Source organism: Culex pipiens, chromosome 2, assembly GCF_016801865.2.
Source record: "Culex pipiens pallens isolate TS chromosome 2, TS_CPP_V2, whole genome shotgun sequence".
NCBI lineage: Eukaryota > Metazoa > Arthropoda > Insecta > Diptera > Culicidae > Culex > Culex pipiens.
In genome coordinates, this window is record NC_068938.1 from 84574922 (window position 1) to 84647010 (window position 72089).

The window sequence follows — 72089 nt, forward strand, 5'->3', positions numbered from 1 at the left end:
TACACTCCTCTTCAAATATCCAAAATCATCTTTTATTTATTCCAACAGATGTGTTCGTCACGTTTCTTCCAGTGCTACTGAGGAGGAGCAGAACTCCCATCTCTACCTTAGTTCATCTGTAGATTTTGCACGCTCCTGTTTTATAGCGCTGTGTGAGAAAAGACTGTATCCCATACCCCTTTATGTGCTTTTATAAATTTAATACACTCTCCCCCCCCACCCCCTTCCTCACCCACCGATTCCAGTTGATCTCTGTAGTATTTAGAGTGGTTTGGTTTTTTTGGCTGGCGCGTGGGTAGGGGGTGAGAGTGTTGGGACAAGTTTATTTGGTACTACTGTAGGATTCTCGGAGTAACAGATATTAAGGATAGAGGTACAGATAGTTGATTTGATATGGATCGGGCAATCAATTTTGCTAGATCAAAACAGTTAGGATATAAGATTTGTATTTCAGCCAGCTAATCTTTTCTGTTTTGACAAACTCTTAACTGGTTGACAGCATCTATATTTTTCAAATGAGTCAGAAAGAGTTTTAAAGTCAGTAAAGATGTCCCAACCATTTGTTTTCATCAAGATTTTTTTGTCACAGAGGTTATCTTTGCTATAATTATTTTAATAAATAAAAATAATGTTGAGGCATTTTCAAATAGTTTTGTTTATACAAAATAGCACAAAAAAAACTAAACAATTTCTCCACATTTAGTGCGGCAAATTATCCACAATCCACAACTTACCACGTTTCTAATCACCCCCAAAAATTAGATCGAACATCAACTCTCATCCACACTTCTGCATAATTTATTTATTCGATTGTGTTTAGCCACACACAAATCCACCAACTCTAGTGCTCAGTGCTTCTGAGTGTGTTTAGCTGTGCGGGACATCCGCTAATATTATTCACACTGCTTGGCTTTCCGCAAAAGTGCTGCCACCACCAAATCGATCGCCCGCTAGTATTAGCTACTAGCAACTCTTCTGGAAACTAGTCCGACTCGGTTCTGCCACCACCGCCTCACCCTTCCTGCAAACTGAAGATCACAGACAAATAGAGGTGTTTTTTTATTTTTGTTTTGTTTGGTGATTTCATAAATATATCTTTTAATTGTTGTTTAATTTCATAAACCTATGTCTTTTAATTTTTGTCAATGAGATTGCTACTAAAATCCTAAGAAACGAAGCCTGAATAAACTAGTTTAAATAATTTTGCAACTCATCAAAAAATGTGTTTTCAAACTTTTGAAAAACATTTTGTCATGAGTGTTTCTTAGGGTGGTCCAAATCCGGACTTTTTTGGGGCTACCCCCTGAAATCAAAGATTGACCCATCACTAGGCTAATTCCAAAATTTGAGCTCATTCTGACCACGGGAACTCCTCCCTCCAATCGCTTAAAGTTTGTATGGGAAAAATCGTCAAAATGTATCATCAGATTCCTACCATTTCTCAAATGTAGAACCTTCATTAAATTTAGAACAACTTTCCCGAAGACACCATATTTTTAGGATTTTTTCCCGCGAAGTTATTAGCGCCCAAAGCTGACCATTTTTGCGCGGCCAGCTGTAAGGGGCTACCTAACAACGATGTTTATTTCCAATTCGTACAAGCACGTGCTCTCTCTCAGGTTCAAATTCTCTCACGAGCTTGCTCGCCTGCCTGTCTGCCTGTTTGCCTACAAGCGCGCGCGCTGTTTCTCTGCTTGGACTATTGTCGTCGTCGTCGTTTTCGTTTGCCGTCCGCTGCGCTGCGAGTGAGAAATGATTTTCTGATCGATTTGGTGTCTTCGGTAAAGTTGTAGGTTATGACTTTTCGGGAAAAGTAGGAACACGGAAAAAATTAATTTGAAATTACTTTTCATTTTTTACATTTTAAAGATAAGTACACATGAAAAAAAAAAAATGAAAAGCAGAGAAAAATTCCCAAGTAACATTTTAGGCTTTACCAAAGCTGTCACAATCGCTATAAAACCTATCAGTCAAAAACAACATTAAAATCCCTTAGTCGTAACAAACTCCCTTGATAAACCCCACTCAAAACCCAAAAGGAACTCCGCAAAAGGTTGTTACGGGCTATTTATTAAACCTACATAGGAGTTCAAGGCTTTACAACTGAACCCTTACAACATCCTCAAAGCCTTGATAAAACCTTTGTTAAAACCTAGTCAGGAGTTATGGAAAAATGACATTTCATACGTCTTCAAACGTCTTATGCCGAAAAGGTTTAATTTTTGCAAAAATAAGTCTTCGTCTTGCCAAATGAAATTATGGAGTTGACAAATGGCGATGATAAATAATAGATATTAGAGGTAATCCAAATAATTTGAAAGCTTATTTCACGCAATTGATGGCTCAAATTCAGCTGCGGTTGAAATTTTATTGATACATGTAGGGGAGATAGAGCCTAAAAGTTCAACTCGCTTCAACAAAAATCAATATTTTGTAATCATAGTGTTTAATGTTAAAAACGTTGCTTAATCCACCTTTAGGTGGGTGGTGCCTTCCTTACTTTCATAAAGTTACACAACAGAGCCTCAAAAAAGAGTATAACTAAGACTTATTTTTATCAAAATATCTGAGATCCGGCCTAAAAAAGTGTATAAATAACACTTAAGTGGTAATAACTTTTGATAGGGTTGTCAGATCTTGAACGTATTAGGCTAATTGGAAAGGTCTTTTGATTACCTATACAAAGACAGGTCGCATGGTGGATCCGGACAACGTTTTCATCAAATTATTTGAGATCCGGCCTCCAAAAAGTGCAAAAATAACACTTAAGTGCTCATAACTTTTGATAGGATTGTCAGATCTTCTACGTTTTGGGCTCGTTGGAAAGGTCTTTTGAATACCTTTTAAAAAACGTATAGCATGACGGGTTTTCTTACAAAAACCACCCTTTTTACAATCTTCCGGACTTTATTCGAAATCGTTTTTTTAGCATAACTTTTGAAGTACTTTACTAAACTTCATAATATTAACTAGGGTCTTGTGGGACCCCAAGACGGATCGAATGAGACCAAAACGGTCGAAATCGGTTCAGCCAATCCGGAGATAATCGAGTGCACATTTTTCGGTGCACGGACTCACATCCAGACACACGCACAGACATTTGTACAGAATTTGATTCTGAGTCGATAGGTATACGTGAAGGTGGGTCTACGAGGTCTAATAAAGAAGTTCATTTTTCGAGTGATTTTATAGCCTTTCCTCATTGAGGTGAGGAAGGCAAAAATATTTTATTGCAATTCTTTGAAAAAAATGTTCAAAATATTTATTAATCATACCAAAAATTCAGTATTAATGTGTGTTTTCATCAAATTTAAATCAAATTTTCAGTTTTCTTTTTTTTTCAATCAAGATGGCGGTCAATCATATTCTATCAGAGCACGCGTTTAGCGCCATATTATGCACTGCTATTTGGCTGCGATAAATGCTCTTTTTGGAGCTTATGGTTTTAAGTGAGCTTTTTACATGCCTAATGGCACTTGACAGCTACAACACCCTAGGTTTTAACAAAGCATGCGATAAAACCGTTTGGCATGGCATTGCCATCTGGTTTTCAAGCCTCTATTAAAACTTTCAGAAAACCTTATTGAAAGCCAGTCGGCTTTTATTTCCACCCGGTTTTATGTCCGAGGCATAAAACCCTATTGGAACCTATTAATTAGCTCTTGCTTGTTGGTTGCGGTGAATGCCCAAATAAAACTATTAAGCAATCAAGATGCTACAATAAAACCTCAATGAAACTCGGTGGTGGCTAGTTGGTTTAAAAATGTTACTTGGGTTTTTCTCTATAGGACTAAAATCAACTTGTTTTTGAGATATGGACTGACAAAGAATCCGTAAAAATGAAAATGATTTGTTTTTGAAGTGACACATAACTAGGTAGTTTGTAATTTTCAACTGACCATATCTTGGAAACTATTGGTCCAATTTTCAAAGCTGAAAATATATTTTTTGCAATTCCGTCGTGAAACTACTTACTTTTCCTGTCATTCTTGAACGACGAAATAGCCTACTTTTCTGTACCAAAAATAACAGAATCGAATAGCAACACTTTTCAAAATAAATGCTGAAAAGTTCTACTTTTCAGCACTCAAATGGGTGCTGAAAAGTTGAACTTTTCAGCACTTGTTTCGAAAAGTAACACTTTTCAACATTTTTTTGATTTAAACGATTTATTGACATAATGCATGATAATTTGACATAAAATTTCACTCAGTGTGTGTTTTTTGGAATTGCAAAAAATGTTGTATGGAACTTGTTGCAAAACTAGATTTTTTCAGCACTCTTCGTATTTATCCAACTCGGTGAACCTCGTTGGATAAATGTACGACTCGTTCTGAAAAAATCCTCTTTTTGCAACTTGTTGCATAAACTACTATTTTGAGAAATTTTCTGATTTTTGCAATAACAATGATTTCAAAATGTATTTTGACAGGTTGCTCAATTCTGAAGGCATACTCTGATTCAGTTGGTAAAACTACATAGAAAAACATATAATTGGACAATTTTCGAATTTTGATGTCTTTTGAGAATTTGGCATTTTTAACTGAAGATATGTCAAGCTTAAAGAAAAATACCCCTACGATTTTTCAGAGTTTTTTAAGTTGAATGCAACCTAGCGCATACAATTTGGTTTGCACTTTTTCGTGGTAATTGAGTTATGAAATTGCATTTTTTTTTAACTTAAAATGCCTGTAACTTTTGAGCATTATGTCCAAATTCATTTTTTTTGTAAACAAAAATACTTGGAAGTTCTCAGAACACTTTTCAACTTTGCTCGAAAACATAAATGCTGAATTATTTTTTTTTTAATGTGGATTTGCTGTGATGCTATTAACAAAATAATTCATAGATGGCGTAGATTGCTTGATAACATTTTGGTGTAATTGCTTGGATTGGTATTCTCAAAAAATTTCTAGAACAATAAAAATCACAAAATTTATCCTAAGGTGAAATTTTAAAAAAAAAAAACCTCACTAATTTTCAAACAAGCACAAGTTGCCTTTTTATAATTTGATACAACTCATCTTAAAACATGAAAACTCGAAAAATGCACATTTTTCGGAAAATCAATTTTATTAATGTTTTTTTGACTTGACTTCAAATGAAATTTCCGTACTCCTTATCAAGAAAAATATTTTCTCAATCATTTGATAAAAAAGCCAACTCAAATTGCATAAAATTTTGAACGAAAGAAAGGGAAAACAAATGTGAGGTTGGTGAGATTGGGTCAAAGTATTTTTTACGGAAAAGGGACACCTTAAGATGACTTTGCTGAAAAAAGCTCGTTCTTAGAACAAATCCTGTCATTTTAGCAGCTGTTTAAAGTTGAGGTACGTTTTTGGCCAAAAATTTCCTCTCGAAAAATCAAGTTTTTGAAATTTTTGTTGGAACTGATCAAAAAGTACCCAAATGTTCGAATATCTCTACTTCAAACATTTAAGCATGTCAATACGATTCCCTTGAACAAGAAACACTGTTGGATGACTTGTTTTTAGAATATCTTTGTATTTGAGCATCATTTTAGTTTCATTTAACCCAATGTCACCCCCTCTAAGGAGTACACGTGATTTTAAAATGAAATTTTTTGAAAAATAAGAATTCTCAAAAAAATTGGACATAGGAGAATTAACAAAGTATTCTCATGATTTTTTGTAAAGTATTTATCACAATTTCAAAAGCTGACGAATAATATGAAACTCAGAATTGTCCAAAACAAACGTCTGTTTTTCTCAACCCCCCTGTTAGCAGAGTGAATGGCAAGTGTGTCACCCCGTTCGTTCGTTGTTCGTCACATATCTTTCGCCCCTCACCTCCATCTAAAACGCGACTGGTGGCGCGGTCCACTGGCAGCTAAACAGCTGAGCCGCGAGAGAGGTGACAGGTGAGGAGACAGGTGCTCGATTCCACACTAACTCTCTCGCTTCCTTCCTCGCTCTCCTACCCACCAAAACTCCAGGAAAATGTTTTGCAATTTTCCGCGAAAATATTTTGCTGGGATGGAAACCGATAAGTTTTATTTATGTGCGCGTTTATATGTGACAATGACAGTTAATTATTATTAAAGCGACATCTATACGGACATGACACACAATCAGCGAAATAATATTAGAGAGAGAGAGCGAGGAGGTGGAGAGAGAGTCAAGTTGGCGCTCGAAATATCCGTTGCACTTTGCTTTTCGCGCGCGCGACACTTTTCCGATGGATGCAACCTGGGGCTTGGGTGGAGAAATATAGGTTTGAAGGGGGATGGATGCTTTTCCAACAACTCGGGTTTTGCGGTGTGCACGTGGCGGGAATAGGGTGGCAGTTTGTTTTTGAGGTAAGTGTTCAATTGGTGGGTAACCTAACATTTTTTTTATTTGTTTTTGCTCTGCAAAACATAAACCTGTAAACTTTAAAGTTTAATAAAAGTTTTATATTTTAGAAAATTTCTAAAATATAAATAATAGTTAAGAAATTATTTGCATCAAATTTTGAATTAAATCTTATAACAATAGCACAACTACCTTTATTTAAATCTCTAATTTGTTTCAACCGCTATTTGCTAATAGAGCAATTCTTTGCGAAATCGGCTGATTTCGACCATTTTTATTATTTGGGTAATTCTCCACCAACTCAAACGAAATCGGAAAAAGTTGCCCCGACCCCTCTTCGATTTGCGTGAAACTTTGCTCTAAGGGGTTATTTTGGTTCCTGATTACGAATCCGAGGTCCATTTTCCGATATTTCGTGACGGTGGGGTGGAACGACCCCTTTCATTTTTCTGGTTTTTTACTAAGACACGTTTTTCAATGATTTGTAGCTCGCAACCGTGAATAGATAGAAATTTGATGTCAAAGTTTTGTGTAAAATTAGACGCCCGATTTGATGGCGTATTCAAAATTTCGAAAAAAACGTATTTTTCATCAAAAACAGTTAAAAAAAATAATTTTAAAATCGCTGCCATTTCCCGTTTCTCAACTGTCAAAAATCGTGAGACATGTTATTTTTTGGGAAATTTAATGTACTTTTCGAATCTGAAATAACCCAGAAGGGTATTTTTTCATTTAGAACAGGAGTGCTCAAAGTTTTTGGAGGCCGGGCCAAATTTGATGCTCAAATGAGCATGCGGGCCAAATTTGCAAAATAGGAAATTTATAAAAAATGAAATTATGATATTTTATTTTAAAGACTTGAAAACACCACAAAATAAAAGTATTTTTTTCAATTTCCGTTTTTTTTAATTTTACGGTATTAAAAAAAAATTAAAAAATAGTAGAAAAGAACTGAATGTACTTGAGTTTTCAATAACATTGTTGAATTTTGTTTTTATTTTTCAAAAATGGTGACAGATTCGACAAAAAAAAAAAAACATTTTAGCGAACAAAGATTTATTCATCGAAAATTCACTAAAATTCATATTATTTTTTCATAAACCCGAACATGCTCAAATTATTCTAAACGCATAGAAATGCGATGCGATGAGATTTCAGCTTACTGCACTTAATTTTTTTTATTTTTTTTATTTAATAAAGTTTTTGAAGAAATATTTTTGCCCCTAATATTTCGAGCCATTTTTTTTAATAATGGGTGGAGGGGAGGGTTGATCGACAACAGCTATGTAAAATATCTGCAACAGCCTTATTCCTCCGATTTCAACATTTTGTCTGGCTGGATCAGATGGTAGTCAATCAGATTCGTTATTCAACTGTCGTGAGCTCGAATACCGATAGTAGGTTTCAAGTGCAAAGTAGGTTTGAGGGTCAATTCATAAGAGGGTCATTATGACTTTCAAATTAATATATAAAACTTATATGTTTGCAACTATTGAAGATTGAACTTGTTTTATTTGCTATTCGATTTTATAAATATTTCCTAAAATGTTTGATGAAAGTTTAAACAATATTTACAAGTTCCACTCATTGAAACGTGTGAAATTGTTTGAATTATTATTAATTTTAACGTAATATTTGTGTCCCTAAATGGGGATCAAAATATTGATAAATCAGTAGTTTTAATTAGCAAAAAAAATAAAAAAAAGATAAGCATAAAAAAGTAAAAAAAAAAAACATAAATTTTTAAAAAGTTTAAGAGCACTTTACAAGTGGTCAACGGGCCATTTTACATGATCATTCAAAATGGGTCCGCGGGCCACAAATAATCACCTCGCGGGCCACGTTTGGCCCGCGGGCCATACTTTGGTCACCCCTGATTTAGAACAAACATTTTCATTTTACAATTACGTGTTTTTTCTAACTTTGCAGGGTTACATTTTAGAGTGTAATAATGTTCTACAAAATTGTAAAGCAGACAAAAACAAAAATTTTGATATATAGACATAAGGGGTTTGCATTTATTCTTCACGAGTTATCAGAATTTTACAAAATGTTTTTTGAAAAAGTTATGATTTTGACCATTTTTGACCAGTTTTTCGAATTTTCAACCCCAAAAACTCAATCGTGTGCTTTTGAAAGTATTTTTTTTTCGGAATGTTCAGCTAATTTTGCATAAAAATGACCCCTTGGCTTGTGCACTGCTTGTAAGTGGGTATTTTTCGAAAACAAAAAATAAACAAACCGAATACACTCACTCATTACAAAAAAAGAATAATAATAATCTGATTCTTGCAATGCACAGGTTACAACACTCGCCCAAGGGGTCATTTTTATGAAAAATTAGCTGAACTTTCCGAAAAAAAATTCTTTCGAAAGCACACGATTGAGTTTTAGGGGTTGAAAATTCGAAAAGCTGGTCAAAAATGGCCAAAATCATATTTTTTTCAAAAAACTTTTTTGGAAAATTCTGATAACTCGTGAAGAATACATTCAAACCATTTATGTCTATAAATCATTATTTTTTTGTCTGCTCTACAACTTTGTAGAACATTGTTACACTTTAGAATGTTACCCTGCAAAGTTATAAAAAAACACGTAATTTTAAAATGAAAATTTTTGTTCTGAATGAAAAAATTACCCTTCTGGAGATTAAAAAAGTACATTAAATTTCCCATGAAATTACATGTCTCACGATTTTTGACAGTTGAGTAACGGGAAATGGCAGCGATTTTAAAACTATTTTTTTTAACTTTTTTTGATGAAAAATACGTTTTTTTCGAAATTTTGAATACGCCATAAAATCGGGCGTCTAATTTTAAATTTTACACAAAAATCCCTTTGACATCCACTTTCTATCTCTTCACGGTTGCGAGCTACAAATCACTAAAAAACGTTACGATATATCGGAAAATGGACCTTGGATTCGTGATCAGGAACCAAAATAACCCCTTTGAGCAAAGTTTCACGCAAATCAAAGAGGGGTTTGGGCAAATCTGTAAATTTCAAGTATTTTATTGATTGATTTGGTGTAGGTATTGATGGGGACTATTAAGAAAAAAAAAGAGGTACACGGAAAAATGTTTTTTTGTTAATTATTTTTTTTTTCACTAAATTTAATTTAAATTTTTCAATTCAATTCGGTTTTATTGGTGAATAATCAAGATACAATGAGTTATTTTGAAGTGCATAACAGAGTTTTGGAGTTCCTTATAGCTGTGTGTTGCATCATAATCCATTTAGGAACAATTATTTCTTTAACTAAGGCACTAGCAAGAGTAAGAAAAAACTATAAAAAAAAACTTACAAAAATGACAAAGGAAAGGGGATAGAGGAAGAGAAAGCTTATATGTAGATCACAGGTTATTTATCCTTTGTAGATGTGTTTGATCATCAGTTCCCCAAAGGGCCAGGAATGGTTCCGCCTTGTTACGGCAGCTCCGAAACCGTGTCATCATCTCCCCCGCGAGAGCAAAGAACTCCGGCAGGGTGAAGAGATCTTCCCCGGTGACTTCTTGCTGGGCCGTACTGCCGCTACTGGCAGCGACCACGCTGGCGAACGAACGCCCCGGACCAAGAGGGAACGCTGAGTTTTCCGTTGGAACCGTACGCTGTCCAGCTGCAGGAACGGCTGCGCTCGTACTTCGCTGAGGAGGGTGGGACGCTGCTGCTTTCTTCTTCCTCTTTTCCTGCTCCTCGAGGTAGGCCTTGCGCGCGACTCATCCGCGGTAATTGCCGGTATAGTTGCCGTCACAGTTCGCGCACTTTACGTGCGGCTTGGTTTGTTCTGCGTTTTCCCCCAGGTCCGCCTTTCGTGGCAGTGTGCACGCCTCCGAGAGGTGTGACTCACCGCACTTCACGCAGCGGGGCCGGAGGTTGCAGTTCCTCGAGCCGTGGCCGAATTTCTGGCAACGGTGGCATTGCGCTACGTCCGTCGGGTTCTTGGAGTAAAACCTCCAGTTTATCCAAAAACCGTCCAACGTCTTAGTCCACCGCAGGTCTTGGATCTTGATGGTGCCGCGCTCGAAGTACAACAGGTACAGTGTGTGAGTACCTGTTACAGCTGTCTTGCGCGAAAGCACTTTTATCTCCCGCGGTTTTATTCCGGCGTCCGAAAGGTGCTTCTTCAGGTCGGAGACTGGACGGTCTTGGTAACCCTGCAGGACTACCTTATCAGGGGGCTTCTCGGGGTTGAATGTGTAGAAGTTGAAGTTGCTACGCTTCAATTCTTCAAACACCAGGTCGAAATTCTTTTTGGTCAGTGTGATCACTTGCACTGCCGACTTACCGATTTTCAGACAATATCTGAAGCCTTCCAGCAATTCGTCAACATCGTCCGCCAACGTGTCCAAAACAAAAATTGGTGGTGGTCTTCGTTCCTTCGGAGAATTGTTCTTTTTAGCCGTCGACACTTTCTTCCGTGCACGACCATCGTCGTCGTCGTCGTCGTCGGTAGTGCTGCTACCATCGGTGTTGTTGTTGTTGCTTTCCTCGTCGTCGCTCAGCATCTGGAACTCGTTCCTGATGAGGATGTTGGCGGATGTTGATGTGCCACTGGTCGTGGCACCGGAAGTACCGGAACGGGTTCGCATTGGTGATCTCGGAACATACCCGGGATGTAGTAACTTTTTGTCGATGCCTTCTGCGCTCACGCTCCCCTGCGCGATGGCGGCCGACACGGCGTTGTTTTGTTTACCTTTTTGCACACGGCCGGTAGACGAACTTCGCGGGTTTTTAGAGGCCGCACTCGAACTGCCACGGCCACGGCCGGCCTTTGGCATGCTGCAGGAGCAAACTCGCGGATAATCACGGTAAATTACGGCGAAAAAAAAAACGAAAAAACGATCCGAATTTTATTTTTTTTAATTATTAATCGTTTATTCGTTTATTTGGGTCTCGTGGCGCAGGGGTAGCGGCTTCGGCTGCCGATCCCGATGATGCTATGAGACGCGGGTTCGATTCCCGCCTTATCCACTGAGCTTCTATCGGATGGTGAAGTAAAACGTCGGTCCCGGTTTCTCCTGTCTCGTCAGAGGCGCTGGAGCAGAAATCCCACGTTAGAGGAAGGCCATGCCCCGGGGGGCGTAGTGCCAATAGTTTCGTTTTTTCGTTTATTTGCCAATGAGCCAACGGCTCGTAGTGACTGACTAGTTTGTTTTGTTCTACATTAAATAAGTACAAATAAAAACTAACAATTAACAGAGAGACAAAAAACTATAGAAATTTAAGAGAAGAAACTTTTCACAACAGTCTAAAATTGTTCTTCAAATAGTTTGTTTTTTAGTTCTTTTTTGAATTGAGAAGTTGGAAGTCCTTTGATGTCCTCGGGAAGAGCGTTGTACAGCATTGTTGCCTTGTAGAGTGCTGAGTTCTGCCCAAAAGTCGTTGTGTTGATCCGGCTAGCAGTAAGATTTCCCCTTCCTCTGGTGAAGTGCCCGTGTCTGTCCACACCTCGGCCCAGCACAGTGTTGGTATGGATGCCGCCGTGCAGGACCTTGTGTATGTGGTTACATACGACCGCCGAGTATGTGCTACCGACGGTGAGGAGCTGGTTGCGTGTGTGGATGAATGCAGTAGCTGTACGACGACGGTAGCCAAATAGGTTCTTGATCGCCTTGTTCTGTGTAGTTTGTAGTTGACTGACCGTTGAGCTGCCAACTGCAATCCCGTAGACCATGTGGCTGTGGAACAGTGAGAAGTACAGCATCTTCTTGGTTTGGTCTGGAACCACGGGCGAGATCTTCTTGAAGATCCCGGCAACCTGAGATAACTTGCTGTTCAGCTTCTCGATCTGGTACTCCCATTTCAGGTCACTGTCCAGCCAGACACCCAGGTACTTGAAGTAGTCGACCCGTTCAATGCTTTCATCGCCGTAGCTTAGCGTCCACCGTATCCTACTTGATTCATTGAACAACATGTATTTGGTTTTTTGAATATTTACCGTTAATTTGTGTTCATTCATCCAGCAGTGCAACTGAACTAGGTCCTCATTCATCTTGCCTTGGAGTTCTTCGGTAGTAGTGGCAGCGTACACCAACACAATATCATCGGCGTGCATGAAGAGAGTTCCATTGAGCTGCAGGTCCTTCAAGTTGTTTACGTAGCAGTTGAACAGGGTGGGGCCGATGATGCTTCCTTGAACGACACCGTAATCGACGACTTGTAGCTCGCTGTCAACACCATCATCACTCACGTACTGCTGCCGGCTATCCAGAAAACTGGCGAACCATTTGAGAGATTCCCCAATTACTCCGAGCTCACTAAGACGACGTAGTAAAACCCTCTTGTCGCAGGTGTCGAAGGCTTTGCTCAAGTCCAGAAAAACAGCTGATACCTTCCTTTACGGTCGCAGTGTGTTTGGATTTCCACAACAACATCAAACAAAGCAGTTTGAGTGTTGGATCGTGATCTAAAGCCGTATTGGTGCGGCGACAGCAGTGTGTGTTCTTCTAGATAGTCGATCAGCTGTTTGTTTACTACCTTTTGCAGAACTTTGTCAGTCACACTCGGGATATTGATCGGACGATAGTCGTTGAAGGTTTTAGCAGTGAGTGTCTTGGAGATAGCGACCCCCTTGGAGATTTTCAGAGCGCTTGGGACTGTTTGTCCGCAAAATAAGAGTTTTTTAGGGCAAGAAATCATTTGATCTTATTTGTATGAACTTATCATTACAAAACAACTGAAATCGTGTGTTTTTTAACTCTTTTTGTATTTCACGCTCAAAAAATGCAAATTTCATGGGGCCCTTACTTCCAAAATACAAAAATTCACGGAAATTTCGTAGAAATAAAGCCTGGAGTTTTTTTTAAAAGGTCCAATAAACTACATTTGCAGTTTTTGCTTTATGGGTGTTTTTAAATCCGCCTTGAGTCAGGGATATTAAAAACGCCCAAAAAGTAAAAACTGAAAATTTGGTTTATTGGACCTTTAAAAAAAAAAAAATTGAGATGTGATTTTTTTTCTAAATATCATAGCTTCTTGGAAGCCAATGAAAGGTGATTTGACAGGCTTGAAAAAAGTTTGAAGTTTCAAAAATATTGCCTAAGATTTGAAAAGATCATATCAAAACTAAGAATGCAGTTTCAAAGGTCTCTTGACCAAAGAGCTTATGTTTGAAAATATTGCTGTCGGATTCCTCGGAAAATTTGTCAGTAGACCCCTTTGAAGCTTCAATAATTTCTAGAATCCCACTTATCCTAATAATTAATCCATACTGGCTTACCAGACTCGGTTTGATTCAACGCACTTTCGAAGAGAGCTATCTGTTTATGCTGATTTGGCAAAGCCAAGGACATCAAGAATGATAAAGTGTGGCGTGTTTGTGTGTGTGTGTGTGTGTGCTTTCTCTAGTATCCCAAGCGGAAGGGGGATGCGGTAATGATGGGGGTGTGAAATGTGTTTTGAATGCCACCAAAAGTGACCTCTTTGGAATTGGGATTTCTGGTGACTGGAAAGGAGGGGTGGCAGATCACCAAAATTTTGGGGCTTTGGTCAAAATATAAGTGTAAGGGAATGTTGGAATTGTTGGTAAAAGAATTTTGAGTTACTTTTTCTCTGCGAACAACTTTATTTATCTTATTGTTGATTTTGACACTCAATTGTATAAAATTAGTTGATTGGAAGTTTCAAACTACTTTTGGATGGTTCTACTAGAAATGTCCCCTGGAACTCCACGCTCCCGTCAAGCTCGCGCTTTTCCGAGCGCATTTTCACATTATAATGTTTTTCGGGTGCGTTATTTTATAATGAATGAACGAATGAATGTACGAATGGGCAGGAGGTATTAGCATCTCGCACAATAACATTATAAACGACGCGGTCATATATTATATCAAAATGTGAATAGTGTGATTGTGATTGGGACATCACATGCATTTAGGAGTCAAATGTTTTCGCGGGGGTAGTGGCGGGAAAAACCCCCTCTTGAAAATGTTCAGCGGACACGTGTGGCGCGAAATTCACTCACCAGAGGGACACTTTGGGAATGCCATTAGAGTGGCCTCGGCTGGTGGTGGCCGGACAACTGGCGGTGACGCAATTTCGGAGCTTTCAGTCAGAATCAGAGGCATTTGTGAGTGCATGTAAATAAATGAATGTTGGAATTAGTGACATATCTGAATTTGGCAGGACCTCCACGTAACTCCCCCCCCCTCGGTTCTGTGTGTGACTCTTGAACTGCCGTCGCTAATATGTCCTCTAAACTATGTGTTTATGGGCCTGGCTAGGAGGAACTCTGGCGCCGCGTTGACTCTAAAATTCATAATGGAAACGTATTAGCATAAAAACGAGTGATATATTTCAGCGTGGACAGGTTTCCGCGATGCGACACTGAACTGTGGGGTACACATTCAAACGCAGCATACACCATATAATTGGGAATAAATCATTTGACAAGTTTGATTCGAGTATCACACAAATCATTTTAGAGATAAATCTAGATTTGAGCTGGTTTCGTTGGGCAGGAATTTTGAATGGGACGTAAAGTGCGGTGAGAAGCCCCGATTAGACGGAAAATTTATTGGTAATTATCGGGTAAGTGTTTGGGACAGCTTGAAACTTTAGTTTTTTTATGGAGCTTTAGTTTATCAATTATTGTTTGGAATTTTGATTATCGATTTTTGTTTGTATTAGGATTAATCTTTGTGGGGGCATTAATCTTACCAAGGAATTTATTTTTTAAATTATTGGTTTGTCTTATAAAGTGTCCATTTAAACTTGACAGTTGACCATACAAAAATCAATAAAAATAATCGTTAAAATATTTATTTGGCCCTAATTTCGGAAATTAAAGGGTCCAATTTTCAATGTTAAAAAATAAAATAATTGTGAAATTTTATGATCTTTTCAAGTTAAAAATATTGAAAAAAATTTTGAATCAGGAATAACATTTCTATAGAAACAAGCATACAATATTACACCCACATAAAATGTTTGTCTTCATTCAAAAATTTTGAAAATAATTTTCTCGAAAAGATCATTAAATTTCACAAATGTTTCATTTTTCAACATTCAACCCTGGTTGTTGAGATATTGGAATTGGAAAAAGTGGGAATGATCGGATGACAATTTTATTATTTTTTTTTTCTTTTATTCACTGTATTCCAGCAACCAGAGGTCCAATCACTCCCATCTTCAATTTTCCTAGTTAATTTTCAGAATTTAAAAAAAAAATACTGTCATGATCATGTTCATGAACACTATTTTAAAATTTCGGAAAACAGGGATTTTTCAGTTAAAATTAAACATCAATTAGCTATATCTTGAAAACGGTGCATTTTATTAAAAATCTAGTAGTCTAGACTAATCATGTACTTTTGGATTGCAAATGTAAATTTCAATATAATTCCTATTATCCACAAATAACTCATTAAAAAAAACATAACTTGGCAGAGAATGTTAAGTCCATACTTTTCTATGGTTCTAAAATTGCGGGTTTTTTTCGTCTCATGTTTACTCTTGCGGATTTTGGAAAATTGTTTTTTTTTTAAATAAACATGTCCCTTATAAAAGGACGAAACGGTTATTTTAAAGATTTTCGAATGTTTAGCCAGAAAGAAGTCAAATATTCAATGCTCTTTGGTTTAGCTATTTTTTTCAATTTTGAAAATGGGTTTATAGAAAAGTTTAGTTTCACAAAAAAAAGTATTTTTCAAGCTTTCGTGTGTTGAAAAATGTCGGCTGATTTTTTAGATTAGCTTATTTTAGCTTCAAGATGATGTATCTCAGCAATCCGACCAACCAAGTAAAAAATATAATAATGTTCGATATCGAAAATATTTTCTCCCTTCATGTAATATTTTTTAACTTAAAAACCCGAACAATTTTACCTAATAATACTTACAACTAGAAAACGGAACATTTTATCAAATCAATTATAAATTCATTTTTGATTTTCACATCTGATGTCTTTTTGAAAGTTTGTATGTTAACCTATCCGTCATGGGTTTCCTATGCAGAGAGGACCTTTCGAAAATTTAATCTAGATTTAAGATTTTAATTTCTAAAATCACATATTAATTCAAAAACGTATGTCTTTGGTACCATATTTTACCACATTCTAAAATGTAGCAAGAATTTCAGTCGTTTATCAGTCCCTTAAAACATACTTAAAAGTTGAAAAAAATTAAAAATACGTATTTTGGGAATCTATTTTTAGAAATAATGTGTTCTATAATTAAATGGAAGCTTTTTCCTTGTTTTGCTTATTTTTTTCTCTAAACGGTGTTATCCATAACCAACAACACATAACCGTAGCAACCAAGTCGATCAGGAAATTATTTCTCAAGATAAACAATCAACTTTCCATTGTATTTTTTGGTACTCGGATTTATCCGCAAAATAACGAACGAACGAAAAAATAGTAGTTTATGCAACAAATTGCAAAAAGAGGATTTTTTCAGTTTATCCAACGAGGTTCACCGAGTTGGATAAATACGAAGAGTGCTGAAAAAATCAAGTTTTGCAACGAGTTCCATACAATTTTTTTTTTTGCAATTCCAAAAAACACACACTGAGTGAAATTTTATGTCAAATTTTCATGTATTTTGTCAATAAATCGTTTAATTCAAAAAAATGTTCAAAAGTGTTACTTTTCGAAACAAGTGCTTAAAAGTTCAACTTTTCAGCTTCCATTTTTCAGCATTTATTTTGAAAAGTGTTGCAATTCGATTCTGTTATTTTTGGAAAAGTAGGCTATTTCGTCGTTCAAGAATGACAGGAAAAGTAAGTAGTTTTACGACGGAATTGCAAAAAATCTATTTTCATTATCTTTTTATCACAAATACTCGATTTTGACAAAATTAACAACCTTTGGGTTTTTAATTTTTTAAATGGTTTAGGCGAAAAGCGCCAACTTCTGAGTCGAAAATTTCCCCCAAAAAAATGTCAAAATCATTTTGTGATGGATAAATGAATTTGAAATAAAACAATTTTTTTGCGAGACCCTCAATTTTTGAGTTTAAGCCAGTTTTTGATTGAAATTTTTAGAAATTATATTTTTTATTTTTTGAATAATAGTTTGTAGCTTATTGGAAATGCTAAGAAAATTTTCTATAATTTTCATTTGAATCGTTGGAATTGCCTGTCAAAGAACTAAAATTGCGGAAAAAATATTTTTCTGCATGGAGAAAAAAGAGTTCCTAAAATCGTGAACAAGCGTTCTAGAAAATGGGAACCATGAAAAAAGTGTTCAAATGTCATGGTACGTTTTTCGAAATCGTACCATGGGATTTGAGCATTTTGTTCTTGGTTCCCATTTTGATTAACGCTTTTTCACGATTTTAGGAACTACTTTTTCTCCGTGTAATTGCTCACTAATTTGGCCCCCTCAATTTTTAACTGATAATCTTGGAAACCGTTGACCTAACTTTTAATGCAATAAAGTAAACCTTGTGGAAAATTTTCACAGCCCTAAAAAAAATTATTCGAATTAAACCCTTATGAAATTTTCGGGATCAACTCGAATCGTTTTGCACCCTTGGCGAAAAGTTGTCGGGAGTTAAATTTCTTACAAAAATTTCACAGTTGAACAAATTTGGGAGAGACCTATCGGCAAACTCCAGCAGCGATATATTTCTCCAAACATTTTTGCAAATTTACCATACAAACTTCAACGCTGACCCCTGAACCATAACTGATTTGGCTCAAAATTGGCACTAATACTTATTTCTGCCCATGAAACCTAGCCAGGAGATTTTCCTAATTCAATTCTTTTCGTTGTCACCGTAATTAGCAATAAAAAGAAATTTTCCAATCAGTCCTATTTACAGTCATATATATAAAGATCTGACAACACTTTATGAGCACCTTGTGAGCATGAGCATGACCACCTGATGATGGATGGAGTAATGTGTTTGCTATCAATTTAATATAAACAACACAGTAAAAAAATGTGTAAAATTGGATGATGTAATTTTGGAAGGTTACTTCAATTTAGACTGAAAAGTGACACTACAACAGAAAAGTGTTTAAATTACATATTTTCAGAAGTAAAACTACACTTTTTTTCTGTCAAAAAAAAAAAAAAAAAGAGGTACCCCTTCCCAGATGTAATATTAACATGATTTGTTTTTAATGTGAATTGCAGTTGTATTTATACTAAATCAAGTTCAATTTTAAATATTATGTGATCAATAAAAAAATCATTTCATCATTTCAATAAATTAACAACATTTTGAAGCAAAAATGCCGAAATGATCTCCGGTAACGTGGCTCTCCAAAATGCTGTTAAAAAATATTCGCCAGCGTTGAAAAATATCATCATTCGAAGCAGAGATGACGCCAAAGCTACCGCTGCGATCGCCAACTCAATAATCCTTTATCATCCGCGGGGAGTAGAGGCTTCGGGCCAGAAAATGTTCCGACCCAGCGTGAACAAAAAATAATTGGCTTCGACGTTAATCAATCAATAAGCGTTGGCCCTGGGAGGGGTTCATTAGTGGTTTTCGAAGGAATTAGTGCTTTTTTTTCTTTCTTTAATTGGTGATTTTCGGGAGATAGTAAAATATGATAAAAGTCTTTCTTCGTTGATTTTTGAGCGATAAGGATGATATTTATTCAGATTTCGAGATAAAATCATTTAACTCAAGTTAATAAAGTTGTATTATTAGCTTCCTGATTGATTAGCTGGACGATTTTATCTTCAATTTTTAAACATGTTCAACACAATAAACTCTGCCAATATCTCTCTCCCTCGCGCAGAAGCATAATGAATTTAAATCACAGCACCAAATATCCTCCATAAATTATTCAACAGCAGCAGCAGCAGTGGCAAGCAGAAATCGTTTATGCAAGTAGCATTAATTTCATAGAGCTGAAATGAAACAAGTCAAATGAAGAAGAAAAAACACAAAACGAGCTCAAGCGCAATTGCATATGTAAAAACACCGTGATTAAATGCTACAAACAAATTAAATTATACCAATGTTAAATGCTTTATTGTACAACACCGCGATTTATGTATATGGCGTTTACTTTTTCTTCCCTGCTTGTTTCTTTTTTCACCTCCAAAATGGTTTTCCCTAGCCCACCATTAAACACACACCACCAGTTGGAAAAGTGCAGGAATAAAAAGGCTTTCATTTTGCAGTCAAAAGTCGCTGCTTAAGCTGCTTAGTCGAAGCCATTGCCGTTTAAGGGGCAGCAACAGCAAAGGGTTCGCATGTTTTGCTACCTTAAATCTTCAAACGGTTGATTCAAATCGGGACCTAAAGCGTGCCTTTGAGCGTGGGGATATTCGCGGTTTTTGTGGCCAGGTTGGCAAGTCTAATAGGAGCAGTCGCTTTTTTGCCGGTTGTCTTTCTAATCCGATTGAATTTGTTTTAATTTCCAAATGGATTTGTACAAATTGCAAATGGGTGAGTTTGGTGCTCGATGTAAGGTGACGTTTTTTTTGTATAGTGGAAGGGTTGAAGGAATTTATGCTAATGAGTGCGGGTTGTTACTGATTGATCAGTTTTTTCGCTTTGTGTACTTATTTATGTAAATCTTTATTAACGAGTAGTTGATTTTCCAACTATTTTTATGTTTGTCTTATGTTTTTTTTTTATATTTTGTTTCTTGTTTCTTGTTTCTTGTTTCTTGTTTCTTGTTTCTTGTTTCTTGTTTCTTGTTTCTTGTTTCTTGTTTCTTGTTTCTTGTTTCTTGTTTCTTGTTTCTTGTTTCTTGTTTCTTGTTTCTTGTTTCTTGTTTCTTGTTTCTTGTTTCTTGTTTCTTGTTTCTTGTTTCTTGTTTCTTGTTTCTTGTTTCTTGTTTCTTGTTTCTTGTTTCTTGTTTCTTGTTTCTTGTTTCTTGTTTCTTGTTTCTTGTTTCTTGTTTCTTGTTTCTTGTTTCTTGTTTCTTGTTTCTTGTTTCTTGTTTCTTGTTTCTTGTTTCTTGTTTCTTGTTTCTTGTTTCTTGTTTCTTGTTTCTTGTTTCTTGTTTCTTGTTTCTTGTTTCTTGTTTCTTGTTTCTTGTTTCTTGTTTCTTGTTTCTTGTTTCTTGTTTCTTGTTTCTTGTTTCTTGTTTCTTGTTTCTTGTTTCTTGTTTCTTGTTTCTTGTTTCTTGTTTCTTGTTTCTTGTTTCTTGTTTCTTGTTTCTTGTTTCTTGTTTCTTGTTTCTTGTTTCTTGTTTCTTGTTTCTTGTTTCTTGTTTCTTGTTTCTTGTTTCTTGTTTCTTGTTTCTTGTTTCTTGTTTCTTGTTTCTTGTTTCTTGTTTCTTGTTTCTTGTTTCTTGTTTCTTGTTTCTTGTTTCTTGTTTCTTGTTTCTTGTTTCTTGTTTCTTGTTTCTTGTTTCTTGTTTCTTGTTTCTTGTTTCTTGTTTCTTGTTTCTTGTTTCTTGTTTCTTGTTTCTTGTTTCTTGTTTCTTGTTTCTTGTTTCTTGTTTCTTGTTTCTTGTTTCTTGTTTCTTGTTTCTTGTTTCTTGTTTCTTGTTCAATTTCATCACAATTTAGAAGCTTGCCATCCAGCTCTTCTACGTCCAACCTCAAAATGTTTCATTGTTTCGAAGATCGTCATCCTCTTCCAACTCTTTGCAATCTTCCCAGCATCAGCAACCTACAACTCTCGCCAAAGATGACGACGATGCCATCGATGTCTGGAGGCAGAACACCAGGAACGACTCTGCATCGAGTGCAGTATTTTGATGCAATTTATGACCTGTGATGCCCTTCCTGGAGCTGCTTCCTCCTCTTCCTTACCCCTTCAAGGCTGCTGCTGCGAAAAGACATCACTTTTGGGGAAAATGCAGATGAGTGGTGTGTACAAACAAGTGTCGAAGATTGATATAAACAGAAAGTTCCGGCGGTCGGACTCTTCTTGGAACGGTTGGAGCTGAATTTGGGACTCGTATCTTACTGCCGGATTGATACGCTTCTCTGGTGGTGGTGGTGACTCGGGAGATGCAAACATTTTGGGACTGTGACTGAAGTCGAACCTTGGAGAGATCTGGAGAGAGCCCAGAGTTCCCTTTTTGTAGATTCGAGATTGGGCTTCTAATGCGGAATCTATAAATATAAATAATGTTTGACATTTATGGTGTTAGTTTTATAAGTCAGAAAATTTCGCTCTCTTGTTTCACAGTTTGTAACGGGAAAGCGATAAATCTTGGCATTGATGGAGAAGCCGTAGCCGGGAGAGGGTTTCCAGCCATAGCTGAACGAACCGGCAAGTTGGGTGGAAATTATAAAGTAATCAAAATCGTCTGGAAGTGAGCGAGCTGGGATGGGCCTCTGTTGTAGTGGAGGAAAGGTCTTTGTGTAGGCTATAAATTTGAGTGGCAATTGTTTCGAGGTCAGCGTTTGATTAATGAGTTCACGTCCGATTGATTGCTCAATTTGCAGAATTTGCGCTACAAAGTTGACAGTCTTCCTTATTTTTATTTTGATGCAAATACAAATGTTTGGCCATGTGATTTAACAAAAAATCTTTTTTTTAGATTAACACTCAAACGCTCGGGTAGTCATTTGACCCCTATTTTTTTTCTCTTAAAAATCTCTTAACTTTTGGTAGAATTGACCAAACTGGATGCTTCCGGTTGCAAAAGATCCAGATTTGTCTATATTTTGAACTGTCAGGTGGGGAACAAATATGGTCCACTTTTACCGGAGATATTCCGGATTCCGTTGGGGTACCTCGACCCTCCTATTTGGAGTTTTGGTCAATAGAACAAAAACCATTGCACAGAAAAATGCCGGAAATGATGCAAAACTTCAAGTCATCATTCTAATACATCATCCTGCATAGACACATGGCATGGCCAAGACCTTCGGGCACCGAAACAGGTTCCAACCGAAAACGGTTCACTGAGCTGATGTCGATTGGTGCCCAGATGGAACCGGTTCCAGTGCCCCGTATGACTTAACCATGTCAATTATTTTTGCTGGATGATGTATTAGAAGGATGCCTTGAAGTTTTGCATCATTTCCGGCATTTTTCTGTGAAATGGATTTTGTTCTATTGACAAAAACCCCAAATAGGATGGCCGAGGTACCCCAACGGAGTCCGGAATATCTCCGGTAAAAGTGGACCATATTTGTCCCCCATCTGACAGTTCAAAATATAGAGCATCCAATTTGGTCAATTCTACCAAAAGTTATGAGATTTTTAAGAAAAAAAATAGGGGTCAAATGATTACCCGAGCGTTTGAGTGTTAATGGAATAAAGATTTACCTTCAAAATTTCACAAAAAACGAATTAATTCGCTGTCTGATGATATACCAATCGAAAGATCTATCAAGTAGCTTAAAGCAGTCGTGCTACTTTGTCGCTCTTTGACGTTTCAAGATGCTAAACCTTGAAAAAACAAAAACTAGAGCACGCAAAGTAAACAATAACAAACAGGGTGTGTCAAGATACATAGCACGACAAGATAGAAACTTCTTTCACATGAAAAGTGACAACAATGCACGGAGTTTTTTTTTGAGTTTATATGAAATAACCAGAGTTCCCAAATGAACCGGTTAGGCTAGGTTCACCTATAAACTTGGTTCGGCTTAAACCTCCCTTTGTGGTTCAATCCTGGTTCAGTGAACCATAAACCATGGCTTAAGTAACGAAAACCATAGCAATAATGCTACTGTGTATCAAACTGTTATGGTGTACCAATGTTACAATGTACCATTCATTTCACCGTAACATTCGTTACACCGTAACATTCGTTACACCGTAACATTCGTTACACCGTAACATTCATTTCACCGTAGCATTCTTTACACCGTAACATTCGTTACACCGTAACATTCGTTACACCGTAACATTCGTTACACCATAACATTCGTTACACCGTAACATTCGTTACACCGTAACATTCGTTACGTCGTAACATTGTTACACCGTAGTATGGTAACACCACAACATTCGTTACACCGCAACATTCGTTACACCGTAGTATGATTACACTGTAACATTGTTACACCACAACATTCGTTATATCGTTTCATTCGTTACACCGTAGCATTCATTACACCGCAACATTCGTGTCACCGTAACATTCGTTACACAGAGTTTGGTTACACCGTAACATTGTTGCACCGCAACATTCGTTGCTTCGTAGCATTCATTACACCGTGACATTCATTACACCGTAATAATGTTACGGTGTAAGACTGTTACGGTGTAACAATGTTACGGTGTAATGAATGCAACGGAGTAGTAGATTTAAGGTTGAACAGTGTGAGTTGCCGTGAACATTGAAAGAAATTTACAGACTTGAAGCTTTAATTTACAAAAGTTATACTAAAATTTAATTCAATATTATAAAATCCATAAATCAACTTTTTATTTTTGGCTAAATATATTTATATCTTAACAAATCTCAACAATCAGTTTCAATTTACGTTTTGGAAGATTTCCATCGTTTTTGAATAATGAATTGAAGCAAAATTAGAGCGTCTCATTGTTACCCATGGGTTGAAAAGAAGGGGAAACAATGAGACAGCCCAGGGTTCTTGGTATATTGTAATATTTGGTCAGGACTTTGTATCGCTACTCATTCCCTATGAAATGCAGAAAAAAAAAATTAAGAAATGTTTGTTTTGATTTGACCTACGAGTGAATAATTATAAGTCATAATTTACCTTACACCCCAGAATCAAACTTTTATAAAAAAATACTTTGCTAGGGAGCGACCACAACCAAAGCCACTATTATGATAGAAGTGTATTCAGTTGACACACCTTTCCCCCAAATATGAGCTTGATTGGTTGAATCTACGTGCTTCATTGATGACTACTCTAAGTAAAAGTAAATCATTCCCAGTTCCTGAGGGGAACACCCTTGAAGAGTATCGGGGCCGGCATTTACAAAGCGGATTCAGTGGCAGTTTCTTTCTCAACTTAATGTTAACATGGTAAGGTTAATGTTAACATTCCATAGGTCGCCTCCCTAAGGTGTCGTGATAAGATCCAGTTTGTGACGATACACTACCTTCCCTTTACTAAGCAATCGAATCCAGAAGGGAAAAAGATCACCAGTTGTGTTGGTCCGAGCCGGGATTTGATCCCCGGTCTACCGCTTACGAGGCGGAAGCGTTACCACTAGGCTACGTGGCTCGGTCTACTCTACTCTACTACTCTACCATACCTCAAAAGATGTATTTTTTGTCATTCAAACATATCCAAAAACGAAAATTTGTAAATATGGTTATATTGCATAGTTTTATATTTTGTATGAAAAACACTTAATTTTTTATAATTTAAATCGATTTATTTTATATTTCCAGTGAAGAATTTCGAAAACGAAAAATTAGTTTTTCAGTAATTATTTTTGATTTTCATTGACTTATTTTAGACATGATATACAAACCAAGAAAAATAATAAGACTCGATAAAATCATCGTTTTGCAATGATTTTGCAACTTCTGGAATCGCTTCGCTTCGCTAGGAGACGGTGATTTTAGCGGATTGCAGACTGGATTTTGCAACTTCCGGAATCATAAACTTTGTAGGTTGTTCTTACTCGCGTGCAGTCTTATCCCGATTCCGATCGAATCAACAGTTTACTCAACTGTCACTTCTCACACATCTGCCAAGGCTGCTTGCAACATTGTAGCGCGAGTTCAAGAGTCACACTCACGCCACATCACACCAAACACAACCAAACAGTTGCGGGGCCAAATGGGAGAATGAGCGCTCGTCACTCTCTAATGATTGCTAATTATCACCCAATTAAGGCGATAATTTTATGCAGATATCGGATCTAATGTCGAAAAATTATACACTTAATTGCTGCTGCTGCTTCGGTAATGGTAATGGTGACGACGACGACGATGGCGATTGTAGTTGTGTCTGCTGCTATCGGTCGAGTTTTAAGCAAAGAATCTTCGATGCTGTGTGTGTGTGCAGGTGAGACGAGCCACACAACAAAGTATGTTTATGTCGGCACTCCGGGCTCAGCTTCTCTGTGCAATCCAGGCTCTCAGCAGGTGATCCAGGGCGTTCCGATGCGAGGACGACTCCTGCAGCCAATGAGGGGGATCAACATTCCGGAAGGTGTCGTTTATGATGCTAGTGGAGTTGAAGAGCTGTTTTGAATGTTGTGACACATTTAAATTTCAGGGGAAAATATGATATTTTTTCCAAAATATAAATATAAAACTACAAAAAATATTTTCAACTGTGTCAGTTATTCTCCAAAGTAGGTTCGATGCCAATCTAAACAGTTGACGACGACGACGATGATGATGATGATGAGGATGGCGAGACGCGTCGCTTAGCTCAATATGTTTGGGTAGTTGTTTCTATATGTTTATGTGGTTGCAGCAAATATGCATACGCATGATGATGGAGGTGATTCCGGGGGATCGTTTCTGCAGAGTTCTACATTACTGCAAGAGGAATGCGCTCACAAGTGCGAATAAGTACTGCAAGATTGAGGCTTAATAGCGATGGCTGTGATAATTGGACTGGTATTCAATAAAGTTTATTTTTCTTGTCTTGTTTCAGGTATGGAAAGCACATTTATGAATGTAAGTACATAGTGAAAAGAGAGCCAGATTTTGTTGTTTTGAATCGTTTAGTTTAAAAAAAGAAATTACCGTGGAAGTATTACGATTTAAGATTCATTTTTAGTTTATTAAACCGTCAAACCTAAAAATCGATTAAGTTAATTTTCAATTCTCAAAAAAAAAATTCAAAGGCCGGATAACCGAGTCTGAACTGAAACATAAAAAATTGTTTTTTTTTTTCTGATTATTTCTAGTTCATTGGATTACCTTATTGTTATATGATGACATTTTTAATTTTTAAATCTCTGTAAAAAATATCCGTGCATCTTATTTGTTAAGAAAAATATGAAAGATATTTTTGGGAATTTTGGCTTAATTTTCACATTTTTGATCGTCAAAATTAAAATTGCTCATTTTTTCATGGAAAATTTGATGGAATCGGTTCACAGATGACCAGTGAACATAACTTTTATATAACGACCTGCAAAAATATGTTTTCAAACTTTTATCAAGGTTAGGTTCACTGGTCATCTGTGAACCGATTCCATAAAATTTTCCATGAAAAAATGGACAATTGTAATTTTGACGATCAAAATGGTGAAAATTGTACCAAAAAGGTTGGGCAGGCTTAATTTAGAGCGACATCCAAATTTTCTATTTTTAAATGCAATTTTTGTATGGAGCAAATGTAATGAGCATTTGTTAATTTTAAATTTTGTATTTTTTATCTGATTGACACTGTTTGGGTGCCATGCTCAAATATGTCATTCTGATTTGAAAGAAATTAAAAATTGAAAATACGAGTAATTATTCCATCATCTGAATGAAAAAAGAATGAAAAAGGAAAAAAATATTTTCTCAGTGTTGCTCAATTAGTCTTCGTTTTTTGATCACTTTTATCTCGGGATCAAATTGTTGGATTTTGCTGTCAAAACCATCCTAACTTTCAAAAATCGAATTTTCGCCCCGCTTTTGGAAAATCTGTGTATATCTGTGACAAATTTAAAAAGTCTGTGTTTTACTGTGCATCACAAAATGTCTGGACACAACTTCAAAAGTCTGTGAAACACAGACAAATCTGTGTACCTGGCATCCCTGGTTCCCTGCACTTTTCTACATTGTGCAATGGACTAAAATTTCAAACAATTAGGAAAATTTATGATGCTTTAAACCTAACAGAATTTATTCGATTAGAAATTAGAACACTTTTTTCAAATTAAGTTTTTTAAGAAACAAAATTTGCACTGGCCTGAAGTTGCAGTAAAAATATAGAGAAACAGTTATTTACAAGATAACTTTGCTTTTTAAAATATGTGATTCTCATAATTAAATATTGTACTGTACAATACACTTTCTTTAAACAAAAAAAAAAAAAACTCTAAAAATATGCATACACTAGTTTTGTGTATAGTGTGAAAATAGGCACAAACATTTAACCTTTTCAGGCCTGATTTTTTTTGAAAATATTTTTTTAGTTTATGATGAGAAAATGATTCTTATGACCATACAAAAATTATAGGCTATTTTTGGGAATTTAGATTTTTGGGTCATATACACGGAGAAAAAAGATTTCCCAAAATCGTGAACAAGCGTTCATGAAAATGAGAACCTCGAACAAAGTGTTCAAATCCCATGGGACGATTTTGAAAAACGTACCATGAAATTGGAACACTTTGTTCGTGGTTCCCAATTTCATGAACGCTTGTTCACGATTTTGGAAACTCTTTTTTCTCCGTGTATGACCCATCAGGCCTGAAAGGGTTAAACTAGAGGTGGGCAAAATAGCACTTTTTTGGGAGCCGCTCATTTTCGTTCGCTTATTGAAAAGTGTCGCTCTTTTGAACGGCTCTTTCGCTCTTTCGCAAAGTATGGATGAAAAAGATATTTTTTAAGAATGGTGTGATTTCTAAAGCTGTTTCACATCGGAACTTTATAAATTATTTGAAAATATAACTAATCACGAGAATCGGTCTTGGTGGTATCTATATCAACATTTCTACTCTAACGTAAACGTTCGAATGATTGGATGGCAGCAAAACTTAAATCTAGTTTTTTGGTGAAATTGCTATTAATTTTCAAATTTCGTTTATTTCTGCCTAAAATTGAACTATTGCTGATATTTTATTTAGAGAAATATTCTGTTAACTCTTTTCTACACTCTGATTTGATCGAATAATTTTATAAACGCTAAAGTTTATTTGGGCAAGAGGATTTAATATAAATATTTCAAATTGTATTTTAAATTTTCAAAAACTAATTTAACACTACAATTTGTTGGAAATTCAATAAATTATATTTATAACAAGGTTAAAAGTAATTATATTTTGGATCGGTTCTTTCAAAAGACTGGAGTTTAGAAAAGAACCGCGGTTCTTTTTTTGTGAGCCATGGTTCGTTCGCTCTTTTTAATAAATCGGTTTGAGCGGCTCGCTCTTTTTTGCCCACCTCTAATTTAAACCCTTTGTGAATGAAGAATTTAATTCAATATCGTTGTTTTTCACAAACTGAGAAATTATAACAAAACAACAATTTTCAATTTAGAGAATTATCTGGGATTTTTGACATCACGTTGTAAGGAAACGAGATAGTTTGAAGTGATTGGATCATGTGATGGCAACAAATGCATATTTTTGTGATTATGTCAGGAAACTAAAAAAGTATTTTATATTTCCCAAAAATATGATTTTAGCAATTCCGTCATGAAACTACATACTTTTCCTGTCTTTGTCGAACGACGAAACAGCCTACTTTTCTGTACCAACAATAAAAGAATCGAATAGAAACACTTTTCAAAACTAATGCTGGAATGTTCTACTTTTCAGCACTGAAATGAATGATGAAAAGTTGAACTTTTCAGCACTTGTTTAGAAAATTAATACTTTTAAACACTTGACTTACAACTCCATTCTAAAAGGTGTTTTTAGGAATTGCAAAACAGTGTTTATGTAACCCGTTGCATAACTTCATTTTTTCAGCACTCGACGTATTGATTCAACTTGGTGAACCTCGTTGGATAAATGTACGACTCGTGCTGAAAAAATCTTCTTCTTGCAACTTGTTGCATAAACTACTAGAAGACTAGTTTCTCTAGAAGTCAGTAACGGCTAAACCACAATCTTTAGAAAATGCTTAAATTTTGCTTTGAAAAAAGGAATATTTGCTGCATATTTTACGTTATTTTCATTTCAAATCATAAAATTAATGCATACCACCCTGTGCAACGACAATGCCACACCGCGAACGGAAAACCAGTGTTCGACAATTGCTTCTGCCACCTCGTCGTCTCAGTTGTCGGTCGTGCCTTCTAGTCTATAGGCATCCTAGGATACCGACGGTCAACCAGCAGCTCCACACTGATGGCCAGACTGTGCGCGCGAGCGCGTTCTTCAAAGACCGTATCGTTCTAGTATCACTTCTCGTGTTGTCGTACTGAGGCATTATGCGCTAATTTTCAGTGTACATGCAGCAGATAGATCAGTCTATCAATCATTTTAATTGACAATTTTAAAATGGTTCTCCGGAGTGAGCGCCATTGCCGTTGCCGCGACCAAGGGCTCTGATCGTTTTATGCGAACTTTAGTAGCTTCAACGCAAGGGCTCTAGAGCTTCATCTTTGCAGGTTCATGGCCGAGTTTGAGATTCCCCGAGAGAGAGAGCACGCTACCACTTAGGCTGGTGCTAGGATCTTGCCACAGAGATATAAATTAAATTCAATATAAACGTCAAAATCGCAAACTAATTACTGACAGTCGATGATTTATACAGGCATAAATTTGCTGTAATCACACTGTTTGCGGTGAAGTGGGGTCAAGAGGGTGTTTATCTGTTATCTGTTGATACAAAAAAAAATTATGGTGATGTTTTTATCGTAATTTCACTTGTTTTTTACAATCTTACACCCAGAACTGGGCATCGGCATACGGGAGGATAAAGAGCACGATTCGGTAGTAAAATGGTACTGTGTGCGGACTGAGAGTATAAATCCAGAAATTACCGAGAGTACTTTACTCATGGTTCATTTTCCAAAAAAGTTCATCTATCAAAAAAAAAGTACCGGTACCGAGACTCGAACCCAAGACCTCCGCCATATTCAACCGTGCCTTTGCCGTATGGGCCACCATGGTTCGGTGACTAAGTGGCGGTCGTTTGTCCATATAAGCCACTCATAGGATGAACTGTTCCAATGAACGAATGAACACGCGAGAGGACTATACTCTCGCAATATAGCTCTTTCCTCACGTTTCTTTTCGTGAGGACTATCCCCTCGTTCTTTAACTTTGGTTGTAGGTAATTATATAGTTAATACATTAATGCTTCAGTGTAAAAAATATTGAAAAATTTGCAAGGATTTGCAATCAGTAAAAATAATATATAAAAAAACAGTAAAATGATAAATTCATAGTTTAAAAGTTCTAATAAATTTACAAAATAAAGGCACGATATCTAACTCTCATATTAGACTTTAAAGAAGTCTCTCAACTGAATGAATGAAATGCTTTTCATTAAAAAAAAGTTGTTCAATGGTGATTAAACACCGTCTTGCTTCTAATCTCGTCAATTACACGACGAAAACTATGTTTTCCACTTGTAACGCGTCATGCACTATTACAGGGCGCCGTTAGTGACCATTAAACTAACGATGATGAAATTCGTTTAGAATTTGAAATGTTGCTCGTGTGTTCGTCCACAGCTGCCAACATCTCCCCAGGTCGAGCCTCGTCTATTTGCAATTCAACCCACTACCAGCCATCAAAATAGTTGCCACTAACAAGCCCAACTAATTTATTACAACTGCCGTAACGATACCCATCCATCCATCCATCCAACCATTCCCCACCTCATTTCAGGCCGTTTTCATGAATGAGAACTACCCCGGCTGGAACTTCACGGTTCACCTCAACCTCCAACCATGTCATCTTATTCATCATTGGAGCAGGTTCGTCGCGCGCGCTGGCGGTTTGTTGTTGTTTTCTTTACATTTTATATACGTATTTTAACTTTATCTATTTTTGCCTGATGTTTTACAATGTGTCTACAAACACGTTTCGTTGTAACATCATTACCACCGAGCAAAGTGCCACTTACCAGGCGCGCGCGATGAGCAGTTCGAGCGTAACTTTTTAAAGGGTCACATAATCGGTTTGTTATCAAACTTATGGCATTTTCAAACTAAACTGGCATAAAAATACTTCAGAAGATTCGATACTAAAAGATTAAACTGGTTAAGTTATAACATAAAGATAAGACCTTTTAAAATCTTATCCCCAAATACACCGCAAACCTACTCCGCGAGGGGATTCTCACCAGGTTAGCGGATCACTGACCTAGGACAGTGGGTTCCGCTGTAAAGTAGGGTGTTTACTGGGTGCTTCCCTTCCATATCTTGCCGTTTTGCCGTGTGATGGAGCTGGGACGGCAAGAGGGCAAGCGAAAGCTCAAGGTGCGTATCTTTGATTTATTAACGATTTGCGTGTGTTTTTTTCCTGAGAAGTTTAGGAATAAACGGACCATGAGGAATGATGACTAGTCATTTTCATTAAATTCATCAAAGTAATTTCAAGGAATAATATTAAAGCAATTATTTTTAAAATTGAAACTAAATACAAAATGTAACATTAAAATATTAAAATTATGTTACCCGAAGCTCGAAAAATCAGTGGGCAAAAAATATTTTTTCATAAAAAAACTTCAGAATGTTTAAGGGAATAGAAGTTGAACCAACTGAAAACAATTAGTAATGATTTTCCTGCGTTTAAAATCATATTTAGCATGTCTGGAATCAATCATAAATATTTTCAATGTTTGTGGCACCGCAAACAGTTTTTTTTCGGCGAAAAAAAAATCTTTTCACTACACTACTTAAAAAGAAGTTTTAAGTTTAATTTTAATTTATATCAAATTTGCAATTGAAAAGTATTTTATAAGTTATTTGAAGTAATAGTCACTTTTAGGCAAATTCATATTCCTATTTTCAATGTTACAGAAACAACAATATAGTAAAATTGTCTCTTAATTTTGTGTAAAATATTTTATATTTTTTACAATATAGACTCTCAAGACTCTCAGCAACGAAATACTAGATCAAAATTAATAAAAAAAATAAGAATCTCTCATTTACTGAAAAAATAAATTCATAGTCAGCACTTTATCAAAATTCACATGTACTTTTTGATAGCAATTTCAAAACGAAAATCAAAAAAGGCTTTTGAAATTTTTAAAATGGATCTTGGATTTTTTTACCCTCTGCTTCTAAAATTCATAGCGGTGTCTATAACTCTATAAGTTTTTTTCTCCTCCCCCCCCCCCACTTCTTCCAAATTTCCACATATAATCGGGGCGAAAAAAAATGTGAGGTGATTTTTTTTAAAGAAAATCTCATTAGATTTATTGTAAACTATTCAGTATAGATTTTGAAATGCTTTGTCAGGTATTTTCAATATTTTTTTCTTATTGTTTTAGCAAATGTTTAATTTTGGGATTGCAGATCGTTAAACTATGAATAAGTTTTGAAAATAATAAATTTATAAGAATTCATTGATATTTTGCAAATAACTGTAACTGTAATTCCCAAATTTCGAAAATCGGGCTTGAAATCTAGTTTTTGCAATCCCGCTGTGAAACTGTCAACTTTTCCGGTTCTTCTGGAGAAACGTAACAGCATACTTTCAACAACCGTAAAACGGGGTGACTTTGATAGGTTTGAGATTTTTTCCGCAAAATGAAGAGTAAAGAGTTTGAAAAGTTCAATAAGTAAGTTTACCATAATTAAAAAAGTGGAAAAATATCATTATTTAAATCTTCTAAAAGTATCATTTTTTCTCAATGAACATTATTTTGAATCGGAAAACGGAATTTTCGGATTCTTTGGATAATGTTCCTCTAGGAGAAGGTAAAAAAAGATTGTAAATAATAAATATTATGAGTTTTAGAAACATAAATAAAAAAATATAGTTTCATAGGCATTTTCAGCTGAACAAATTTCATATAAAATGTGAAAACTTTTGATTTTTGCATCTCATTCAGTTTCAGTTTAATCGATAATTTTATTAACAAAAATAGTTTTTAATGAATTTAAGTCAAAATTTGGACTTTTCAACAATTTTATTTAAATTTATATGTATTTTGTTAAAAAGCTTATAAACATAGATAACTAAATAAATACATTTTTTTTTTCCTTGAAAACTATATCAGCAACCTTAGAAATGGTACATTCGACGTAAAAATAAAGTTTGAACACCTTAAATCTGATTTTAACAAGAATAACTATGACTATCAAAGTCACCCTGGAATCTTCAAACAAACCTTACAAGTTGAAAAATATTCCAAAAATAAATTGAAATCCTATCAAAGTCACCCCGGTTAACGGTACCAAAAATAACAGATCAATACCTTTTAATACCAGTGCCCAAAAGTCCTAGTTTTCAGCACTGAAATGAGTGCTGAAAAGTTGAACTTTTCAACACTTGTATCGAAAAGTACCATTTTTAAATATTGTTTTGTTTTGAACGGTGAATTCCTTAACACATGAATGTTTGACATAAAATTCCATTCAAAACGTTTCGTCGGAATTGCAAAAGAAAAATGTTTAAGCAACTCGTTCACTCAAAACTACCACACCCGACGACCTACATCGGGATGCCATGGGGTGCAGATTTCCGCCAGGCTCAAGGCTCTAGAATTTCAATTTGCGAACAAACTTCTCGCAGATCTCACCGCGGTGCGCCGGCCGCCGCCACCACCACAAGTTGACTGACTGACTGACAGGTAATGCCGCAGTTTGCGGTGTCATGCTCACTTGGCGTAATTGTTATTTAATGGAAAGTTAAAATCAGAAGGTAAAGCATAAAATGTTAAATTCAGCAAATCTTGAAAAATGTAATTCTGGCAAGAGAGTACGTCGTCGTGGTATGCATCTCTCGCACACCCTCGTCACTCGCGGATGCATTCATTTCACCTGACACACGTCACTCATTCATCTGCGTTGGGCTTCATTGGATGGACGTCCGACGGGCTGGGAGTGAGAAAAAAAGAGATCTGCGTTGTGTTTATGCGCTATCTTAGCGAGCAGCAGCAATCTTTAGGTTTTGCGCATGGGGGTGTGGGCAGGTGTATGTGGTTAAGGATTTCTGTTGGTGGAGGAGGTGAGATGGGATGCAAATCTTTGGCGATGAAGTTTAAATTAACCTTTGTAGGGGCATGTTGGTTTGATAATGAACTTTAATTTTCTTTTAATTAATATGACTATAAAATAAAATAAAAATATTTTAAGTTGGTCGACTTTTTCCAAGAATCAATAAACTAAAAACTATGATAAACTAGTTCACCTTAAAAATAATTCGATGTTTGATAATCACAGCATACCCGGGCACTTGTAGGTCTTCAGAACCCTTTGCACCTAGCACAAAACATCACGCCGGGAAGACGCAATACCTGAGCGGAAACCAGATTTCTTTTTTCCACCTTCATGCACTTCACATCAAAGTCACTCAAACTTGGCTCGGCAGCAGCGCGCGGTGAGCTAAACTTTTTCGGACACTTGAGTGACAGATGCAAAATCTCTAAAATATTTATTACAATAATTTTATTGCAAGAAGCGCCCTACTCCGGCAGGTGAGGTGATGAGGATCTGGGTCAGAGGCTGCGAATTTGCTGGGATGTGGTGCGAAATGCAAAACCGCAGCCCCGACAGACGGCTGGCTTAGAAGGGGTTTCCGGTGTTGTTGGTCACAGACAAGATTTGGACCGAATAATTTTAAAAATCTCAAGTAAACTTTGCCAAAAAAGCAAGTAAAAATATTTGAAAAAGCACTATCGTTAAACAAAACAGATTTTCACTTATAAAAAATACAATGATAAAAAATTCTGTTGAGTGTTATTATTTGAACTTGTTTAATAAGAAATATCCACCCATTTCACATTTCTTGGCCTTAACATTGACGGTAAGCATGAAAGAATTTATGAAGGAAACATAAAACTAGTTTATGGTGTCGGGACTGCGTTAATTTTTAATTTGGTTCAGTGTGTCATCATGTCTCGCTGGGTAGACTCTAGGTTGGTCGTTGAATTGAGATTGAGAGAAATTTTTTTTTTCAAGATCATCTGGAACCTCATATAATTTTCGAAAGTAATGATATAATAATTTACATTTATTCTTCCAACCAAAATTATTTTAAATGTTTTTTGTTCCTTGAATTAGGGTATTGGTCCCTATTTTGGGCCTAGTACCTATTTTGGGTCAACCATACTTAATTCAACGATATTGAGCATTTTACCAAATCTGGCAGAAATCTGACACTTGAGAATTATTTGTGTTGTCATTTTCTTCGTTTTGGTGGGCAAGATTCCTTTTCAATTATAAATAAAACTAAAAATATATAACTCTTCTTTTTTTCTTAGCAAATTGCTAATTGACCATTAGGTCCAAAATTTTCACCACTTTTGCTTACCGCTTTACCGTGACAGTGTATGTGTGCTTTTCACAAGTTACAGTCTTTCTTGCATATTACGGGCTTGTGGTTTGGCTACGCAACAAATGTTTAATTATGTTTATAACTCGTAAATAATGATATAAATCATATCCAAGCTAATTAAGCACGTAATGCAAGTAATAACAGTAATTCTAATGTTGATTTGTGGCTTTAAATATCACAATGATTGAACATGTTTGTCGACCGAATTTGGGCGGCTGTACTGTACGAGCTGGGACTGAACCATACGTCAAAAAAGTGCATCGAGATTTCAACCAATCAGAAGGTAGGCCGATAATATGCACAAAGAAGGTCGTATGCTAGAAGCAATATCCCCAAAATAGGGACAAAAAATGTTTTAGTTTCTCGGGCTTATACAAAAATATATGGTATTTTCGTTAAAAATGTGGTCAAGTAAGAGCGCTAAGAAAAAACTTATTCCTGGAATATAAGCAAGGCTGCCTAGAGTAGCCTTCGAGAAAACATCGAATTAAAAGTGCACGGCTTACTAGGCCCAAAATAGGGACAAATACCCTACGAAAAATCCTTAAACATTCCTTTCTTTGTTGTGGCTTTTTTCCATTAATTCTACCGTGATAAAGACAGCAAGTCCAATCATTCGAAACTACAAGATTATTTAACCGAAGCATTTATGATAATAGCTGATGATTACACTGACCAACAAAACTTCTGCGCAGGTTTTTTCCCCAAAAAATCTCTTTGGATTTTCATTAAAAAAAAAATTAAATATTTTTAACGGGCCCAAACATGGTAAACATTTTTGAAAATGCAGGTAATGAGTTTCAAATTGTTTTCAGTTGATTTGATTTTGATGTTTCCATTAAAATGTTGAATTTAAAACAAAAGTATTGTCATGCCACCTGATTTTTTGGGCCAATTTTTAAGGGGAGCAGCGATGAAAGAATCATCATCAAAAAAAAATCTTTGGACGTTCATCAAGAGAAAAAATCCGAAGGGAACATGGCACTCCTCTCTCGCGCATGAAAGATCGGTAAAAGAAAGCTAAAAAAAAATCATCATCTTGATTATTCGGCGGAACATCTTTTTCACTACTACACTTACAAGTGTAACGTCACACGTCGAAAAATGACCTGTCACTATTTGTAGATGGACAATATGTGTAAACAAAACGAAACAAATAATTTTCTGTGGTGCTGACAAGGAAATTCACAAAAAATCATCAACAGATTGATTTTCTAAACGAAATTCGGGAGCGATTTTCTCTTGCTTAATTTGCCTCCTCTCTTTTTTGTGGGTTTAGAAAGCTCGCAAGCGAAATTGATTTGTTTGTGATTATTCCATCTCTGAAGGGGAGGGAAAAAATATTTAATATTTGCAACGTCCTTATAACCTAAAAAAATATTTTTAATTAGACTTTTGCCACAAAAAAATAAAGATTAATTGGACATTTAATTGATGAGTTGCAGCCTTAAAATGAATACAAAATCATAAAATTGTATTAAAATTAGTGTCATCTAGTCTTATTTTTTTTTTAAAGAAGATAGCTAAGCAACCGTGCATTGGATTTTCATAGTGAAGTAAAAATGAAACATTTGAGATAATTCCCGATCTTTTTTCTATTTTTTTTAATCTGGCCTATTACGAAAAAGTTCAAACAATTTATATTTTGGAACTTTTCAATGTTGAAAAACGAAACATTTCTAAAGTGCTCCTTTCTTTTCGAAGAAAAATGTGTGAAAAGTTAATTTAAATTTAAAAAAAAATCTTTTGGCATGGAAATTTTTACAAATCTTGCCAAATAGTGCAAATGTGAATAGTCATTATTTTAAATTCCAGCAACATTGAAAATTTTCTGAAAATGGATTTTGGACCTTTTCTAGTTAAATATTGTTTTACGAATAAATCGGAACATTTCAGAAATGTTTCATTTTTGCCTTCTTCATCTCAATGAGGAATGGCTATAAAATCACTCGAAGAATGAACTTCTTTATTCGACCTCGTAGACCCACCTCACGTATACCTATCGATTCAGAAACAAATTCTGAACAAATGTCTGTGCGTATGTCTGGATGTGAGTCCGAAAAATATGCACACGATTATCTCCGGACTGGCTTAACCGATTTGGACCGTTTTGGTCTCATTTGATCCGTCTTGGAGTACCACAAGACGCTAGTTAATATTATGTAGTACTTCAAAAGTTATGCAAAAAAAAAATGATTTTAGCTAAACTTCGGAAGATTGTAAAAGGGTGGTTTTTGTAAGAAAACTCGTCATGCTATACATTTTTAGAAAGGTATTTGATAGAACACGTTGAAAAGATTGAAGATCTGACAACCCCATCAAAAGTTATGAGCACTTAAGTGTTATTTATATACTTTTTTGAGGCTGGATCTCAAATATTTTGATGAAAACGTTATCCGAAACTATCATGCGACCCATCGTTGGATAGGTAATCAGACCTTTTCAACGAGCCTAACAGATTGAAGATCTGACAACCTTATTGAAAGTTATACTTAAATGTTAAAAACGATATCCGGATCCATTATCCAACCCATAGTTGGTTGGATAATTCAAAGACCTTTCCAACGAGTCCAAATCACTGAAGATCTGGAAACCCTGTGAAGTGAAGTCGAATCTCACTTAAATGTTGTAAACGATGTCTGGATCCAGCATCCAACCAATCGTTGGTTAAGTAATAGAAAGAACTTTCCAACGAGTCCAAAACATCGAAGAACCGGCAACCCTGTCTTAAGTTATGACCACTTAAGTTCTTTCTTCTTTGGGTAACTCTCCGCCAACTCACACAGCAGTTGCCCCGACCCCTCTTCGATTTGCGTGAAACTTTGTCCTAAGGGGTAACTTTTGTCCCTGATCACGAATCCGAGGTCCGTTTTTTGATATCTCGTGACGGAGGGGCGGTACGACCCCTTCCATTTTTGAACATGCGAAAAAAGAGGTGTTTTTCAATAATTTGCAGCCTGAAACGGTGATGAGATAGAAATTTGGTGTCAAAGGGACTTTTATGTAAAATTAGACGCCCGATTTGATGGCATACTCAGAATTCCGAATAAACGTATTTTTCATCGAAAAAAACACTAAAAAAGTTTTAAAAATTCTCCCATTTTCCGTTACTCGACTGTGAAAAATTTTGGAACATGTCATTTTATGGGAAATTTAATGTACTTTTCGAATCTACATTGTCCCTGAAGGATCATTTTTTCATTTAGAACAAAATGTTTCATTTTAAAATTTCGTTATTTTTCTAACTTTGCAGGGTTATTTTTTAGAGTGTAACAATTTTCTACAAAGTAGAGCAGACAATTACAAAAAAATTGATATATAGACACAAGGGGTTTCCTTGTAAACATCACGAGTTATCGCGACTTTACGAAAAAAAGTTTTGAAAAAGTTGGTCGTCATCGATCATGGCCATTCATGGTCACCCGCGACAGACACGGACGACGAAACAAAGAGAAACGCAAAAAGTAACTTTTTCAAAACTTTTTTTCGTAAAATCGCGATAACTCGTGATGTTTATAAGCAAACCCCTTATGTCTATATATCAACATTTTTGTAATTGTCTGCTCTACAACTTTGTAGAACATTGTTACACTCTAAAAAATAACCCTGCAAAGTTAGAAAAAACACGAAATTTTAAAATGAAAAATTTTGTTCTAAATGAAAAAAATGACCCTTCAGGGACAATGTAGATTCGAAAAGTATATTAAATTTCCCATAAAATGACATGTTCCAAAATTTTTTACAGTCGAGTAACAGAAAATGGGAGAATTTTTAAAACTTTTTTAGTGTTTTTTTCGATGAAAAATACGTTTATTCGGAATTCTGAGTATGCCATCAAATCGGGCGTCTAATTTTACATAAAAGTCCCTTTGACACCAAATTTCTATCTCATCACCGTTTCAGGCTGCAAATTATTGCAATGTGCTTTTAAACTTATTTACTAAATCTAAAAAAAATCGACTTCATCGTTGATGTTGTGCAGCTAACATCATTTAAATTGCTCCACCACACTGCTCGCTCCGGAATTCTTCAATTGCCGTCTCTGGACCAGCGCTCAATTTCCTCCCAGCTTTCCAGGACATTCCATCCCAGGCCATCACTTGCCAATGCCCGGGAAAGCTGTTCCCGGAAAAGAAGTTTGAACGAAAAATTCTTATATACACAATATATTTGGATTTTCTGACATTTACTGCTATCGCGCAGCAACCCGGCTTCCCGCAACCCGTCGACGTCGTCTCGTCGGTTCTGGCTGGCCGGGGCCCGTCTTCCTCCGGAGTCGTCCTCGGCTAGGATTTATTGACACCGCTGAAAGGAATAAAAACCATCTCCGATGGTGGCCTGCATTCTTGCCACTTCCTGTAAGCGAGGGGAGAAGAGAGAGAGAGAGAGTTGAAAGCGCATCCTCCGGCGTCCGGGAACCTGCCGCGCGATGGACTGACACTTGGCCGGGAAAGAGTTTATTTCCTTGGGATGGTCGTCCTGGGGATGGCGAAGAGATGGCGCATCATCAGCATTTTTCGGTTTGCCTCACCAACATAGCAGAGCAGTCCGCGCCGAGATGGATGAGGCTTGATGGTTGGTGAGTGTGGGAAGGTTGTCCTTCTCCTGGCTTTCCCGCGTCGTTGGGGGTGGTGTTGCAGTTGTCCAGGGTTGTCGTTTCTTAGGTTGGGTGAGGCACGGAGGGAAGATATATTTATGCATTCACGACACTCCCACCTCGGAGCCGTATCTTAATAGTTAAGGGGATGGATCTGCGTACAGGAGAAGTATTTTTTTTATTATTTTTTTGTTTATTTTTCAGATTTAGTTCAATAGTTAGTGAAAAGTTCGTTCCCTTTTAACCCTTGAGACAAATTATTGAACAATTTTGCATTTTAGCTGTTTAGTGCTTTAATAAATCTACGTAGTCGTGCCTTCTTGTCACACGTCACTTGTTGACATTTCGAGAAAACGCGTTTCAATGTTTGAATAAACAAAAACAAACAATAACAATCACGTTTTGTTTGGCTAACCGTTATGATCATTGATCCTAAGCTGGGTTGAATTTTGTGGCCGGAATCCCAAGTTAAAATTACAAATGTTCATGGTAGTCGAACCGATACGCGTTCTGACTAAATTCCCTTAGGCCTGTTGTCGCACTTGAAGCAATTTTCAGGGTGTGTAAAGATAGCACGATCAGATTTAAACTTTTTTCAACAATGTCAGAGTTTTGAAGGTTTAAAATCCGAAAAAAAACATAAGGACTGTAACTTCAATTCAATAAAATTTTAAAATTTAAAAAAGCACCACCTAAGTTATAAGCATTTAAGGAAAAATGCATTTTATTAAAACACATAAAAACACATAAAAACACATACAAACTAGTTCTATGAACGGCCCTGAAGTCTGTTCATGAAAAACTCAATAAATAAATTGAATGTCAAAATTTTAAAAATAATCTTGTGATAAAATATAAAAAAACGGAATCGACGTAACACCTTATATAATGTGGCCCTCTTAAACCTTGCGGTTTCGTCTACGGATCCACAGGCGTGTATCGTTCTTTTTGCGACAAGACTCCGCCTCCCGGGTCTCCTAAGTGTGAAGGTATGGCACGGGGAGAGGGCGCCGAACACCTAATATTTACACTTAGAATTTTATGCGTCCGCCTCGGGATTCGAACCGGCAACCTCTGGATTGCAAGTCCAGTGCGCGGTCCGATTGATCCACACAGGCAGACTAAAAACAAAAATATTGAGAAATTATAACAAAACATTTATATGTTCTTTATTTTATTTGCTTTTGCCTTAAAATGTTGCTGATTTATAGTTTTGCTTGGATTTTGCCTTTAAACTTTTAAAAATGATAAAATTTATTTTTTTTACATTCTGTATGTATGAATTAAATTCTTATTATTTCTATATTGATATTTTTAGAATCAATTATTAAACTTCTAAAATGTGCAAAAAGATTGCAAAAAGTTACTCAATTTTTTTTTAAGTTTTGGCTGTTTTCACTTCTTATTGAATTGTTTCTTTTTTGAAGATTTTTATTAAAATTGATTTTTCATAAACGAGCAAGCCAAAATATTTTTTTTCAGAAACACTTTTCAATGATAAAGTTTTGCCGGAAATTAAATGAATCAAATTGAAAATAAAGATCGCTGCGAATATTTTTCAAATTAAAAGAGTTAAAAATATATATTTTTCTGCAAAATAAAAATAAATCAAATAATCACATCTATCAAAAATATCTTTGTTTTTATTTAGTTTAGTCTGATTAATTCAATCTGAACAGTCAATTGAATTGAATAAAATCATATTTTATTTTTTAACAAATGGGTAATTCTCCGCCAACTCACACAACAGTTGCCCCGACCCCTCTTCGATTTGCGTGAAACTTTGTCCTAAGGGGTAACTTTTGTCCCTGATCACGAATCCGAGGTCCGTTTTTTGATATCTCGTGACGGAGGGGCGGTACGACCCCTTCCATTTTTGAACATGCGAAAAAAGAGGTGTTTTTCAATAATTTGCAGCCTGAAACGGTGATGAGATAGAAATTTGGTGTCAAAGGGACTTTTGTGTAAAATTTGACGCCCAATTTGATGGCGTACTCAGAATTCCGAAAAAAACATATTTTTCATCGAAAAAAACACTAAAAAAGTTTTAAAAATTCACCCATTTTCCGTTACTCGACTGTAAAATTTTTTGGAACATGTCATTTTATGGGAAATTTAATGTTCTTTTCGAATCTACATTGTCCCAGAAGGGTCATTTTTTTCATTTAGAACAAAATTTTTCATTTTAAAATTTCGTGTTTTTTCTAACTTTGCAGGGTTATTTTTTAGAGTGTAACAATGTTCTACAAAGTTGTAGAGCAGACAGTTACAAAAAAAATGATATATAGACATAAGGGGTTTGCTTATAAACATCACGAGTTATCGCGATTTTACGAAAAAAAGTTTTGAAAAAGTTGGTCGTCATCGATCATGGCCATTCATGGTCACCCGCGACAGACACGGACGATTAAACAAAGAGAAACGCAAAAAGTAACTTTTTCAAAACTTTTTTTCGTAAAATCGCGATAACGCCTTATGTCTATATTAGGGTGTTTCATCCGAACAAAAAAGTTCTCAGAATCAGGCAAACCGAGGTTCCCTTAGTAGAGGATACCCATAGGGACTCTCATGCCAAATACCAACCCATTTGGTTGAGAATTAGCCTGTCCCCAGCGGTTCAAAGTTTACATGGAAATTACTATGGGATTTTTGTGCTTTTTGTTCAATCGTTCCTACAGGTCTGGGAACAACATGGATTCACTCGGAATAAAGACAGGTGTGTAGGGGATGGTCCAAGGAACAAATTCCAGAAGGAATTAGGGTTGTCCATTCTGTCCCCAAGGTGCGCATTGGATCGACGTCCGGGGTCTCCAGAATCAACGATTCACCCTTCAAATGTACGCCTTGTCCTTAGTATGCTATGACGGCTAGCTGAAAATTACGACGCCCCATGTCAGACGGTGAACACGTGAGGAAGCATTGATTGCATTATTATTACAAAATCATAATGTTACGTTATTTGGAATAGTTCAAATTGTTACAGGAACAACAAAAAATATAATTTTATTACTTTAAAGTATGTTTCTGAGCCAAAACATGAGTGGATGCCCTGCCACGTGTTCACCGTCTGACATGGGGCGTCGTAATTTTCAGCTAGCCGTCATAGCATACTAAGGACAATGCGTACATTTGAAGGGTGAATCGTTGATTCTGGAGACCCCGGACGTCGATCCAATGCGCACCTTGGGGACAGAATGGACAACCCTAATTCCTTCTGGAATTTGTTCCTTGGACCATCCCCTACACACCTGTCTTTATTCCGAGTGAATCCATGTTGTCCCCAGACCTGTAGGAACGATTGAATGAAAAGCATAAAAATCCCATAGTAATTTACATGTAAACTTTGAACCGCTGGGGACAGGCCAATTCTCAACCAAATGGGCTGGTATTTGGCATGAGAGTCCCTATGGGTATCCTCTACTAGGGGAACCTCGGTTTGCCTGATTCTGAGAACTTTTTTGTTCGGATGAAACACCCTAGTCTATATATCAAAATTTTTGTAATTGTCTGCTCTACAACTTTGTAGAACATTGTTACACTCTAAAAAATAACCCTGCAAAGCAGGGATGCCAGGTACACAGATTTGTCTGTGTTTCACAGACTTTTGATGTTGCGTTCAGACAGTTTGTGATGCATAGACAAACACAGACTTTTTAAATGTGACACAGATATACACAGATTTCCCAAAAAACGGAGCGAAAATGCGATTTTTTAAAGTCAGAATGGTTTTGACAACAACCCCCCCCCCCCCCCCCCCCCCCCCCGCCGCTCATCAATTTTGTTTAAGACGAACGTTGATGGTCGAGTTTAGGTCAAAGTATGTGCACAGACTTTTGCACGCAGTAGTCCAGATTTTTCAAATTCTGACCTGGCATCCCTGCTGCAAAGTTAGAAAAAACACGAAATTTTAAAATGACAAATTTTGTTCTAAATGAAAAAATGACCCTTCTGGGACAATGTAGATTCGAAAAGAACATTAAATTTCCCATAAAATGACATGTTCCAAAATTTTTTAAAGTCAAGTAACGGAAAATGGGAGAATTTTTAAAACTTTTTTAGTGTTTTTTTCGATGAAAAATATGTTTTTTCGGAATTCTGAGTACGCCATCAAATCGGGCGCCTAATTTTACATAAAAGTCCCTTTGACACCAAATTTCTATCTCATCACCGTTTCAGGCTGCAAATTGTTGAAAAACACCTCTTTTCTCGCATGTTCAAAACTGGAAGGGGTCATACCGCCCCTCCGTCACGATATATCAAAAAACGGACCTCGGTTTCGTGATCAGGGACAAAAGTTACCCCTTAGGACAAAGTTTCACGCAAATCGAAGAGGGGTCGGGGCAACTTTTCCCGATTTCGTGTGAGTTGGTAGAGAATTACCCAAATTTATTTTGCAAATTTTTAATACTTTGGTGCCTTGTGTATGTATAGTATACATTGTATACTTCCACTTGGATTTCGGAAATAGTGAACGTTTATTAACGATTGATTTAAAATAATTGAACATATTTTTATTTCGAAGGGACGGAAAATTTCACCAGAATTTTATTTATTATTTATTGAAGATCGGACGCATATTTGCAAGTGACCGTCACATGAAAAGTCGACGCTATTTTGGTGATGAATAGGAAAAAAAAAATTTCTGTTTGTTTTGATTCAATCTTATATTTCCTTTGGTTTTAGGAAGAATTTTTCTGATCTTAGCAAAAACAATCCTTTTAGAGATTGATTAAGCTTAATCATGACTTAATCATGAAATCACATTTAAAAAATAATAATTTAAAATGGTTTTAACTTGAAAACGTTGCACGTTTTCAGATTATATGTGAATTTTCATTTAATTGAAAATTTGTTTTTAAATCTTAAAAATAAAGTCAAAAATTTGTTTTAACTTTTTCATGTTTTTCTTAAATGTAGCTCAAGAGACACATTTTAATAATTTAAAACACATCAATAATTGATAACTTTTAAAAATGATTATTTTGTGCAATTGAACATTTTGTGTGAAAAAAACAATTAAAAAAAGTGGGTTAATATTTTTTAGTGGAACTAGTTTCAACTAAGAGTTCTATTTTACAATTTTGCCCAACTGATCTGAAAATCCGTTCTCGAGATAAAGAATTTTCATTATACTTATAGAATTTTTATTTTAAAGAAGAAAATAATTATGCAAAACTTCTTCTTTGGTCAAAGAATAGGTACACTCAAAGTTTCACAAAAATAGAAAAATCAAAAAAATGTTTCCAAACAATGTTCTCATTCTATGGACAATTTCTCATGTTTACTGCGACATTCAGGAAGCGGAAGTGATTTTCCAAAATCAAAAAATGCTTCAGAGCATCTTGCAGGGTTTGTCGAGCTTAGAAAAAACATCCTGATTGTCTCATTTTTGACTAAAATGGTAGTTATCAAAACATACCACTAAAATGTCAAAATGTGTTATAGTAAGGTGATTATTGCAGGAAAGTTTTTTTAAAGATGTCTTTGACACAACTCTTCAATATATTTATGTTTTATTTAAATAATCTGTAAAAAATCCCAAACAGTAAAATTGACGATAAGTTTTTTGAATTTTAACGAACTTGAACTTGACTTGAAAACTTAAAATGAGTTTTAAGTTTTACTTCTTATTAGTCTTGAAAATATATGAAGTAATTTTTATTTCTTTTTGTTTATTTTTGACATTCAAATTCAATGGCATTCAATCAATTTGAATTCATCGACATAACCCCTTCGATTTCAAGAAACCCACTCCTTGGAATGCGGCAGGATTCGATTTTTGAGTTTCCTGCCCGAGCTGCCAATGGAGTGCGATCCAATTGCGGCCAGAAACGTTGAGCAAATCTTCAGCACTCCCCCAACGCGGGTTGGAAGCAGCAACGTGGAGCTTCGTGGAGCAAAGTTATGTGTATCGGACGACAGCCATAAATTTCCCTTGCATCATACGGACGATTTGCGGACGAAATGCAGCCCGGCGACCATTTGAAATGTTAATCTGTTCCCATTGCTAAGATTAGTTTTACCGGGGGAAAATGCTGTAAATAAAAGTGATTTCTTCCTGAGCGGATGGAGGGGTTGACGTCACACCCCTAGAAGCACCACAACTTGTAAATTTACGATCGAAACTTGTAAACACCTTCAAATGCACATTGCACCGCAAAACTTTTGCAGTAAATTTTAATTTGCAGCCAAATTTTCAATTGTTTATTCCAGTCAATAAATTTTGCGTTCCGGCTTTTCGTTCCGAATTTTCCCGGAAATCGTCCCTTTCTCTTTTTGAGACTTTTGTAGTGAAGAAGGTGTTTAAGGTAAATAAAGTCAAGTTTTTTTTTGTATTTTGAAGAGTTTAGGTCGAATTTCACTATACAAATCTGTAGCTGTAAACATGATAAACCTGTAAATCTGCCAACTCTTCTCCAAGAACTTGAGTGGCATTTTGCATGCTTGCCTCAGTTTCGCTAGTGGACGTGAATCTCTGATGTAGCACACATTTCATACGTCAGGAAGGCATGCAGCCAGTGCACTGTTGCACTCTGCCGTCGGTGGAGAAGGGAGTGCAACGCTGCCGCAGCCCTTGCCGGTATTAGAAAAATCCGCATACAAGTTCTCCGTCAGAGAAGTCGGGTGATGTCTGCTCTTCAAGTTGGCGAAGATTGCAAATCCAGAGGTGGAAACACAGTTAAAAAATCTGTTAATATGGAAGGTGATGGTGTAATATTACCTCTTGTATGATGTAATTTTACATCAATTTATGCCGAATGTGGAAGTGAAAAACATAAAAGAGGCAATTTTGAATTTTTATCTGACTCAAAAGCTAAAATCATTACTAAATGATTTTTTGTACTGTGCAGAGATGCTTTGGAGCGCGAAATATTTTAATTAAAAAATGTTATGTCAAAAGTATGCATTGCACAGCACACACCCGCGATTGCGGCTAATCAAAATAGTTATGCGCACGAGTTGAGATTTAGTTGGACGAGATGAAGACTATGACTTAAGTGGTTTTGACTCATTGAAAATAATGCAGCAATGATAAGAGCAATTCTCTCAGATTTCGGTCATTCGAATATTTTTGTATTTTTTAATCCGACTGAAAGTTTTTTGGTGCCTTCGGTATGCCCAAAGAAGCCATTTTGCATCATTAGTTTGTACTTTAGTGAAATTTTGATAAAGTGCACCGTTTTCAAGTTAAATCCATTTTTAGGTGACTTTATTGAAAATAGTCGCAGTTTTTCATTTTTTAAATTAGTGCACATGTTTGCACACTTTTGAAAAAAATATTTTTGAAAAGCTGAGAAAATTCTCTATATTTTGCATTTTTGAACATTGTTGATACGACCCTTAGTTGCTGAGATATTGCCATGAAAAGGTTTGAAAACAGGAAAATTGATGTTTTTTTAAGTCCCACCCAAACAACACATCATTTTCTAATGTCGATATCTCAGCAACTAATGGTCCGATTTTCAATATTAAAATATGAAACATTCGTGAAATTTTCCGATGTTTTCGAAAAAAATATTTTCAAAATTTTCTAATCAAGACTAACATTTCAAAAGGGCCAAACATTCAATATTACGCCTTTTTAAAATGTTAGTCTTGATTTTAAATTTTTTTAAATATTGTTTTCGAAAAGATCGGAAAATTTCACAAATGTTTCATATTTTGACATTGAAAATCGGACCATTAGTTGCTGAGATATCGACATTGAAAAATGGTGGGCTGTTTGGGTGAGACTTAGAAAACATCAATTTTCCTGTTTTTAAACCTTTGCATTGCAATATCTCAGCAACTAAAGGTCGTATCAACAAAGTCCGAAGAAGCAAAATATAGAGAATTTTCTCAGCTTTTCAACAATATTTTTTTTCAAAAGTGTGCAAACATGTGCACTAATTTTTAAAAATGAAAAACTGCGACTATTTTCAAAAAAGTTACATAAAAATGGCTATAACTTGAAAACGGTGCACTTTATCAAAATTTCACTAAAGTACTTTTTGATTGCAAATTTGATTTTACATCGAAAAATGAAGTTGAAAAATTTTTGCGACCAATTTTTCGATTTTTTGAAAAAAATCAGTATTGATTCAAAAATTCATAACTCGGTCAAAGATTTTTTGCACAACCTGGAAATTTCTGAAAAGTTGGCATTTTATGTCCTCTAAAACATATCAAAAAAATAAATAAAAATAGTGTTTTTTTGCAAATCAAGTTTTAGTGACAAAAAGTTAAATTAAAAATCACCAAATTTTTTTAACCGTGTAGTCCATATCCATACCTACAACTTTGCCGAAGACACCAAATCGATCAAAAAATTTCTTCAAAAGATACAGATTTTTGAATTTTCATACATCATTTTTGTATGGCCAGCTGCCAAATTTGTATGGAAAATTATATGGACAAACTAATGATGCAAAATGGCTTCTTTGGGCATACCGAAGGCACCAAAAAACTTTCAGTCGGATTGAAAAATACTAAAATTAAAATTTATGAAAAAAGACCGATTTCGTAGAGAATTGCTCATAAACAAAACAATAAATTTATGCAATTTCGTGCTAAAAATTAATAATTCAACATTGATTTGATAAAAAATAAAAAGCAAAGAAGTAAAGAAGTAAAGTAGTAAAGAAGTAAAGAAGTAAAGAAGTAAAGAAGTAAAGAAGTAAAGAAGTAAAGAAGTAAACAAGTAAAGAAGTAAACAAGTAAAGAAGTAAACAAGTAAAGAAGTAAAGAAGTAAAGAAGTAAACAAGTAAAGAAGTAAAGAAGTAAAGAAGTAAAGAAGTAAAGAAGTAAAGAAGTAAAGAAGTAAAGAAGTAAAGAAGTAAAGAAGTAAAGAAGTAAAGAAGTAAAGAAGTAAAGAAGTAAAGAAGTAAAGAAGTAAAGAAGTAAAGAAGTAAAGAAGTAAAGAAGTAAAGAAGTAAAGAAGTAAAGAAGTAAAGAAGTAAAGAAGTAAAGAAGTAAAGAAGTAAAGAAGTAAAGAAGTAAAGAAGTAAAGAAGTAAAGAAGTAAAGAAGTAAAGAAGTAAAGAAGTAAAGAAGTAAAGAAGTAAAGAAGTAAAGAAGTAAAGAAGTAAAGAAGTAAAGAAGTAAAGAAGTAAAGAAGTAAAGAAGTAAAGAAGTAAAGAAGTAAAGAAGTAAAGAAGTAAAGAAGTAAAGAGTAAAGATGATAGCAAGATAGTTTTGCTTTTGATTTACACATTTTGTATTTTTTTATTCGTTGTAAACTTTGTAAACGCCTTCAAAAATCTTAACCACCTTCCGTCATCTCACTGTATCAACCCTTCAAAATCCGCAGCGCGCACCACTTCCTCAGCTATAAATTTCCACGTTGCATTCCGAAATTTCCCAAAATAATTAGTTACCCCATAAACTATCACTCTTTTCCGGGCATTCTGCTCCCGCGACGTTCGCATGATGGGAGGAAGAAAAACCGTCTCGACGTGCCGCAGCGTTCCTCGGGTTTTCCACCCTCGAAATCTATGTTGCAGAGACGAATCGTCGTACGGAACGACCATAAAACAACCCCGAAAGAGCAGTGTGCAGCAGCAATCTGCTTGATGAAAATTCAGCACTCTCACGATTTATTTCTTCATTTTCCCGCCAATGGATGTGTGTGCATTTCCCCCATCAGTTTTCCCTGGGTTCGGAAAATCCACCCTTTTGCCGAAAGAGATAATTGTTTTTATGAAAGCACTACTACTAATCACTCCGACAACAGCGACGGTCGTGGCTGCTGCTCAAGTCAGGCTAATTTCCGCTTCTTGAGACCTCGGAATCATCCCCCGGAGGCAGACTCTTCGAAGAATCGACCGGGATTTCTCCAGAAGGGCCATTTTCCTCGCCCACGAGTGCCCGGGCATCGTTTCCCGAAGCATTGTACTTCATTGCATAAATAAATTTTAAGACACCCATTGGCCATAATTCTTCCTGATTGCCACCGTTGTTCGTTGCACCGGGAGCGCAGAATTGCCGTTTGGAACCGAAATCGTCCTCGTCGTCGTCAGTTGGAGCTGTTTGTGCATCGCTCAAACTGGAGCAGCAGCAGCATCTCTCTTTGCAGTTTCCACCGAAATTGGGTGCAGTGAGAATTTTGAGTACGAAATATAAGAACGGATGTCCGGAGATGTGCAGCTATGTCAGGATCACCGTGGGAAAATTTTACAGCATTTTCGTATGGAAGTTCTGGATATCAGTCAGTTAAGATAGGATTTATTGTTTTTGAAAAAATAAATCATTCATTCAGAATTTGATTTCATCAACACAAACTTTTGACATTTTATAAAATAAAATCAAAAGTTCGATTGTAATTGAAACTTTTTTTCAAAGTTTAAGTCGTTCTTCACATAGAATTTTCTTTCATGCATCAGCATTTTAACGATAATTGAAGTGCAGACAACTGAAAACAATTTAAAATGCATTTCTTTGCGTTGCGTGGCAGTGCGTGGCCGAATGGTTACGCTGTCCGCTTTGTAAGCTGATGATTCTGGGTTCGATTCCCATCTGCTGCAACCTTCCATCGGATGAGGAAGTAAAATGTCGGTCCAGGCCTTGGTTGTTAGGCCGTTAAGTCATTCCAGGTGTAGTAGTCGTCTCCATGCTATAAGTACAAACAACACACCAAACCAAGCCTACTCCGGTGGAATCGCTGGCGGCGGTTGGACTCGCAATCCGAAGGTCGTCAGTTCAAACACTGGGGTGGAAGGTTCCTTGGAGTAGAAAGAGGTTTGGGTGCTCTCCCCATTCAAGGCTTCGGACTCCTAGGTTCGAGCAGAAACTTGCAATACTTGTACAATACTGCCAAAACCTTTTTGGCTTTTTTTCCGATTGAAACAAGTTTTAGTCTTAGAAAGATATACATGCAAGGTACCGTAAAACGGGGTGACTTTGATAATCGGGTGAACCAGATTGACCTTGGTAGAGAATTGTCCAAAGAACCTCATGAATTAGTTCTTAAACACTTATAAAATTTTTTAAAAGTTAGTTAACTATAGTCAAGAAAACATTGATAAAAAGCATTATTTTAATACTCTCAAAGTGTCATGTTTTTCTCAATGAAAATTAATTCGAATCAGAAAATGGACTGCATCATTGGATTCTTTGGACAATTTTGAACTTAAACAGTTTAAGTTACAAGTTTTATTTTTTATTTGAACAAAATTCAAAAATATCCTAAGATTTGAAGGCATTTGCAGAAGAATAATTTATTTAGCAAATTTGTAAAATTGTTGATTCTTGCTACAAAATTGGTTTTGGTGACAATAAAATTTGATATTTTATGAAAAAATCAATTTCTAATGAGTTTTGATCAAATTTGGAACATTTCATTCACTTATCCTAACATTTATATATTTGTTATACAAAGTTAGTGAACTTCATTAAACAAACATTTATCAGTGATACTTTTTATTTAGACATTAAACGTTACGTTGTCAAAGGGTAATTTGGCGCAATGAATTCAATAAAAATTAGTAAGAAACATAGTGACTATCAAAGCCACACCTGTTTTCTAAATAACAAGTTTCAACGAAACTATTTTTTAAAGCACTTTTTTTGTAAACAATCATGGACATTGTGTGGCCTACTCCAGTACATGTTTTAAAAATATAAATCATGAGAAATGTTGTACCGTTCGAATGATATTGAAAAATAAATCTAAATCCTATCAATGCCACCCCGGTTTACGATAGTTAACTGTAACCTTATCGGCTATCGTTATCGTAATACGGTTATTGTATCGGCGATAACCGACGTTAACTTTTTAAATGTTATTTCTAAAAAAGAACTCATTTAAACCAGATTTTTCTCAGACATATCTTTCACGGATTTGTGTTTTGAAGATCCAATTCTCGAAAACCTTCACAAAATACAGTATTTTCTGGATATTCTGCAATATTCGTAACAAGCGATATGCTTTTCAAACGACGCAATATTCAACACGGTATTAAACAAATAAATTAGAATAAAATTTTCAATTTTTCACAAAATACCATTTAAACTATTCAAATTTTTATAAATTTTATAAACGTAAAATTTTATATGGTTTTAGACCAAATTTTTTATAGTAAATTTGTCAAATTTTCTGTTTTTAATTACTCTATTTTTTATCATTTGGTGAAACAGTTTCAAAATGTTGCATGAATTTTCAATAAATCAGAGTTTTAAGTGAAAAAAAACTTATATTTTAATAAAAACCATATTTAAAAAAATAAAAATATGGTAATAAATTGAAATATGCGTCCTATGTTATTTTTATTTCAAATGAGAAAAATTGTAATCGTAAAAAACGCTGCTCTTGAAAACTTTAGAACTTCACACATGAAACTCTAGTTTAGAGAATATCTTTTCGAATTATTAGAAATTTTGTTTGAAAAACATGTTTCTTTGTAAAAAAATATGTATTTTATACTAAAACGTTTGTTAAAAATAATCTTTTCAATTCGTTGCGTCAATTTATTCCCATGTATCATAAAATGAAAATTTGAGTATTTAAAAAAAGAGTATAAAAGCTGAAATATGTAAGTACACTACAAACTCTGGAATGAATTTGCAATCGATTGAATCAAGATTTCAACGAAAGTATTTTGTAACGAAAAAAAAAACACAAAAAAAGCAAAATCTGTTTTAGGATAATGCATTTTTAATTGTTTTTAGTAAAGGTTCAGTTCATTTGTCTGAAAAAAAAAACCCAGCTCAAGCGACTTTGATTTTTTGTTCATATTCATCATTTCAAATTTCTAAGTTCTTAACTTTCTCGTAGGGAGCAGATGGGAATCGAACCCAGAACCATTCGCTTACAAAGCAAACACCGTAACCAGTCAGCCACGGCCACTTAGGAGGGAGGGGCAATCTAAACTTCGAAAAATATTTGATCAGATCGAGTATCTTTAATTAAAAATAAAATATTTCACTAAAAAGTTTTTAAATCTGAGAAGATGGATATTTAAAATGAAACATGAAAAATATAAAACAGAGCAAAAATTGCTCAAAATTGGGCATTAAAGGGTTAGTGTAGTACATCTCACTATATCATCTCGGAGAGCACAGTGAAATGAATATACAGCCATTCCACGTCAAACAGGAAGTCTCCAAATCAAAACTGCTCCGATTTGGCTCAAATTTGGAGTGGGGGTTCTTTGGCCATAATAATTAGACCCGTATTTTTTTGTTTGGCGATTAGGGTGGTCCAATCCGAAATAGGGTGATCAAAAAAATTGCGTTTTTCGTCGATTTTCGCAAAAACCGCATTTTTCAAAAAATCATATCTCCGGAACGGCTGAACCAATTTTGGTGCGCCACAATTCGAAAGTAAGGTTATTAGTTGGGCTTTTAGGGAAAAATATGTTGAGGTCCAAAAAAACTAGCTGAATATTTGAAAAGGTCCTATGAAAATTTCATTTGCCGATTTCATGGTCTCGGGACCAAAGAGCCTATGTTTGAAAATATTTTTTCCTGATTCCTTTTACAAAACATATCAAAAAATTACGAATATCCATTAACACGTTTCGGAGATATGATTTTTTGAACATAAAAACTGGGCTTTTCCACGCACCGCGCGCAAAAACTGAAAAATGACGAAAACGGGTAAAAATCAACTTTTTTCACTAAAACTGCGATAACTTGAAAATTTCAGCGATGACCTATACATGTTAGGATACCAAAAGTTGCGTCTTTCAATTATGAAAATTTTATTACCCTAAACATGTATAGGTCATAGCTGAATCCCCCTTCACGATGTGATAATCTAGCAAAAAAAAAAAAAAAAAAACAAAATCAATAGAAAATTTTAAAGAATTATTTATTTTAAGGAATAGGAAATAGTTTCAATGAAAAATGTCCTCACTGAAAAAAAGGACTCTGGGACTGGTTGTCGATTTCAATAAAAAAATCATTTTCTCTATTTCGCATCATTTCGCCGTAAAGATCGATTCTTGATTAACAGTTCAATAAATTTCGAATAAAAATCGAACAAATTTACCACTCGTCTCAAAGCGCCTCAACCTTTGCAGAAAAAAAAAAATACTCATCACCACGGCCTGGCCTCAGCTGAAGTGCTGAAGTGCACCCAGAGCCGGTCATAACCGTAAAAAAGGCCCCAAGAGTGCGTGTCGAACCGGTTGAAGGAAGAAGCGTTTGGTTCAAAACGGCTATAAATTTTGCATCCACACTGGCTGGCATCAAAAACAGCTTCTTTCCCTGGCTTGGGAGAATCGACCGCTAAATTGCAACTGAATCCCAAAGATGAGTGCCTGCCTAATGAAGAAATTAATAAATGCGCGTCGGAGCTGGCGGAGTCAGTGGCCAAGTCGGACCAGCCAGCCGCGGCGGCGGATTGATTTACGACGATTGACTGGGTACAAATCTGCGGGAAGCTTGGCCGCTGGGCGCAGAACTTGGAATGCGATCGTGTCGTGCAGAAGTGTGTGCGGTTTTTGAACTGATGGTCAATTGGAAAGCAGAGAGTTGCACGATTATTGAGCGATTATGGAGGAGAGATTTTCGATTGGAATGAGGGTTTGTAGTTATGAACATTTATTTTCAGAAATATATGGGACATATTTGCGACTATCTAAAATGTGTCCGAAAAAGTGTAAGAAGAATTTGTTATTTGAAAAGATACGTAAGCCGAGTACACAGCTAAAAAAGTAGTAATCAAGCTGCGTGTAAAAGGTCTGGGTGTAAAATAAATATTGCATTATTTTATGCAATTTTATGTGATTTTACTATCTGAAATATGTAGCCCACACAGCAAAAAATCCGATGGTAAAATCGCATGCAAAAACGTGCACATCACCTTCGTCAAAATAAACACTTAATATTACACACCGCATGTACAATTTTTACAAAAACAAAAAAAAGTTGCAACCGACGGGATTCAAACCCAGCACCAACAGTAAGGACTGGCGCCTTAGCCCACTCGGCCACCAGACCGATGGAAAGCTGTGAGGATAAACGCATATATGAGCTTGACATTTCGGTCAAGTAGGTTTCCCATACTGATGGGCTACATAGGGACATGGCGTTACATCGTGCTGCCACCTGGTTTTTTTAAGTTCAAGAGTGGAAAAGTGCTGAGTCATCGTCTAAAAATAGACGGCGTCCTATCTCGCCCAGCAAAATGAAGTCGATAAAGTAGTCGGTTTCGATGAGAAAAAGTGGAAAATGTGGTCTAAAAATAGCGACGCCATCCCCCTTTATTTCAGAGTGTAAAATCACATAAAATTGCATAAAATAATGCAATATTTATTTTAATCCAGGCCTTTTACACGCAGCTTGATTACTACTTTTTTAGCTGTGCATCAGTATGGGAAACCTACTTGACCGAAATATCATGCTCATATATGCGTTTATCCTTACAGCTCGGTCAATCGGTCTGGTGGCCGAGTGGGCTAAGGCGCCAGTCCTTATTGTTGGTGCTGGGTTTGAATCCCGTCGGTTGCAACTTTTTTTTTTGTTTTTGTAAAAATTGTACATGCGGTGTGTAATATTAAGTGTTTATTTTGACGAAGGTGATGTGCACGTTTTTGCATGCGATATTACCATCGGATTTTTTGCTGTGTAGTAAAAGCTCAACCGGGAAACTATCTGTCACTTGTTAAATGTGTCATTTTTTGGAGCTCATGTAGCCCAACAATTTCGAGATCTAACCCACATGTAACGTGGTCGGTACCTGTCAGATAAGTCTTATTGCACATTTCACTTCCTCCAAACTTCAACTCCTTCTCCAATAACCATTACCTTAACCTTACCACAGCCGAGTCCGACGATCCGGATTGACACCGAAGACTCGTCTCCGATATCAGCCCGGAGATAATGTCAAAAGCTTTGACGTAAAATACTGTTACCGAACAGGAGTATCTGCGCATTTTGGACTAACTTTTTTTTTCACTCTCCCCGCTTATCCTCGACCTCGATTCCTACAACCACGGTGTCGAGTTGTCATCAACGTTTGCCCAACCGTGTTCGGAACCGGCTTTCCCACATTTTCGTTCACCGCCGGTTGCGGGAAAAAGATTCCAACTTGCGGCGCTGAATTTATGGTGCAGATTGAAGAGTTATGAGGATGAGTCGCCGGAGATGGTCGAGGCATCCTGGAGCTCAGCTGACCAACCAAACCGAGAAGTAGGTATGCGAACGTGGAGATTAGAGTATCGTAACTCAAAACAAGAGGAAAAGAAGCGAACATCGGAGTTGTTGTGGTTGACACGTGCGATTATCTGCATGTTTCTACAAGCGCGTGGCAGCGTTGTGTGAATCTGGTGGAGATTTGAAAAACATGATTTATCGTAAGTGGAATTTTCTTTGGGTTATTGAATGATGTGCAGTAGGGAAACGATGTTTGTTCACCTTTTTTACTTCACACAGAAAAAAAAACCCGATTTAATATCACCAGAGGTTAAATAGAGCCTTTCTTACAAAATTATGAAACATCGAAAAATATATTGGTGCAATTAATTTTTCAGAAACATAATGATACCACTCAATGAGAATTTCCTATTAAACCTCGAATGCATTTATTTTTAATTTAAAAGGTCGCAAGATAATTTAATTTAATTAAGATAAACTTATTGGATTGACATTATTAGAGAAAAAGGGTACTCAGTCTTTAATGTCAGTCTATGATTAACTTAAAAAAATATGTATCAATATTACACATTTTCGATCTATTATCAGATGCCAAAAAGAACACTTTCACGCTGCGCGTAAAATGACTTAACTTGTGCGTAAAATGACTTGATCGACAATGTCGATCTTTCAAGCGAGACCGAACCAGGACTTCAAATTTGATGTTTTGTATATGATTCTGTATAAAACCAAAAATTTAATAGGAAAAAACCGACCAAACCAGCGTTCCCTCCCGGTTGGGGAGGTTCGTACGCTAAAGTAGCCGCTTCTTGGGCCGGCACTTCCCCGGGACAAGCTGATGTTACCGGTGATGATCTCTTCACGCTTCCCGAGTTTTTCGCCCTCACGCGTTTTCGTGCGTGCCGGAACAAGGCAGATCAATTCCAAGCTATTAGTGAGCTGATGATGAAGTACATCTACAACGGATAAGCTGCCTTGTGCAGCGAAGTTTTTCGACGTCGACAGACAAAACAAACTGTGATTTAGTTTTAAGCTTTTCCTATTTCTATCCTTTGCCTTAGCAGATTTCGAAGGTTTTTCTTTTTTTTTTCCTTCTCTTGCCAAATCCATTGTGAGAATATCCAATTACATCTAAATGAATTATAGTGTAAATCATAGTTGAAAGGAACTCCAAAACATTATTAGGTTATAAGAAACACGAAATTGTAAATTGATTATTTACTAAAAAACACTAGTTGAAATTGAATTAATAGGAAAAAATAGGATAAAAATAAAACCAAAAACACCAATAAGGCTATATCTCTGAAAAAAAAAACATTTTGGAAAAGCTTCAAATGTTGGGCCCAAGCAGTTTATGGCGCATGTTTTCGAATGGCTTTTTTGTTTAAAATTGAATTCTTTTAATTTGATAGTGTTATCTGTAAATTGTCCAAAAAATACCTCTAAAAATGGCTGTGACCTAGGGTGCCCAGAATATGGGACATTTTCTCAAAACCTCGCTCCACAAGCTGAATATTGTTCCTTAACCTATTCTAGGACTCTGGACCAAATATGAGCAAAATCGGTCATCATTTAACCATTGATACTCGAAGGTGAGTAGTTTCTGGTGAATATTCATCAGGGTCACATGTTTACACATTTTTTAAGGTTGTTATATATTACTATAAAAATATATTAGTCAAAAAAGAGGGAATATTGAACCTACCAAATTTGCAACATTCCGAAGTTCAACTTTTTTTTTCCGTGTAGTAATATATTTGATCTTCGCACTACTTTACTTATCTAATTTTTCCTAATTTTTCAGTATTTTTATGCAATTAACGTATACATTTTTTGTTCATAGTTGGTTCTTTTAGACCAGTGTTTCTCAAACCGGTGAGGATTACCCCCCTTGGTATGAAAGTATGGCACGAAGCGACGGCGCCGAATACTCATATTTACACAAAGAATTTTAGAGCGCCCGCCGCGGGATTCGAACCGGCAACCTCTGGATTGTGATTCCAGTGCGCGGTCCGATTGATCCACACGAGCGGGACAGTATTTATTCTAGGGCTGTGGAGTCGGAGTCGGAGTCGGAGCCGGAGTCGGTGGAGTCGGGTCTTTTTGGGGACCTGGAGTCGGAGTCAGAGTCGGAGTCGGAGTCGGAGTCGTCAAAAATCGAACAGCTGGAGTCGGAGCCGGAGTCGGAGTCGGCTAAATTTTATAAGCTGGAGTCGGAGTCGGAGCCGAAAATTTCTGATAACCCGGAGACGGAGTCGGAGTCGGAGCTTTCTAATATTCAACAAATTTTTTTTATTGTTCAGTATTTGTTATAATGCAGGTTAGTTCACAAAACTTCTGAATTTTTGATTGTTTTTTTAAGTCGCATGCATTGCGTTGCCATTTTTTCTTTTTTTTTAATTAGATTTATCAGATAAGCAATTCTCTACAAATTTGGCCGATTTCAACCTATTTTTTTGTGTATTTTTTTTTTTTGCTATTTGACTCAAACTTTATGGGGGCCTTCCCAGAAGAAACTTACTTGATTCACTTCAAGTAATCTCCATAAAATTTTGACAGAAGTTCATATAAATATGAAACGTAAACATTCGAAGATCTGTACCTTTTCAAGGAATTTTTAAATTGATTTGGTGTCTTCGACAAAGTTAAAGGTATTGATGAGAACTATTAAAAAAACAGGTTCACGGACAAAAAATTGGTGATTTTCTAATAACCTTTTATTTACAAAATTAAAATTTCCCAAAATCTGTATTTTTTTTAGTTTTTTATATATTTTAGGGGACATCCCGCATCTTTTAAATAATTTTGAAGTATGGACCAAAATTTTGTCGAAGAGTTATGATTTTTTTTAAATAGTGATTTATGTAAAAATTGAAATCTTGTACATAACATTTTCTGAACTAATTTTTTATGTAAAATCGAATTTGCCATCGAAAAGTACATCACACATTTTTTGATAAAGTACATCGTTTTAAAAATATATCCATTCAAAGTTAAATTTTGCCGAAAAATCCGCTTTTGCTTTTTAAAATGTCCATTTCTAAAAATAATGAATGTTTGGCCCTTTTGAAATGTTAGTATTTAGAAAATTTCACGAATGTTTCATATTTCTATATTGAAAATCAGACCATTCATTGCTGATATATAGACATTAGAAAATGAAGGGTTGTTTGGGTCAGACTTATTAAATCAATTTTCCTGTTTCTTTAATCCGCTATATCTCAGCAACCAGTGGTCCAATCTTCTTAGACAAAAAAAGTAGGAAATTTTCTGAACCTTTCGAAAAAAATATTTTCAGAAATGGACAATCATGGACACTATTTAAAAAAACAAAATAAAAACGGATTTTTTCAGACAAAATTTAACTTTGAATGCTATATTTTTAAAACGGTGCACGTAATAAAAAAATGTGTATAGTACTTTTCGATTGTAAATTCGATTTTACATAAAAAGGAGATAAAAAAATTTTAAGTACGTGATTTATTTTTTTCACAAAAATCACTCTTTTTAACAAATCATATATCGTTGGCAAAATTTTGGTCCATACTTCTGAATTGTTCTTGAGAAATTGATTTCAAAACTTTAGATATATTTTTTTTCTTTTTCAATTACGTTTAAAACTTGTCACCTGGATTTTTTTTCAGTTTTGTGATTTGAACTTATTTTAATTGAGAAATACATAACAATTAGAGAGTATTTAAATAATCCTATTTATCAATGTTTTCAAAATAATAGTCAAGTAACTTTAGAAACATTTAAAAATATGTGGAGCCGGAGTCGGAGTCGGAGCTAACCATTTGTTGAAAGCTGGAGTCGGAGTCGGCTAGAGTTTGTAGGCTGGAGTTGGAGTCGGAGTCGGAGTCGATTCGAGCTGAAAGCCGGAGCCGGAGTCGGAGGTCAGCTAATCTCAGAAAGCCGGAGTCGGAGTCGGAGTTGGAGTCGTCTAAAACATGACCCGACACCGCAGCCCTGATTTATTCAATGTTTTTGTAATTTACCTCATCCTTACTTTTTATTTTTTTTGTTTAATTTGTTCACCCTATTGCAATGATTCAAACACGAGACCCTAGGATTTTTTCAAGGAGCAGTGGTTGTAATCAAATTATTCAATTTAAAAAAAAATCTAATATTTTTTAAACCTGAACAGTACAACTTTTATATTAACACAACGTAGTAAACACATTTTTGGGTGTTTACATCTGCAATTATTGCAATGCAATTATTGCAATTGCATTGCAATGCAATTATTGATAATCACATGAAAGTTCTTAGGCAAAATCTAATCACAAGACTTTCCAGAAAACTTTAATCGGACCGGCTGCGTTTGTGTTATTAGATAAGATTGAACAGTAAAACTTTTATTTGACTGCACAATGAGACTGCACAATAATTCACATGTGTGCAAAGAAACAAGTAAAATGATCAAACCCAATATTTTTGAATAAATCAAGAGTTCTACTTTCCAATGCTTTTTGATGATACTAAATTAGTAAACACAAGTTTAAAACAACTGTAGAGGCGGAGCTGGGTCTCACAGGGTTGATTTGTTGTACCGTCAACTGGGGCGAATCGGAAAAACAGTCTGAACAGGGGCAGCAGTTTTAGAGCACTTTGAAGCTTGAAATTTGAAAAACGATGCACTAATTTTGTTTTTCTGTGTTTGTTTTATCCGAAACCAGTCAAAAATATACCAATATTGTGCAGTAACAAAGCAATCCTCCGCTTGTTTTCCGATTTGACACAGATGATTGTGAATAAATATTAAGACTTTACTTCAGGAGTTTAATCGAAAGTTATATCAATAATTTCATTAGATTTAAAGATATAAGATTTTACACTTGACTCTGGGTGACATACTCTGATATTTATTTTGGAAAATCAAATTTTTACTGTTTGCTATCTGGACCACTGATGCAAAAAATAACATCTTCAGACATAAGTAATACAAAAATTCATTCGAATAATTAGTGAAGTTGTGGGGAATCGCTCAGTTTGTCAGTAAAATTTATTTAAACAAAAATCATGATTCGCACACGCCGTCACATTCCAAACGGTTTTAATGCATTTCTCGTTTGGCCGTGCGCCGCGGTGAGCATAACCCAGTTTTTGTCCATCTCCCATGGGGATACTCTTCCCATTTTCTTTGCTTCCATCTCACCGTGCCAACAGGTCAACCCCGACACATTAGATAATTCCGAGGGATCAAACAAGATTTTGCGCTCATCCTGCTTTGAGCGTCCTTGAGCACCTGGGGAAACCAAAAAAAAAAAAAAGAAAACAAAATCTCGGGCGTTCTTCGGCTGATCTGCTTAATGTGACATGTTTTGTCAGATTAATCATCATAATTACCGGGTGTGAAGTGTCCGAGTGGCCTTTTTGTCCAGCCGGTCAGCAACCGGCCAGCATAATGTTTGCTGCAACACTACACCTGAGCAACACGACTCGAATCTGGCTGGGAGCAGTCTCTGGGCTGGATGACGAGCAGTTGTCCAACGAGACCGAGTGCGGTGTAGCATAAATTAAGTTGTTTTACTCACAGTTTGTGCGTTTACCTCATTTTTCTTCAGGGGGAAACTTATGCTAATATCGCTGTAATGTGTGTGTTTGGTGTGATAATGGTGCTTGTTAAAGCTAGTTGTAGTTTATCGTTTTTCTTTATATTTTTGTTCTTTTCTGCTTCTGTTTCTTGTCCATTTGGTTATTAATTTAATCATCTGATACCGGTTTAGGTGATAGACAACTAGTATGAAATATGACCAGTTTAGAGTGTCACATTGATTGTTGATCAATGGGACAAGATTGTAGTAATACTCAGGTTATTGAGATTTTCATTACACGTTCCTGTTTTTTTTTTATCGAGTATTATCAACACATTTGCTATTGCAAAAAGGGGATATGAAAGGATTTTGAATATTTTTTTGATTTTTTCTACAAGTTGTATAATGTTATTAGGCCTTATAAATAGTGGTGAGAATAAACAAGAAAGAAAAGTAGAAAAAATAAACTAAGAAAACTAATAAAGGGTAACATTTTCCTGAGAACTTATTATGAATAATCAACATTTCAAATCCATTAGACATTGGAATTGTTTGATTGGTCCCGGCCAAACGGTAATAACAAAATTCATGCCATTTCAATAACCAATATTGTTAAAATAACAAAAAGTGTTATGGAATCTTCTTGAAAAATCCATTTTTGCATAAGGATTTAATAACAATTTATGTTATCATAACAAAATTTGTTATTGGTCTGATATTGGTTGTACGCCAAAACAACTCGAGAATAACATCTTATGTTATGAAAGGATAACTCCAACTGTTATTGGGATGATCGGATTAGTTGTTAAAGTAACAAAAAATAATAACAAAGATTTGTTCGTAGAATCACTAAAAATGTTATTAGTCTGTTATTACAATAACAATTCAATAACAAAAAAAAATCATAACGACGAATATCAAATCCCAATAGTATTTTTTTTCCTTTTTGATTATTATTCACAATTATTTTTTTCATGAAATCGCGATATTTTTATTGAAAATTTAGTTTAATGAAGGAAATGTCTCTTGTTAGCTTTACAATTTTTTCCTTTCAATATAATTAGCAATAATATTTTTTAAATAAAATTTTCCCTTCTTTTTTTATGAAATTAAACTAAAAGATGAAAAAACCACTTCAAATCTTCGATAATTGAGCTGTTATAATGTAATTTTCCCTTCTTTTGATCATAATTTAACTTGAAGAAGGAAAAATCTGTAGATAAATTCACATTTTTCCCTTTTTTTCGAATTCAACCTAAAGAACACCCAGAACTGGGCAGCACTCGTCCAACACGAGAGTAGCGGTAAAATTTACAGACACAGAGAACACAGTTCTAGATGACAGAGAGAATTATGCCCTCGAGTCCATTCCAAGAAAAAGTTTATCCTTCAAAACAAAAGTCTGGAGTGTTTTTTTGAAAAGGTCCAATAAACCAAAGTTTCAGTTTTTGCTTTTTAAGTGTTTTTAAATACCCCTGACTCAAGGCGGTTTCAAAAACACCCAAAAAGCAAAAACTGGAAATTTGGTTTATTGGACATTATCAAAAAAAAAAAAAAAAAAACTCCAGAAGTTTTGTCAAAGGAATTGAACCAGGGACCTTTAATATAATAACTCAATGACTAAACTGCCTTGGCCACAACAGCTTGGTGACACAAGAGTAGTCAGATGTCGATGTATTACTCTTGTTGAAGATTTACTGTTTTAATTAATTAATGAAATTAATTGTTTTGCAGGTATGAGTTGGCACCATTATTCTATCGAGTTTAGCATTGAACTCTCTATAAATGTTGATGGAACAATACTCTCGACCCTGTATTTTGGGTGAAGGGATGTCGATTTTGCTATTCTTTAAATATTTTCAATTATGTATTTTTATGCAATTTTCCCATCTTTTTTATATTCAACTTTAAGAAGGGAAATTCTCTTATAGATGTTCTCTTTAAACAATTCTATCATTTTTACACATTTTTTCTCTGTTGCTTTATTTTTTTTGCAATAAAGTTGTTTATGCAATTTTCCCTTCTTGTATATATTTAAAACTAATCTTAAAGAAGGGACAACTGTTCAATTAAATGCATATTTTGAATAGAGGTAGGTGAAAACATAAAAATAAAGCGATTATCAAACGTTTAAAGAGTAGCAAAATGTGAATCTTTAAAGAAACTTTTTCTTCTATAAGTTGAATTTTATTTAAGAGAAGGGAACATTTCATAAACAAACTCAATTGTCATATATTCAAAAAGTTTTTTTTTTTGGGATTTTCCCTTCTAAAAGTTGAATTTAAAATAAAAGAAGGGAAAATTTCATAACTGCTTATTTGTCAGATATTCAAAGTAAGAAAAAATGTTCTTTCCTTATTTAGGTTGATTATTTAAGAAGGGAAAATTGCATAAAAATTGCAAAATATTGAAAAAAAAAAAACAAACTGCACATCTTTTGAGAGATTTTGCCTTCTTTTAGTTTTAAAATAAAGGAAGAGAAAATTGCTTTAAAAATCTAAATTGCATTTCTTTAAAGCAGAGCAAAATATTCATACATTCTTCAGGTTGAATTCAAAAAAGGAGGGAAAAGGGAAAATAGTATAAAATCTTGATTGCAAAATATTTAAAGACTGGCAAAACTGCCATCTCATTGTTAGTTGAATTTAAAATAAAAGAAGGAAAAATATCATACAAAAAATAAGCTGCAAAGTTTTTCAAAAGGAGAAAAATTTTAATATTATTTAGACTCTTTCTAAAAAAATATTTAAAATAAATTTATGAAAAAATGCATTTTAAAGCTTTATTAACAAATATTCCAAAAAGGGGAAAAATTACATCTATTGAAAGAAAATAGATACATGATATCTTAAAAAAATCATCTTTTAAAGTAAACTTATCTGTGATTAGTTTTATTCATATTATCAGAATAGGACCTATTGTTTCCGAGATATTGTCACATCTAAATTACAGGCCAAGGTGACAATTGGAAAATTAGAAATTCTGGAAATTTAGCTTCTATTTCAAATTTTCTGAGCTTTTCAAAAATATTTTTTAAGGTGAACTTTTCTTCTATGAATTATTTTAAAACTTGATAAATTTATAAAAAATGCTACGTTAAATTAAGTTTTACTTGATAACGGTGCTATTCTAGATAATTATAAGTATCCTACCTAATAATAAGTGAATAAAAAGCAAAAAAAAACATAATGTTTTTTACTCTGTATACATCACACATTTTTTGATAAAGTACATCGTTTTAAAAATATATCCATTCAAAGTTAAATTTTGCCGAAAAATCCGCTTTTGCTTTTTAAAATGTCCATTTCTAAAAATAATGAATGTTTGGCCCTTTTGAAATGTTAGTATTTAGAAAATTTCACGAATGTTTCATATTTCTATATTGAAAATCAGACCATTCATTGCTGATATATAGACATTAGAAAATGAAGGGTTGTTTGGGTCAGACTTATTAAATCAATTTTCCTGTTTCTTTAATCCGCTATATCTCAGCAACCAGTGGTCCAATCTTCTTAGACAAAAAAAGTAGGAAATTTTCTGAACCTTTCGAAAAAAATATTTTCAGAAATGGACAATCATGGACACTATTTAAAAAAACAAAATAAAAACGGATTTTTTCAGACAAAATTTAACTTTGAATGCTATATTTTTAAAACGGTGCACGTAATAAAAAAATGTGTATAGTACTTTTCGATTGTAAATTCGATTTTACATAAAAAGGAGATAAAAAAATTTTAAGTACGTGATTTATTTTTTTCACAAAAATCACTCTTTTTAACAAATCATATATCGTTGGCAAAATTTTGGTCCATACTTCTGAATTGTTCTTGAGAAATTGATTTCAAAACTTTAGATATATTTTTTTTCTTTTTCAATTACGTTTAAAACTTGTCACCTGGATTTTTTTTTCAGTTTTGTGATTTGAACTTATTTTAATTGAGAAATACATAACAATTAGAGAGTATTTAAATAATCCTATTTATCAATGTTTTCAAAATAATAGTCAAGTAACTTTAGAAACATTTAAAAATATGTGGAGCCGGAGTCGGAGTCGGAGCTAACCATTTGTTGAAAGCTGGAGTCGGAGTCGGCTAGAGTTTGTAGGCTGGAGTTGGAGTCGGAGTCGGAGTCGATTCGAGCTGAAAGCCGGAGCCGGAGTCGGAGGTCAGCTAATCTCAGAAAGCCGGAGTCGGAGTCGGAGTTGGAGTCGTCTAAAACATGACCCGACACCGCAGCCCTGATTTATTCAATGTTTTTGTAATTTACCTCATCCTTACTTTTTATTTTTTTTGTTTAATTTGTTCACCCTATTGCAATGATTCAAACACGAGACCCTAGGATTTTTTCAAGGAGCAGTGGTTGTAATCAAATTATTCAATTTAAAAAAAAATCTAATATTTTTTAAACCTGAACAGTACAACTTTTATATTAACACAACGTAGTAAACACATTTTTGGGTGTTTACATCTGCAATTATTGCAATGCAATTATTGCAATTGCATTGCAATGCAATTATTGATAATCACATGAAAGTTCTTAGGCAAAATCTAATCACAAGACTTTCCAGAAAACTTTAATCGGACCGGCTGCGTTTGTGTTATTAGATAAGATTGAACAGTAAAACTTTTATTTGACTGCACAATGAGACTGCACAATAATTCACATGTGTGCAAAGAAACAAGTAAAATGATCAAACCCAATATTTTTGAATAAATCAAGAGTTCTACTTTCCAATGCTTTTTGATGATACTAAATTAGTAAACACAAGTTTAAAACAACTGTAGAGGCGGAGCTGGGTCTCACAGGGTTGATTTGTTGTACCGTCAACTGGGGCGAATCGGAAAAACAGTCTGAACAGGGGCAGCAGTTTTAGAGCACTTTGAAGCTTGAAATTTGAAAAACGATGCACTAATTTTGTTTTTCTGTGTTTGTTTTATCCGAAACCAGTCAAAAATATACCAATATTGTGCAGTAACAAAGCAATCCTCCGCTTGTTTTCCGATTTGACACAGATGATTGTGAATAAATATTAAGACTTTACTTCAGGAGTTTAATCGAAAGTTATATCAATAATTTCATTAGATTTAAAGATATAAGATTTTACACTTGACTCTGGGTGACATACTCTGATATTTATTTTGGAAAATCAAATTTTTACTGTTTGCTATCTGGACCACTGATGCAAAAAATAACATCTTCAGACATAAGTAATACAAAAATTCATTCGAATAATTAGTGAAGTTGTGGGGAATCGCTCAGTTTGTCAGTAAAATTTATTTAAACAAAAATCATGATTCGCACACGCCGTCACATTCCAAACGGTTTTAATGCATTTCTCGTTTGGCCGTGCGCCGCGGTGAGCATAACCCAGTTTTTGTCCATCTCCCATGGGGATACTCTTCCCATTTTCTTTGCTTCCATCTCACCGTGCCAACAGGTCAACCCCGACACATTAGATAATTCCGAGGGATCAAACAAGATTTTGCGCTCATCCTGCTTTGAGCGTCCTTGAGCACCTGGGGAAACCAAAAAAAAAAAAAAGAAAACAAAATCTCGGGCGTTCTTCGGCTGATCTGCTTAATGTGACATGTTTTGTCAGATTAATCATCATAATTACCGGGTGTGAAGTGTCCGAGTGGCCTTTTTGTCCAGCCGGTCAGCAACCGGCCAGCATAATGTTTGCTGCAACACTACACCTGAGCAACACGACTCGAATCTGGCTGGGAGCAGTCTCTGGGCTGGATGACGAGCAGTTGTCCAACGAGACCGAGTGCGGTGTAGCATAAATTAAGTTGTTTTACTCACAGTTTGTGCGTTTACCTCATTTTTCTTCAGGGGGAAACTTATGCTAATATCGCTGTAATGTGTGTGTTTGGTGTGATAATGGTGCTTGTTAAAGCTAGTTGTAGTTTATCGTTTTTCTTTATATTTTTGTTCTTTTCTGCTTCTGTTTCTTGTCCATTTGGTTATTAATTTAATCATCTGATACCGGTTTAGGTGATAGACAACTAGTATGAAATATGACCAGTTTAGAGTGTCACATTGATTGTTGATCAATGGGACAAGATTGTAGTAATACTCAGGTTATTGAGATTTTCATTACACGTTCCTGTTTTTTTTTTATCGAGTATTATCAACACATTTGCTATTGCAAAAAGGGGATATGAAAGGATTTTGAATATTTTTTTGATTTTTTCTACAAGTTGTATAATGTTATTAGGCCTTATAAATAGTGGTGAGAATAAACAAGAAAGAAAAGTAGAAAAAATAAACTAAGAAAACTAATAAAGGGTAACATTTTCCTGAGAACTTATTATGAATAATCAACATTTCAAATCCATTAGACATTGGAATTGTTTGATTGGTCCCGGCCAAACGGTAATAACAAAATTCATGCCATTTCAATAACCAATATTGTTAAAATAACAAAAAGTGTTATGGAATCTTCTTGAAAAATCCATTTTTGCATAAGGATTTAATAACAATTTATGTTATCATAACAAAATTTGTTATTGGTCTGATATTGGTTGTACGCCAAAACAACTCGAGAATAACATCTTATGTTATGAAAGGATAACTCCAACTGTTATTGGGATGATCGGATTAGTTGTTAAAGTAACAAAAAATAATAACAAAGATTTGTTCGTAGAATCACTAAAAATGTTATTAGTCTGTTATTACAATAACAATTCAATAACAAAAAAAAAATCATAACGACGAATATCAAATCCCAATAGTATTTTTTTTCCTTTTTGATTATTATTCACAATTATTTTTTTCATGAAATCGCGATATTTTTATTGAAAATTTAGTTTAATGAAGGAAATGTCTCTTGTTAGCTTTACAATTTTTTCCTTTCAATATAATTAGCAATAATATTTTTTAAATAAAATTTTCCCTTCTTTTTTTATGAAATTAAACTAAAAGATGAAAAAACCGCTTCAAATCTTCGATAATTGAGCTGTTATAATGTAATTTTCCCTTCTTTTGATCATAATTTAACTTGAAGAAGGAAAAATCTGTAGATAAATTCACATTTTTCCCTTTTTTTCGAATTCAACCTAAAGAACACCCAGAACTGGGCAGCACTCGTCCAACACGAGAGTAGCGGTAAAATTTACAGACACAGAGAACACAGTTCTAGATGACAGAGAGAATTATGCCCTCGAGTCCATTCCAAGAAAAAGTTTATCCTTCAAAACAAAAGTCTGGAGTGTTTTTTTGAAAAGGTCCAATAAACCAAAGTTTCAGTTTTTGCTTTTTAAGTGTTTTTAAATACCCCTGACTCAAGGCGGTTTCAAAAACACCCAAAAAGCAAAAACTGGAAATTTGGTTTATTGGACATTATCAAAAAAAAAAAAAAAAAACTCCAGAAGTTTTGTCAAAGGAATTGAACCAGGGACCTTTAATATAATAACTCAATGACTAAACTGCCTTGGCCACAACAGCTTGGTGACACAAGAGTAGTCAGATGTCGATGTATTACTCTTGTTGAAGATTTACTGTTTTAATTAATTAATGAAATTAATTGTTTTGCAGGTATGAGTTGGCACCATTATTCTATCGAGTTTAGCATTGAACTCTCTATAAATGTTGATGGAACAATACTCTCGACCCTGTATTTTGGGTGAAGGGATGTCGATTTTGCTATTCTTTAAATATTTTCAATTATGTATTTTTATGCAATTTTCCCATCTTTTTTATATTCAACTTTAAGAAGGGAAATTCTCTTATAGATGTTCTCTTTAAACAATTCTATCATTTTTACACATTTTTTCTCTGTTGCTTTATTTTTTTTGCAATAAAGTTGTTTATGCAATTTTCCCTTCTTGTATATATTTAAAACTAATCTTAAAGAAGGGACAACTGTTCAATTAAATGCATATTTTGAATAGAGGTAGGTGAAAACATAAAAATAAAGCGATTATCAAACGTTTAAAGAGTAGCAAAATGTGAATCTTTAAAGAAACTTTTTCTTCTATAAGTTGAATTTTATTTAAGAGAAGGGAACATTTCATAAACAAACTCAATTGTCATATATTCAAAAAGTTTTTTTTTTTGGGATTTTCCCTTCTAAAAGTTGAATTTAAAATAAAAGAAGGGAAAATTTCATAACTGCTTATTTGTCAGATATTCAAAGTAAGAAAAAATGTTCTTTCCTTATTTAGGTTGATTATTTAAGAAGGGAAAATTGCATAAAAATTGCAAAATATTGAAAAAAAAAAAAAAACAAACTGCACATCTTTTGAGAGATTTTGCCTTCTTTTAGTTTTAAAATAAAGGAAGAGAAAATTGCTTTAAAAATCTAAATTGCATTTCTTTAAAGCAGAGCAAAATATTCATACATTCTTCAGGTTGAATTCAAAAAAGGAGGGAAAAGGGAAAATAGTATAAAATCTTGATTGCAAAATATTTAAAGACTGGCAAAACTGCCATCTCATTGTTAGTTGAATTTAAAATAAAAGAAGGAAAAATATCATACAAAAAATAAGCTGCAAAGTTTTTCAAAAGGAGAAAAATTTTAATATTATTTAGACTCTTTCTAAAAAAATATTTAAAATAAATTTATGAAAAAATGCATTTTAAAGCTTTATTAACAAATATTCCAAAAAGGGGAAAAATTACATCTATTGAAAGAAAATAGATACATGATATCTTAAAAAAATCATCTTTTAAAGTAAACTTATCTGTGATTAGTTTTATTCATATTATCAGAATAGGACCTATTGTTTCCGAGATATTGTCACATCTAAATTACAGGCCAAGGTGACAATTGGAAAATTAGAAATTCTGGAAATTTAGCTTCTATTTCAAATTTTCTGAGCTTTTCAAAAATATTTTTTAAGGTGAACTTTTCTTCTATGAATTATTTTAAAACTTGATAAATTTATAAAAAATGCTACGTTAAATTAAGTTTTACTTGATAACGGTGCTATTCTAGATAATTATAAGTATCCTACCTAATAATAAGTGAATAAAAAGCAAAAAAAAACATAATGTTTTTTACTCTGTATACCTATTTTGTCTGAAAAGTCTTAATCATAACCTATAACTTAGATCAGAAAATTCCAGCCACAGAATTTCATAAATTTACATACCCATTTTGTTTGACCAGCCCCATTGAGTTGAATGGAAAGCTGATGATGAAAAATGACTTGTTTTGTCAAAGCGAATGCATGGATAAAATAAATTAAAAAACAAACATAACATATATCGCGAAAAAACATGCTAGAATGTAGAGAACTTCTCAGTTTATGCTTTGCACACGACAAATGAAATTGATTTTTAATTGTTACATGATAGAATAAGTGATTTAGATGAAAACTTTACAAATAATCTAAAAAAAAATGTGAATTAAAATTATTTGATTTGACCCATACAAACTTTCCAGCTCAAAACGATTCTTATGATTTCTACCATCCTCACTCTGATAAATAACCACCGCTTCTAATTAGCCATTATTTCACTTTATACTTTTAATACCTTCCAAACAGTTTATGAGTATTGAACCTATTAAACTAAATTATCACCCGATGAGCGGTAAAGCGGCTCTTGAACTCTCGCGTTTGCTGTTTTGCGCACCATCTTGCATGCACACTACCTCATCGCGCACGCACACACCCGTGTCCGTGCAGATCTGTCATCACACACACATACAAACACTGCTGGCGGCGAATTCGCGATCGCAGTAAACTTGTGGAGACATATGATTGTCACTTGGGTGATTACTTGAACACAAACAGCCACACTCACCGATTTTGACACCGTTGTGCTATCTTGACATATTTTAGTGAAATTGGTGTGAACACTTTATTTAGTACCTTATTTATACTCAAACGAGTTTTGAGCTGAACATTTTAATCATTCCAGCGAAGTTTTGTTGTTTTTTGGATCAAGAAATTATTTTGAAAAACAAAATAAAAAATATATATTTGACACTAAAGTACAACGGCTGCAACATGTTTACCGATTTCGCTCATGGACCCGCGTCCAACTTCGCGGTGCCGACTGACAGCCTTTCCGGGGTGGACACTGCGCGGCCGTGGCAGATTGTGACAAAAGAAACCCCCGGTGGTGGTGCTGCACCGACTACCGCCATCAGAGCGACTCTATTAATCAGCGAATGCAACTTTTTCTTGTATTTTATATTGCCATTTTTTCCAGTGCTGCGGGACTGTCCTCCTTGGCTGACGGTCGGAGCCACTTGTCAACTGCGCTTTTGACACTATTGAAAATTCTATTTGATCTTTTTTGACGTTTATTTTTATGTTCATACAACTGAGTGAATCTGTTTATTTAATAAAATCATTAGTCTTTTTGTTATTATGATTTTTCAATTTTTCCCTCCGTGTCCCGCGAGTTTCTCTGGCAGTCAACGTGGTCGTCATCGCGCGGTGGTTGTCACGCTGCAATATCAGGTCATAAAATAAAAATGACAGACTCCATGAGGGCTAGGTGCACTCATAAGCGAGAGCGGAGGACTGCTCATACGATCCCGAAGGCAAGGTGATGAGAGCAAAGATCTCTCATGGAAGAGAAAACCGCTGCTGCTGATTCGCGGCGTCAAACCGTTTCAACAGATCGCTGTCTTATATCTATCAGCTCGGGATAAATCAGTGTCATTAAATCATAAAAGTTTCATTAATTTAAAGACAAGTGAGTTTTTTTTCTGCTGTCC